Source organism: Zingiber officinale, chromosome 5A, assembly GCF_018446385.1.
Source record: "Zingiber officinale cultivar Zhangliang chromosome 5A, Zo_v1.1, whole genome shotgun sequence".
Lineage (NCBI taxonomy): Eukaryota > Viridiplantae > Streptophyta > Magnoliopsida > Zingiberales > Zingiberaceae > Zingiber > Zingiber officinale.
Window position 1 is genome coordinate 136,029,523 of NC_055994.1, and position 72,089 is coordinate 136,101,611.

Sequence of the window (72,089 nt, forward strand, 5' to 3'; positions counted from 1 at the left end):
CTTGTATTATTGGTACTGAAGTAGACGTGTCCTCTCTCATTTCTTCTAGAACAATTTTACTTTTGGGCTTGTGGTCCATTATATAGTCTTCTTCTAAAAACTGGGCATTGGTGCTAACAATGGCCTTCTGGTCTTTAGGACTATAAAATAAACCACCTTTCGTTTCTCTAGGATAACCCACAAACACGCGAACTTCTGTACGATATTCTACTTATCAGCATCTGCTTTCATCACATATGATGGACTACCCCAAATCCGAATATGTCTTAGACTAGGCTTTCGCCCATTCCAAAATTCTGTGGGAGTAGAAGGTACTGATTTAGAAGGTACTAAGTTCAGAATGTGCGCTGCTGTTTCCAGAGCGTATCCCCAAAATGAATTTGGTAACTCTGAATAACTCATCTTCGATCTAACCATCTCCATAAGAGTCATATTCCTTCGTTCTGCCACACCATTCTGTTGGGGTGTACCAGGTGCAGATAACTGGGATTGAATCCCGGCCTCTGACAAGTAATTCCTAAACTCTCCTAAGAGGTATTCGCCACCACAATCATACCATAGTGTTTTGATACTTTTACCAAGACATTTCTCCACATCAGCCTTGTACTCTTTGAACTTATCAAAGCACTCAGACTTGCGGCGCATCAAGTAAATGTATCCGTATCTCGAATAATCGTCTATAAAAGAGACAAAGTATTCGAAACCACCTCTTACCTGGATAGACATAGGACCACACAAATCAGAATGAACCAGTTCTAACACATCTTTGACTCTATACCCCTTGACCTTAAAAGGTCTCTTGGTCATTTTACCTTCCAAGCAAGATTCACAGGTTGGAAAATTTTCCAACTCTAATGTACCCAAGAGTCCATCGGCTATAAGCCTTTGAATCCTACTTAAATATGACCAAGCCTTAGATGCCAAAGATATGTTTGGTTCATCTCCGAAGGTTCTTTTCTCTTATTAGAGTTAGAAGATGTGTTATTAATTTCCATTTGTTGCTTTATGGGAGAAATTGGATTTAATGTATATAAATTGCCAACCAATGCACCAGAACAGATAATAACTTTATTTTTCTTTATAACTACATTATTACTGAAAGAAACAGAATATCCATCCAAGTACAGTTTAGAAACTGAAATTAAATTCTTTCTAAAACTGGGTACATAAAGATAATTTCTTAAAACCAAACTCCTATTCCTATCAAAAGATAAGTAGACGTCTCCCACTGCAACATCTGCCACCTTAGTAGCATTGCCCATGTAGACGGTTATCTCTCCTTCAAATAGTCGTCGGGTTTCCTGGAACCCATGCAAAGAGTTACAGACATGATCAGTGGCTCCCGTATCTACACACCAGATGCTGGTAGATAACACCGCTAAACATGTTTCAACTACTAGAGCATGAGATATACCTTTATTGTTCTGATTCCTATGAGGACAGTCTGCCTTCTAATGTCCTGACTGCTTGCAGATGAAACACTTGCCCTTCGACTTCTTCATTCCATCTTTTTGTCCTGTACCCTGAGGTTTATTCACTTTCTTTGCTGAAAAGACCTATTTCTTCTTCTTCTTGTCTTTCGACTTAGAAGTAGAACCATTTTCAGCATAGTGAATTTGAGAACTGTGACGAAATATACCTTCTGCTGCCTGTAGTTCTGTCAGAAGTTCCGCTAATGTATACTCCCTTTTGTTCATGTTATAGTTCAGGCGGAACTGCTCAAAACTTCTGGGTAGCGTTTGGAGAATTATATCGACTTGGATTTTCCCATCGATTTCTCCTCCAAGGACTTGTATTTCATTCAGATAAGCCATCATTTTGAGGATATGATCCCTTACGGGTGTCCCCTTAGACATGGTGGCTTCCATTAACTTTCTCATTGCCTCTTGCCTAGCAGTCCGACTCTGGTGCCCAAAGAGTTCTTTGAGATTGCTCATTATATCATAAGCAGTTGGTAAATCTTGATGTTGATGTTGCAATACATTTGACATTGAGGCCAAAATGTAACACCGCGCCATCTTATCTGCTTTTACCCATTTTTTATGATACTCAATCTCCTCTAGGGTAGAGTCACCATTAGGTGTATCTGGGCATACTTCTGACAGTACAAACTTATAACTTTCAGCAGTTAAGACAATATCCAGGTTTCTTTTCCAATCTATATAGTTGGGACCAGTAAGTCTATTCTCTTTCAGAATAATGGCCAGTGGATTGAAAGTCATCCTAAGAATCACAAAAATAAATTTTGGTCAAGACTCTAAATTTAGAATAATATTGATTCCTCAAACAATACTATTTTAAATTAACCAACACCTCAAATCATCGTGAATTTTGCATGCCACGATAGTGTGGACGTATACAAAATCAAACATTTGTAAGAGGAGGTTTTACCCATTAATTTTATTCTTGTCAACCTAACTTTATAACAAATAAAATTAATAGTTCGTTTTCCTTCGGTCACACAAATAATAGCAGTGACTCCGATAGGGAGGATACTATTAGACGTGCCTAAGTGTATACCATTACTTAACACTTAGTCCATTAATAAGATTGTACCCCTTCCGATGGGGAAGATCACACGCTCTTAATTAATTTCCTATAGTCATCCAAAATGGAAGTTTGATCTAGTGATCCACAAACAAACTCATCCGATATGGAGGAAGGCACTCAGAGCCAACGCGCAAGTTTATTTGCATCACTTACAAACCAGTAATGGAGACCGTGGAATTTATTAAAATTCCTCTCCCATTTAGTTATTTAAAGTGAGGAATTTTAAACTATCCTAGCATACATCACATGCATACACACACATCACAGTAAATAAAAGTAATAAATATGGAAATTTATTTTCCAACTATTATGGCATTTTTCCATCACTGTCCTCCGTGTGCTCTAACCCTAGCTGCTGCCATTTTTAGCCACCACCATCCGGTCTAGTCATCGCATCCATCTTGCTTCTTATTCCGCTGCGCTTCTGGTGCTTCAAAAGTACCACGCCTCGCAAGTATCCGATCCGCGACAAAAATAGAATTTTACATATATTGATCCTATATTCCACGAAGGAATGTACATGTAATCTAGATCGAAAATAAAATTCTAAAAATAATACAACTCCTGTTGTATTTGATACATATAATCATGCACACAAAATAATGCCTTTGACATGTCCAAGGGTCCAATCACACACAATATCTAAATGTCATAATAGTTGGAGCCTGCAACCACAAAGTTAGCACATCCTACTATTATCCTGCCTAAATTATGTATGACATGTGCATAATTAATTTGAAAACCAAAACATACAGAGGCAAACCCTAGCTCTGATACCAATTGTTGGTTAGTCCTAGGAAGATCGTACCGGTTCCACTGTACAAATATTTTGTACAAATATCGAACCTTTCCTAAATAACCTATTGTGTTCTTTAGAAGTAAAATTAGGAATCACAAACAGAACTTAACATTATTGATTCCAAATTTAACTTATCTATTCTTAATGGTTTATACTTGGATCGCAAGCGGAACTTAACACTATTGATCCAAACTCACCTACGTTATAAATTTAATTAAATATTAATTTTCAAAATTGGCTTCCAGGACTGCATGGCGAGACACATGACCTTCTTGGGTATGGGAGCATCCACCACCGCCTAGACAAAGCCTTTTAAGGAAAGCTAATATTTAATTTCCTTATATAACTCTAGGTTTAACCAAAAAAACAATTGAATCACAAATTCGAAAAACAAAGAAAAACACAAACATGAATTACTAATTCGAAAAACTAGATCTAATGCCTCTTGTGTTTGGAATTCATACAAAGAAAAATAACTAGCATGATGCGGAAAACAATTGCTAATTATACCTTTTATTTGCAAGCTAATGACCTCGAGATCTTCTGCCGTATTCCTCGCCTCACCTTGGACGTCGTGTGGGTGATGATCCTCCAAGATGAACACCACCCAAAGCCTTCTTCTCCTTCTTCTAATTTTCGGCCACCACCACTATAAAAGAAAGGAGAGCAAAGGGAAAGGGAGAAGAGAGAGGGTCGACCACACCAAGAGAACCACCAAGCAAGAGAATAAGAGTTGTGTCTCATGAGGCCTCCTCACCCCTTCTTTTATATTACTTGTCCAAGGCAAATAAGGGAAGAATTTTTACAAGAATTAAAATCTTCCTCTTGTTTTTCCTTTTTCCTTTTTATTTTTCCTTTTCTTTCCTCTTGATTGAATCAATCACCAAATCATTAGATGATGATTTTATTATTTTTTTATTTGGCCGACCCCCTTGCTTGGGCACTAAGCAAGGGTGGTCGGCCCCCTTCAAGAGGAAGGAAATATTTTTTTTTATAAAATTTTACAAGAAGAAATCCTCTTATAAATTTTATAAGCTCTCTTTCCTAAAGTGGATGTTAAAAAGGAAAGTTTTAAAAATTAAAACAATGTTTTAAAATTTGAAACTTCTCTTAAAAAATTTCCTTTTTTAACATGAATAGAAAATTTTAATTTTTAAAACTTCTCTTCCTTTTTTCTAAAACCATGAGGATGGTTAAAAAAGGAAATTTTTTAAACTTTTAAAACTCTCTATTAAACCATGTGGCCTAATTCAAATAAGGAAAGTTTTTTTAAAAAAAAAATTAAAATATCTCTTTTAAAACTTATAGTTTTCTACAAAGAGACGATTTTAAAAAATTCAAAACACCCCTCCTATTTGAATTTATTTTGGCCGGCCCCTACTTGCTTGGTCACCAAGCAAGAGGGCCGACCCTCTTAAGAAGATGGTGGCCGACCATTGCTTGGTCACCAAGCAATGGGTCGGCCTCCTTTCTTGGACACCAAGAAGGGCTTTTAATGAGTGGTTTATAAGACACTAATAAGGCTACGACAGGGACCTAGAGGAGAAATTGGTTTTGGCCTTCCGATGAGCTTGAGTATCCCGTGTTTGCCCCGAACACACAACTCAAGTTCATCAACAATAACTCATTCCACTAGAGAGTCATTGTTGCACTACCGCACCAATGCCAAATTACATTTATGGGCTCCTTCTTATCATGAGTGTGTTAGTCTCCCTGTGTTTAAGATAACGAATGCCCACTAATTAAGTAAGTTACTGACAACTCACTTAATTAATATCTAGCTCCAAGAGTAGTACCACTCAACTTCATTGTCATGTCGGACTAAGTCCACCTGTAGGGTTAACATGACAATTCTTATGAGCTCCTCTTGGGGACATTCTCAACATAAATTACTAGGGCACAGTTTTCTTCTATAATCAACAACACACACTATAAGTAATATCATTTCCCAACTTATCAGACCTATTGATTTATCAAGCTAAATCTCATCCTTTGATAAGTTAAAGAAATAGATACTAAATATATATATGCTTGTTATTATATTAGGATTAAGAGTACACACTTCCATAATAACTAAGGTCTAGTTCTTTTATTAAGTCAATATAAAAAGAACTTACCTAAAATGGTCCTACTTAATACACTTAGAGTGTACTAGTGTAATTTATTAGTCAAGATAAACTAATACCTAATTACACTACAACTATACTAATGGTTTGTTCCTTTCTATCTTAGTTGTGAGCAACTGTTTATAATTTATAAAGAGCTGATAACATGATCTTCTGTGTATGACATCACACACCATGTTACCTACTTTATAAATTAATTGAACAACTATATTCAACAAATAAATATAGACATTTGACCAATGTGATTCTTTTATTTCAAAAATAAATGTTTACAAAAGCTAGGCTTTTAGTATACACTCTAACAAGAAGTGGGGGCTCCCGTGTCTGAATCAAGAGGATCAGACATCAGGCAGGAAGTCCTAGTTGTAGATAGGCAAGGAAGTCCTAATAGGTCAGGTGGATCGAACAGGAAGACCTGGTGGGCCAAGGATCCGACGTGGGAAGCCTTGGGTCCTTCATTTGAGGGGGGAATTGTTGGGTTGTAAGGTTGCAAATAAAGTCCCATATTGAAAATACATCATGGATTTATAAGGGAATGATATCTCTATTGATATGAGACTTTTTGAGTAGAGCCTAAAAATAAAACCATGAGGGCTTAAGCCCAAAGTGGACAATATCATGTCATTGTCGAGATATCTAAATTCCTTTTGATCCTAACAAACCCAAGTGAGGAGCCCGATCTAAACATCGGAGACTACGACCTGATTGGATCATTAGAACTCGGGGCTCTGCTCCCCTACATCCTCCCAATAAGATCTCCGCTACCTAGGACTCTGCTCCCCTACATTCTCCCGATATTATCACGGGAACCCCGGGCACTGCTCCTCTTCATCATTCCTATTAGATCTCGGCCTCTCGAGGCTTTGCTCCATTTCACCCTCCCGATCGGATCCCAGGAACTCGAGGCTCTGCTCCCCTACATCCTTCTAATCGGATCTTCGGCAGCAGGGGCTCTGCTATCCTACATCCTCCCAATCGGATCTCCGACTCATAGGGCTCTGCGCCCCCCCCCCCCCCTCAACTCCCTAGGACTCTGCTCCCCTACATTCTCCCGATATTATCACGGGAACCCCGGGCACTGCTCCTCTTCATCATTCCTATTAGATCTCGGCCTCTCGAGGCTTTGCTCCATTTCACCCTCCCGATCGGATCCCAGGAACTCGAGGCTCTGCTCCCCTACATCCTTCTAATCGGATCTTCGGCAGCAGGGGCTCTGCTATCCTACATCCTCCCAATCGGATCTCCGACTCATAGGGCTCTGCGCCCCCTCAACTCCCTACAAGATGGACAAGCATATAAGAAAACTCGTCGACTCATGATCAAATATTGGGCCTCCTTCTCTAACCCATTTTCCCACTATATGGGTCAAACCCAAAAAACCCCAATAAATCTGTCAAGTCAGGAATCGATTCCATAATTAATGTTGCGCGTAGAATTGTCAAAGGCACGTGAGACCATATCTTTGTATAAAATACAAGATACATGTTAGTACCAATTATGAGATGATTGTAAAGGACTCCTTTTGTATCATATTTCATTAATTAATAAAAGGTAAAGATGGTTATTATATTTATTTCAGTTCAATGTCGAATGAATAAATATAATAATGTCCTAGGGTAGTAGGTTCTAATATGCAACATATCAATTGGTTGAACTGATAGTGAGATATTGTAGATATGCATAGAACACTACTCTTAATTATTTCTAGTCAAGTATTAATATGCAAGGACAATATTAATGCATTGAGAATAGCATATATGTCAACGGATGACTTAATCTCACAAGTCATGGATATGAGATATCAGGTTGACACATGAGTATATATTAGAGAATATATACTGAATGACCCGTCATAAGAATGTTTCATGGATCGTTATATAAGTGTCATAAATATTCTCATGTGACTATTGGTATGAATAGTCCTTAGACTTGAAGTCACTATGGTTCCCTACATAAGACATTGTATACTTTGGTATCGACAAAATCACCTGTAATAGGGTGAATTATAAAGTCAATCACTGGGTATGCAATAACTTATGCGGAGGGAAGTGAGTGATGTAGATGAGATCTATCCCTTCCATATGACAGAAGTGATATCTATGGATCCCTTGATTAGTAGGACACAAGAATGCATGACCATGCTCAAATAAGTCAATATATAATATCGATCTTATTTATTTTAGTGTGTCTACTTAGAGATCAAGAAGCACAAAGATTGATAAGAGGATGACACGATCTATGCCTCATTAATCAATCTAGATATCAAGGATAGAAGGATCAAGTCATACAAGATAATAGCCATAGACAGGTTAGGTCGGATCTCGACTTTCTCGTCACTTGGGTAGTAATGATGCCACTTATTGCTTATGTATCTAAAAATTGATTTGGATACATTGCCAACGTTACGAGAATCTATTGGGTCACACACAAAGAACAAGTAGATTTGAAGATGGTTCATATGATGAATCATTGGATTAAGTCTAATCCAAATTAGACTTATTGAGTTAGACTCAATTGGATTGAGTCCAATTCAAACTAGACTCATGGAATCAATTCAAATTAATGAAATTGTGTTTCATTGAATTCAAAGTTGAATTCACCAAGGAAGAGGAAAGATCAATTTTGACTTGACCAAAAAGGGAAGAGGAAAGGTCAATTTTGACTTGACCAAAAGATTCTTCATGAAAGATGACTAAGAGTCAATTCATGAAGAAGATCAGGAGGTAAAAGGGAGATCAAGAGCTAAATGGACTTTTGGTATTCCATGGGAGTACAAAAGGAGGAATTTTAGCCATTGATTGGAAGGTGTTCATTGTCTTCTTCCTCTCTTCCTTTCTCTATCGAAATTACCTTGCTTGGTTGCTAGCACAACCTTAGGTAGTTTTCTTCTTTACTTCTTGAGTTCGTGAGATGAACGAGACGCTTGTTCGTGTGGATACCATAGAGGCGAGAACTTGTGATTGTACTGAGATCCAAGCTGTCTGAAGTTCGTGTGCACACATCAAAGGTATAATCCTCTCATATAAGACTTAGTATATAGTTTCCTTTCGCATGGATCTTCTGGAGGAATTAGATGTTTTCCGTTGCGCTTTCGCGTGTTTAGCGCCCTAGTTCCTTACAATACTAGTAGCGTATGGGGCAATGAGACTGCACACTACAGTAGAGATACACGGATTTGACATATCTTTGACGCTGATATGACATTTAATTAATGTGGGGATTACAAATGCATTATAAAAGGGGTTTTCCCGCGAGTACAGGTATGTCTTTTGTTTCTCAGACATCTATTACTGTCCATCTTCCATATTTTTTTTCCACCTCACTGACTTGGGCGTCAGAATGACTACACTAAGGATGGCCTTCTTGCTAATTGATTCTGTCCGGAATCTGAGTCAGACGAAAGTCGGTTAAGCTGTTGCTGGTGTTGACGGAGAGGTGACTATGACACCCTTTGTTGGTGCAGCGGAGGCAGCCAAGAGGGGGGTGAATTGCCTGCACGAATTAAAACTACCCTCCTCGAATTTTTCAACTCGACAGTGCAATAGCAATAATAATAAAATTAAAACAATAAAGCTAGAGACTCGGGAGTTAACCTGGTTACAACCAAGAAGGTTGTTAATCCAGGGCGATGAAAAGCGCGCAGTAGAAAAATCTCCTTCTCTGAAGGCGGAGAAGCCTTGTACACTCTTATAGCTCAGAACTATTGCTAGGAATTGATTACAGAGTTGATGGAATAGTTAATATCTAATTCCTAGTTCCAGAGGCCTTTATATAGCCTCTGGAAATCCTATCTCGGATGCCCGAGGTGCCTCCAATAGGGGTCCAAGGCGCCTCCATCGAGAGAGTGGATAAAACTTTATCCAAAAGCCAACGTTCACTTCTGTCAGGTCCGAGGCGCCTCCAACAGGCATTGAAGGCGCCTTCAAGCTGGGGCGCCTGTAGGATCGTTGCGGCCAGCTAGAAGGGGGGTTAGATAGCCTGCAAAAATAAGACAACCTTTTCTCGAACTCTCAATAGTACACTTGTATAAAATTAAAGCAGTAAATAAAAAGCATAAAGAAAGAGGTAGAAGGTTTTTACTTGGTTACAACCAAGGAGGTTGTTAATCCAAGGAATGTAGCACTAGTATCTCCTTCAGGAGGAGAAGCCTCTTACAACAGTGAAAGCGTAAAATAGAGAAGCTAATCTAAAACAGTAGCGTACAAGTGTTGGAAATGGAATGCATTGAGTTTATGAAAAGCTTCTGGACCAAGACTATATTTATAGCCTTGGTCGGGGCGCCTGGAAGGGGTTCCGGGCGCCCTGGGGGGATAAAACTTTATCCCCAATGTTCAGATCGCATTTGACGCGATCTGGTCAAGAAACCAGGTCCGGGCGCCCCAGGTTGCTCCGGGCGCTCCGGACTGCTTTGGGCGCCTCGGAGCCTAAAGTCAACCGATGTTGACTTTTTCATCCGGGGACCATTGCTCCGGTTTAGTTCGCCTCAATCCGGGTCTTCTACTCCGGATCTGTTCGCTTGAGTGATCTCTGCCATCCGGAAAAGGGCTCACCCGAACCCAACTTCCGGTCTTCTCGAGCGGGCTTCCCTCCGGCTTCTCGTCCCTCGGAATCACCGCGTGTTCCCTTCTAGTCTGCTGGCATACTCATCCGCAGTCTTCGTCCCTTGGATGCACCGCGTGTCTTCCTTCTCGCTAGCTGCGTCTCTTGCTCCCCGAGCAATCTTCCGCTCCGGCTTTCGTCCCTCGGAACCACTGCGCGCTTCCTTCTCGTCCGCCGGTGTACTCTTCCGCAGCGCCTCGTCCCTCGGACGCACCATGTGCCGTCCTTCTCGCTGGATGCGTCTTCCACTCAATTACCTGTGCTCCTAAGCTCCTGCACACTTAGACACTAGGTTAGAGACAAACAAGACCTAACTTAACTTGTTGATCACACTAAAATAATCTTGGGGTTCCAACAATTTCCCACTTTTTGGTGTGATCAACCCAAGTTAAGCTAGGGTTAAAATAGACATTAAATAAAATTAAGTAAATTAACTTAATTTGCACTTTAAGTGCAAAAAGATAGAAAAAAAAAATTAAATCTGTCTACCTCCCCCTAGACTTATACTTTCTCTTCTCCCCCTTTGATCACAAAAAAATGGGGTTCCAAGAAAAATAATCTAAGGGTTAAAGACTTAGAAAAAATATTTCTAAAAAAAGCTCTAAGTTTTTAAGAAATTTAGAAAATTTTTCTAAGTAATTTAAGCTGAGATTTCTAGTTTCAGAAAAAAGTTTTTAACTTTTAGGAGAAAATGATTTTTGAGAATTTTTTTAAGTACAAAAACTAAGTAACAAAATTTTAAAATTAAAAAAATTCTAACTTAAATCTTTGAGAATTTTTAAGCACATTTTAAAAAAAAAAGACTTAGGAAAATTTTTTTCTAAGTAAGTAAATTTCTAAATTGAAATAAAATATTTTGAATAACCTTTTTAGAGCACTAATTAATTCTTGTATTAATGCTTCATTAGTAAGTTAATTAAATATTTATTTCAATATTTTGTCTTCCAGGTCGTGGCGAGGCACTAGGCCTTCTTGGTTATTGGAGCAACAACCACTTCCTTGACAAAGCCTCATAAAGAAATTCTTTGTTTAATTTTCTCACATAAAGCCCTAATTTTAATTTTAAAATTAGTTTAAGCATGATTTAGGAACCCAATATAGGTTCCAACCCACTGGATTAATTTAAAAATTTAGGGACATATTTTCTTGAAATGTTCCTAATTTGTCCAGGGTGATATTTAAAGTATCAATTTAAATTATTAGATCTTCTAAAATTGGTTTTAGATGGATATGTATGGTTTTTTTAAGTTTTCTACTTGAATTTTCAAAATTTGAATTTCTAACTTCAAATTTTCATTTTCTAGTTTTGATTTGTCTAACATTTCTAACGGGCAAGATTAAGCTAATATTCCTTTTAAATTTTTAATTTCTTTTTCTAACTTGCAGCAGTCTTTAGTTAGTAATTTAATAAATTTAAAAAGTTTGTCGGGAGGAAGTGAACGTACCTAACTTACCTTGATTTCGTTGTCCGTGTCTCCCCCTGAACTGCTGCTTTCTTCCGACGAAGCTCCCCCTTCATCGATGCTTTCGATGCTCATCTCGGAGGAACTTGAATCACAATCGTCGTCTTGATGACTTGCCATCAGTGTGAGTCCGGAGAATGCTTCGACTTCTGATTCGGACGATGTATCGTCCCACGTCGATTTTAGGGCCTTGCGCTTTTGAACAGGCTTTTTACCTTTATCTTTATCCTTGTTCTTTAGCTTGGGGCAGTTGTCCTTGACGTCCCCTTCTTCGTCGCAATGGTAGTAGCGGATCGTTCTTTTCTTTCTACCCTGTGGATAGTTAGTTTTTCTAGAATTGTATAACTTCTTAAATCGTCTTACCATCATTACCATGTCCTCATCGTCGAGAGAAGATTCTGACTCAGGTTCGTCTCTCAAAGCTTTGAGGGCGACGTTATTCTTAGGCTCCTTCATTCCTGCACATCTTGACTCATGCACTTCAAATGTTGAAAATAATTCGTCTAATGAAATTTTTTATAGATCTTTCGAAATGTAAAAGGCATCTACTAGTGATGCCCATTTTGAGTTTCTAGGAAAGGAATTTAAAGCGTACCTGAGTGAATCTCGGTTACTTACCTCTTCTCCGAGATTCGAAAGTCCGGTGATGAGCTCCTGTATCCTCGAGTGTAGATGTGCAATTGTTTCACCTTCTTCAAGACGGAGGTTGGTGATATGGTTGCGAAGTAAGTCACGTCTCGCAAGCTTGGCTTCGGATGTTCTTTCATGTAGTTCAAGGAACTTCTCCCAAAGCTCCTTTGCCGAGTTGTAGGTGCCGACACGGTTGACTTCTTGTAGCGGAAGTACGCTTAGCAGATGGAATTATGCTTTCTTGTTTGCCACGTACTCGTCCTGCTCTTTCTTTGTCCATTGATTTTTCGCTTTGCCCTTGGGAGCTTCAAAACCGAGTTTCATTGTTAGTAATAAATTGAAATCGGTACCGAAAAATACCTCCATGTGTTTCTTCCAGCTTGCAAAGTCCCCCTCGAATTTTGGCGGGTGGATGTTAGATCTGGCCATCTCGTTGCTTCGTTCGGCCATTAGTCCTCCTGAAGCATCTCGGCTCTGATACCACTTGTAGGATCGTTGCGGCCGGCTAGAAGGAGGGGTTGGATAGCCTGTAAAAATAAGATAACCCTTTCTCGAACTCTCAACAGTACACTTGTATAAAATTAAAGCAGTAAATAAAAAGCAGAAAGAAAGAGGTAGAATGTTTTTACTTGGTTACAACCAAAGAGGTTGTTAATCCAAGGAATGTAGCAATAGTATCTCCTTCAGGCGGAGAAGCCTCTTATAGCAGTGAAAGCGTAAAATAGAGAAGCTAATCTAGAACAGTAGCGTACAAGTGTTGGAAATGGAATGCATTGAGTTTATGAAAAGCTTCTGGACCAAGACTATATTTATAGCCTTGGTCGGGGGGCCTGGAAGGGGTTCCGAGCGCCCTGGGGGGATAAAACTTTATCCCCAACATTCAGATCGCGTTTGACGCGATCTGGTCAACAAACCAGGTCTGGGCGCCCCGGGCTGCTCCGGGCGCCCCTGGCTGCTCCGAGCGCCCCGGAGCCTAAAGTCAACCGATGTTGACTTTTTCATCCGGGGACCACTGCTCTGGTTCAGTTCACCTTGATCCGGGTCTTCTACTCCGGATCTGTTTGCTTGGGTGATCTCTGCCATCCGGAAAAGGGCTCACCCGAACCCAACTTCCAGTCTTATGGAGCGGGCTTCCCTCCGGCTTCTCGTCCCTCAAAATCACTGCGTGTTCCCTTCTCGTCCGCCGGCGTACTCATCCGCAGTTTTCGTCCCTCGGACGCACCGCGTGCCGTCCTTCTCGCTAGCTGCGTCTCTTACTCCCCGAGCAATCTTCCGCTCCGTCTTTCGTCCCTCGAAACCACTGCGCTTCCTTCTCGCCCGCCGGTGTACTCTTCCGCAGCGCCTCGTCCCTCGGACGCACCGCGTGCCGTCCTTCTCACTGGCTGCATCTTCCGCTCGACTACCTGTGCTCCTAAGCTCCTGCACACTTAGACACTAGGTTAGAGACAAGCAGGACCTAACTTAACTTGTTGATCACACCAAAATAACCTTGGGGTTCCAACAGCACCTCCAATCTGGCTGATAACTTTTTCCAGCTTGCTTGCTTCTTTGCTTCGTCTTCCGAAGTCCCGTTCTTTTGGGTGATTCCGGCCAACCGAAATAGGGCTCACCCGAACCCAATTTTCGGCCTTCTCCTCGAGCAGCCTTCCTCCCGGCTTAACGTCCCTCGAACGTCGCGCACGTTCTTCTCGCCCACCGGTGTACTCTTCTGCAGCTCTCTCGTCCTTCGGACGCACTGAGCCTGTCGGCTCCCTTCTCGTGCCGTCCTTCTAGCTAGCTGCGTCTTCCACTCGACTTCCTGTGCTCCTAAGCTCCTGCACACTCAGACACAGGGGTCAAACACAAAGCAGGACCTAACCAACTTGGTTGATCACATCAAAACACCCGCGGGGACCAACAATCTCCCCCTTTTTGATGTACATCAATCCAAGTTCAAGTTAGGGTAAAAAATAGACACATAGTAATTTTAAAGAGAATTACTAAACTAACATTTTAAGTATAAATTTGCAATAAGTAAAATTGTAACTAAATAAAAGTTTAAGAAGAAAAAAGTTTTTTGAAAAAATTATCTCCCCCTAGACTTGTACTTGTACTAATCTCTCCCCCTTTAATCATAGCAAAATGGGGTAAGAGTTTGATATTAAAAATATTTAGTAGATTTTTAACTTAGAATAATTTTGAGTAAGATGAATTTTCCAAAATTTTCTAAACAGAATGGAATTTTTCAAAATAATTTCTAAGTCAAAATTAATTTTAAATTTTTTTTTAAGTAAACTGAATTTGTAGAATTTTTCAAAAATGTTAAAAAAAACTTTCAAAGCATTATTTAATTCTAGTTTAATGTTTTTTCAGAAAGTTAATTATGTTGGAGTGTATACTGAAAGCCTAAGCTTTGTAAACATTCATTATGAATAAAGAATCACATTTGGTTGTAGTTGTTCATTTAATTTATATTGTAGATAACATAGTATGTGATGTCACATACAGAAGATGATGTTATCAGTACCTTATAAATTATAAACAGTAGCTCACGACCAGAATGGAAAGGAACAAACCATTAGAAGGTCGTAGTGTAATTAGGTATTAGTTTATCTTGACTATATAATTACACTAGTACACTCAGAGTGTATTGAGTAGGACCATTTGAGGTCGTTCCTTTTATACTGACTTTATAAAGGAACAAAGACCTCAGTTATTATGGAAGTGTGTGCTCTTAATCCTAATATAATAACAAGCACATATGTTTGATATTTATTTCTTTAATTTATCAATGGGTGAGATTTAGTTCGATGAATCAATAAACCCGATAAGTTGGGAAATGGTATCACTTATAGTGTGTGTTGTTGATTATAGAAGAAACTGTGTCCTAGAGATACTAGGTTGATAATGTCCTCAAGAGGAGCTCATAAAGATTGTCATGTTAAACCCTGCAGGTGGACTTAGTCCGACATGGCGATAAGGTTGAGTGGTACTACTCTTGGACTTAGATATTAATTAAATGAGTTGTCAGTAACTCACTTAATTAGTGGACATTCGATATCTTAAACACAGGAGATTAACACACTCATAATAAGAAGGAGCCCAAAATGTAATTTGGGATTGGTGCGGTAGTTCAATGATAGTTCTCTAGTGGAATGAATTATCATTGATAAAATTAAGTTGTATGTTCGGGGCGAACACGGGATGCTTAATTTTATCGGGAGACCAAAACCAATTCCTCCTCTCGGTCCCTATCGTAGCCTCTTATTTATAGAGTTCTATACCCACCTATACCCACCTTCATATACATCAGCCAAGCTAGCTTGGGACCAAGCTAGGGGGCCAAGCCTTGGTTATGGGTGGCCGGCCCTAGCTTGAACCCAAGCTTAGGTGGCCGCCAAAATAAATTAAAAAGAAATTTAATTTTAAATTTTTAATATCTCTCTTGTAAAAATTTACAAAAGATTAAAGAAAGAGATTAGATCTCTTTCCTTATTTATAGATTGGAGAGATGTTTTATTTTCTCTTTAAAATTATTCACATGTTAATAAAATTAAAATTATAGATATTTCCTTTTATTAACCATGAAGAGATTTTAAAGAGAAATTTTATTTTTTAAAATTTCCGGAAACAAATTAGGAAGTTTTAATTGTTGATTAAAACTTGTCCTCTTTGTTTCAATGATGTGGCCGGCCATCTCAAGTTAATTGGGAAATTTTGTTTTATTTTTCTCAATTAATTCATGTCAAGAAAAATTAAGGAAGTTTTATTGTAATTAAATTTCCTAATTTGCCTAGGCCAAGGAATATAAAAGAAGGGGTAGGGGTGCCTTCATGAGACACAACCTCTATTGTTTTCTCTCCCTTTTTCCTTGGTGTTGTGGCCGGCCATTACCCTCTCCCTCTCTTCCTCTTGTGGTGGCCGAATACTTCATCTTTCTTGGAGTTCTTGTGGTGGCCGGATACTACTTGGAGAAGAAGAAGAAGAAGGAGAGAAAGTTAGCATCTCTTGGAGCTTGGTTAGTATTTTGATTTTCTTCTTTGGTAAAGTTCTTCCTTTGTGGCCGAACCTTGCTTGGAGGAGAAGAAGGTGGTTGGTGGTTTCTCATCTTGGAAGATCGTTGCCCACACAACGTCCGAGGTTAGAAGAGGAATACGGTAGAAGATCAAGAGGTTTTTCTACAAGGTATAACTAGTAATTTTTATTTCCGCATCATGCTAGTTATTTATGGAAATAATACCAAATACAAGAGGCTTACGTTCTAGTATTTCGAATATGTTTTTTTGAAGTTGTGTTCTTTTGTTTCTTTCTTTTCCTTGTGATTTGATTGTTCTCTTTGGTTAACCTAAAGTTATTTTAGGAAATTAAATATTAGCTTTCTATTAAAGGTTTTGTCTAGTCGGTGGTGGTTGCTCCCATATCCAAGAAGGCCATGTGCCTCGCCACGTCAGTACTGGGAACCTTTTATGGAAATTAATATTTAATGGAATTAATAACTTAAGGAGACTTGGGTCGAACGTGTTAAGTTCCGCAGGAGATCCAAGTCAAAACCTAAAAGAACAAATAGATTAAGTTTTGGATCAAACGTGTTAAGTTCCGCAGGCGATCCAAAATTTAATTTAAAAGAACACATGGTAGCTAGGACAAGGTTCAGACCTTTGTACAAAATTTTTGTACAGTGGAACCTATAGGTTTTCCGAGTAGCAACCAACAAATTAAACATTTTATTTCAATATTTCAGCTTCCAGGTCGTGGCAAGGCACTAGACCTTCTTGGTTATTGGAGCAACAACCACTTCTTTAGACAAAGCTTCATAAAGAAATTCTTTGTTTAATTTTCTCTCTTGAAAGCCTTAATTAAATAAATTAATTTAGCACAGATTTCGGAACCCAATAGAGGTTCCTTCCTATAGGATTATTCAAGAATTTAGGGGGTACATAGTTCTGGGACACTCTTTTAAATTGACCCTGATGGTTTCTAATGTACCAATTCAATTTTTCATAAATTCTAATTTTTGATTTTGGAAATTTATTTAAACATGCATTATTTTTTAATTTTCAACTTTAATTTTTAATTTTCTGATTTTAGATTATCGTACATCTCAAGTGGGCATGCTTTTGCTAATTTCATTTTCAATTCAGTATTTTCTTTTTCTAATTTAAACAAATCTTTAGAAAGAGATTTGATAAATTTAAACGACTGAGTAGGGGTTAGAGCACTTACCTTACTTACCTAACTTGGTGATACTCCCCATTCACTGTAGCTTTCCTCTTCTGATGTTCCTCCCCCTTCATCTATGCTCATTTCTGAGGTTGACTCTTCTTCCAGCTGATGGCTTGCCATTAGCGCTAATCCCGAGAATTCTTCAAGGTTTGACTCGGAGGATGACGAATCTGACCAAGTGACCTTCAGGTTCTTGTGCTTGGAGGATTTTGATTTCTTGTACTTTGTCTTTACCTTCTCTTTCTCCTTTTTCTTTAACTTTGGGCAGTCATCCTTGATGTGCCCTTCTTCGTTGCAATTATAGCAACGAACTGTCCTTGTCTTTTGATGACGTTTACTCGACTGCGATCTAAATTTGTTAGATTTGAAAAACTTATTAAAACGTCTTACCATTAATGCAGCTTCATTTTCGTCAATCGATGCATCAGAGTCAGAAGCGTTTGTTTTTTCCTTTAAGGCAATGTTCTGACTAGTCTTCTCTACTCCATTGGCTCTGCAACTCGAGATTCATGAAGTTCAAATATAGAAAATAGATTTTCTAAAGTAATTACCTTGAAGTCCTTAGAGATGTAATATGCATCTACTAAGGACGCCCATTCTGGAGTTCTGGGGAAGGCGTTGAGCGCGTACCGGATCGAGTCTCGGTTCGTTACTTCTTCTCCAAGATTGGTTAGTTGCGTGATCAGCTCTTTGATCCTTGCTTGGAGTTGCGCTACCTTCTCGCCTTGGTTCATCCTGAGGTTCGTAAGTTGAGTCCAGAGGATGTCGCGCCTTGCTAGCTTTGCTTCCGAGGTACCTTCGTGAAGCTTCAGGAATTTTTCCCAAAGATCTTTCGCGGAGTCGTAGCTTTTGATTCGACTTACCTTTTGTGGTGGCAGCACACTGAGCAGGTGAAACTCAGCCTTTCCGTTGGCGACGAAGTCGGCTTGCTCCTTCTTGCTCCACGTGTTTTCTTCTTTATCTTTTGGAACTGCATAGCCATATTTCATAATTAAGCAAATGTCAAATTCTGTCTTGAAAAATACCTCCATCCGGCGTTTCCACGTCACGAAGTCTCCGTCGAACTTCAGGGGATGAATATTCGCTCCGACCATCGTCTTGATCGTTGTGCTTTAGTCGGCGGTTAGTCCTTCTGAGGCGGTCTGGCTCTGATACCACTTGTTGGTGCAACAAAGGCCGACAAGAGGGGGTGAATTGCTTGCACGAATTAAAACTACCCTCCTCGGATTTTTCAACTCGACAGTGCAATAACAATAATAATAAAATTAAAACAATAAAGCTAGAGACTCGGGAGTTAACCTGGTTACAACCAAGAAGGTTGTTAATCCAGTGCGATAAAAAACGCGCAGTAGAAAAATCTCCTTCTCTGAAGGTGGAGAAACCTTTTACACTCTTACAGCTCAGAACTATTACTAGAAATTGATTACAGAGTTGATGGGACAGTTGATGTCTAATTCCTAGTTCCAGAGGCCTTTATATAGCCTCTGGAAATCCTATCTCGGATGTCCGAGGCACCTCCAATAGGGGTCCAAGGCGTCTCCATCGAGAGAGTGGATAAAACTTTATCCAAAAGCCAACGTTCACTTCTGCCAGATCCGAGGCGCCTCTAACAGACATTGAAGGCGCCTTCAAGCTAGAGGTGCCTCCATGCCTGATGGAGGCACCTCCAAGCTAGCTGTCAGCTTTTTCCAGCTTGCTTGCTTCTTTGCTTCGTCTTCTGAAGTCCTGTTCTTTTGGGTGATTCCGGCCAACCGAAATAGGGCTCACCCGAACCCAATTTTCGGCCTTCTCCTCGAGCAGCCTTCCTCCCGGCTTAACATCCCTCGAACGTCGCGCACGTTCTTCTCGCCCACCGGTGTACTCTTCCGCAGCTCTCTCGTCCTTCGGATGCACTGAACCCGTCGGCTCCCTTCTCGTGCCGTCCTTCTAGCTAGCTGCGTCTTCCGCTCGACTTCCTGCGCTCCTAAGCTCCTGCACACTCAGACACAGGGGTCAAACACAAAACAGGGCCTAACTAACTTGGTTGATCACATCAAAACACCCGTGGGGTCCAACACCCTTATCGTATGTTCCCCCGAAAACGGACCCCCACGTGGCGCTGACGGACAGTGGTAACTAAGCGGGCGGTACTTGAACTCTACGCGCACTCAAACAAGCATACAGAACGTTAGAGGCCAGAAATCAGGAAAAAAGTCCCCGAAGCAGGTCATCCGGCGCTTAAGTCAGGTACTTTTTCTCTAGAAGAAAAGGTGCATGAAGGAAAAAGAATAGTAGAGGACGAAAGCAGAAGTACGCGTACCTGCCCAAGGGGTCCTCCCTTTTTTTATGACTGTGCATATCTTTAGAGTCTGACCGATGTCAGAGAATGTCGGGTGTCAAACCTTGTAGGGTGATGGAAGACGCGTGACACCCTTCTATGGGACGGAAGAAGGTTTCACTCGCATATGATAGTCGACCCTTGGAATATTCCCTGACATACAGTAGTTATTCTCTGCCAGGCAGTTACAATTCCCTGACCTTGTTGTTGCCTAGTGCCTTTTGTCCAGCCGGGGTATGATTAGGGAGGGGCAACTCGGGATGATCTGTCAGGCATGACGCCTAGCTTGAGTCTTGAGGGGCAGGGAGAGCTGCGGTGAGATCGCTCAAGGGTTGACCGAGAGTTGGCCTACTGAGAGAATCAGGCCTAGATATAACCGAGTTGTGAAAACCCGACCAGTAGGAGCAGGTTAGGCATCACCCCGATTGTACATCCTGATTCAGATCTGGGATTTTGATCTGTAAGCACCCGACCGGGCATCATGCGGTTGATGACACCAGGCGGTCCTACCTCTTCTTTTCCTGACTGCTGACTGCTGACTGCTACGCCCTCCTGACTGCTGACTGTCATGTCCTCTTGACTTCTGACTGTCACATCTCCTTGACTTCTGATTGTCACGTCTCCTTAACTTCCATCGACCGAGCCCTACCATTATGCACCGTATCACTAACGCTCCTTCTTCCCCTTTCACCTTGTGATCTTACAGTTCCTTTTGCGGTCAAACTCAAGATCTCTCGTCGGTGACCCCCTTTTTTCTTCTCCTTAAGGGTGTGTTTGGTTCAAGTTATCATATATAACTTTGGTTATGTGATTATCAAGTAATCATATAACCAAGGTTATGGGGAATAAAACATAACCAAATGTTGTTTCGTTCAACCAAGGTAATGTAACAAAAGCTTGTTTGTTTGAAGATTTTAATGAATAACCTAATTTAATATTTTACTATATTATCCTTAGTTACAAAATCAACAATATATTATTATTATTATTATTTTTAAACTCTATATATTTTTTATTTTTTTATATGTTCTTTTAAAGATTTTTTTATTTTTTTACATTTTTTTATATATTTTTATATTTTATTTTTTTATGTTTTTTTTCTATTTATATATATATATTTTCACATTTTTTAATTTTTTTCTATTTTTATGCTTTTTTTATTTTTCCCATTTTTTAATTATTTTTAGATTTTTTTATGTTTTTCCTTTTTTTATTAATTTTTTTTTATGTTTTTCTTTTTTTTATTGAATTTTTTTTTATGTTTTTAATTTTATTTTTTATATTTTTATTTTTTTCTTTACCTTTCTCTTTTATATCATATTTTTCTCTTATTCGAGAATATTTTAGCTTAAAAATTTTTATTAATTTCGGAATAAAAAAAAATCTCATTGATAACCTTAGATGAATAATCAAAATTATTAAATATAATCCTCAACTAAATATATCATAAAAATTTTCTTATGATCAACTTTAAAGTTATCTCGTCAATAGTCCAACTTTCACCTGTTTTAGACCGGATGAATAGAAATATATTTTTCTTAGAAAAATAGTATTTTTAAATGAAATTTGTTTCATCTAAGAAGACCATTTTTATTCACGGTATATGGAAATCAATAAAGATAATTATTCGGGGGATTTTTTTATTTTTTATTTTTATTATTATTATTATTATTTTTTTGGAGGGGGACATGTTGAGCCTTCTTTTCGATCCAATTAGCCTGGCCCATTTCTGGTTTAATAAAAAAAATTTATGTTAATTTCTTGTTATTATTATTATTGAAATTACACGATTGACCTTGCATTTTGCGGATTTCTCTTTAAAAAGACTCACAGGAATTTTGTTAATTAGAAATTTGGTAAAATTTTAATGCAAAATTCTTCAAAGAGAAAAAATAGAAGTAAATTATTTTTTAAAATAAAAATAAAAATGTTCCAATTACTGAAATATAAAACGGACAAGTATTAGCATGATAATTCAACGCACAAATAACCGGCGTTGGATTTCTTTGACTTTTCCAACCACTCCCAGGTACAGACCCGGAGAAGCCAAGTCAAAGGCAGTTGCATGTCAACGTTGACTTAATTATACAAGTTTAGAACAGTCTGCTCGGCTCAATACTTTATTCGATCCAGCCGGATCAAATAACTCAGGGAAAAAATTAATACGAATTTTTTTTCTGAGATTGTGCATTCCATCAAAATTTAATTATTACTCTATTATAATAAATCTATCTACATGGGATAGAAAAATAATCTAGATACTCTAGAAACAGTCGTAAGATTTTGATTAAACAGTATAAATTTTAATTATCTTGACTTTTTAAATTGATGGCTGACTTAGACAAATTAAAGTCAAAGCAAACAAACGATCAGATGTTGATCCGAATAGGATTCTTCGGCATGAGGTGGATACTGTTCTAGAAAAAAAAAAGTTAGTTTTTTGAAAATTTATTTTCTTATCTGTGACTGTTAACGACTTGATCATTAATTTTTATTCGCCTAAATAATAATGACATATATTGGATGATAAAATAAAATATTAAAAAAAAAATTAAAAATATAAAAAATTAAATAAGTTTAAATTAAGAGTTTAAATTAAGCTTAAAAAACTAAATCAAACTTAGTGATATAAGATCAATTGGATCCAAAATTTCTTCTCGTGAACCCACCAAGTATTCAACACGTGGCGCTCGTACGTGTTTCGTGTCGCTGCTTTGACGGGTGATCTGAAGAGTATGAATTGAGGAATAAATGGTTACGAAAATGAAGGACGAAGGCCCCCTCTCTCTATCTCTCGCTCTCTCTCAATTTCCTCGAACACCAATCTCCATCGTCGGACTGGTTAAAGGCAAATCACAAGAGGCGGCGGCGGCGTGGAATCAACCGGTCGAGGCGTCGACGGGGCATCCGGAATCCGGGAGGCCCGTTGTTCTGTAGGTGTCGTTCCCGTGAGCAGATCGGAACCTAGGAAAGGCCCCATCTTTGCCATCCTGCATCCGCGGTCGTCGATTCGTGAGGGCTCGGGATTTCGCCGGAGAGTCTGTCTGTCTTAGAAGCGCTGGTGTAGCGTAAATGTGTGTTGTACCGTTTCCTCCGGGCCGGATCTAGCTGCTTCGAGCATGGAGGTGGACGGGGATGCTCAGAGGGTGTACCAGGTTTGGAAGGGAAGCAACGTAAGTTTTGATCTGTTTATTCCAGCTTCACCAACCCTTATGTCCAGCTAAATCAGCTGAATCTTTACACTTGCTGCCTGTGGGAAAATAGGTATTTTTTGGTGGTTTAGGAGGCTTGCAAATATGAGAGTATAGCCTTTCTCTTCTAATATTTGAACTCTTGTTAACAGGAAGCTGTTTTGATTATAGTTTGCACTCTCAAATGGTCCTTTTTTGATTGCCATGTAGAATCAAATCCAAACTAGGATGTTGGAGTACACTGTTCTCTGAATAAGTTGATTTTCAACTGGATTTCCTTTTTATTCAATCAAAATTAGATTTTTGTAGTCGTGTCTTATTTCAGTGGTCTGGTCCTTATTCTGCCTGACTAATAAAGTTAAGAGTACCAAGAAAACTATTTAAGATATTTATATTACCTTAGATATTATAGCTCTAGTGGAAAACACACTCTACCTATGGCGTATTTGTCATCTGCATACATGACTACTGTGATATTTAGAGTTTCTAGTTCATTTAACCTGCACAAGGCATCTATACTTGATATAGGTCATTAATGATTGATAGAGTGGAAATGTTGCTGTTAAGTTTATGATTGAAAATTATTACAGATTACCTTTTGTTTATGTAATATTCCACTATTCTAGATTTGTACAAGGCTATCAGACGGAAACATAATTAATTAGAAAAGTTCTTCATATGTCACATTATATGACAATTTTTGCATAGCTTGTAGCTATTGTGCTAGCTTATTTAGCTCTACTGTAGCAATCAAGGAACTAAGCAAACCCTAATATCTATTAGCTACCATTTTGCATTGACTTTATCATGTATAACCATTTTGCTCAAGTATCACTACTTTGCTATAATTTTGTTAATCCCCTATACATGTTTGCTTATCTTCTGCAGATATTTTTTCTTCAAGGGAGGTTTATATTTGGCCCTGATGTGAGATCATTGTTTCTCACCATATTCCTGATTGTTGCTCCTATTTCAATCTTCTGTGCATTTGTTGCTGAAAAACTATCGGATGATTTTTCTAATTCTCTGGGTATACCTGTAATGGTAATAGCTATTGTCTTCACTCTATATGTGAGTATTTCTTCATCCATATAGTCTAGTTGCTGTTTTTCAAAAAACATGTATCTAACGTTCCTGCTTTAATGAGATATTAAAAAAATTGTCTGCTATAAAGATGTTGCTCTACTCTTTTATATAGTATCTTGGGCAAAATAGGTGGTTGATCATTGTTCTATAAGCCACTAGACACTGGTTTTATCCTTGTCTTGAAGTCCTTATCTGAGATATAAGCTTAAAGGTTTCTATTGTTCAACGTACTGGGAAAATAACTACAATAGATAAAGAACTTAGCAAGAAGCTTCTGGTTTAGTTTCCTTCTTCTAGGTGCTTTCTGAGATATAAGCTTGCAGGTTTCTTTTGTTCAAAGTTCTGGGAAAATAACTACCATAGATAAAGAATTTAGCAAGGAAGCTTCTGGTTTAGTTTCCTTCTTCTAGGTACTGCATGTAATAAGAAACAAGTAACTCTGAAATGGTTCGTCAGTGTCATACTTTTATTTATCTTTTTAGTATTAAATTTTTTACCTTAAATTTGGTTAAATGTGTTGGTCTTTAATATGCAAACGTCTATCTCATATAATCATATGTCCAATACCCTTGAAGCCTAGATATAATTATGCAATTAAGTATATTATAGCTTACAATGAACAAAAGCCATCCCTTCGTTTCATTCTTTTGAGTTAAAAATTCTATAAGTCATGGTTCAAAACAGAGGAAATTATTTATTCTTACTTTTCATGGGATGATTTTGTTGGTGCAGTGGGGCCGGTAAGAGGGCACAGCGTCTATTAAAAAATAAAACAAACCAACACCTTTCTCTGTTTTTCCAACTAAGATTAGTAATACTATCACAATAATTATAAACTTAAATGAACAACTAATACAATTAAAAGAGGCTAACATGTTTAACTTGATTACAACCTAGGTGGTTGTTAATCCAAGGCGGTTGCAAAGCTCCACTAGAAATATCTCTTTCGTGTAGGCAGAGAAGCCTTTTACAATCTATGAAAAGCTCAGAAAAGACTAGGAAATTGATTACAACAGTTATTGTATTATTTCCTAGCTCCAGGGGCCTTTTTATAGCTCTTGTAAATCCTATCCGTAGCTTAGGGACGCCTCCCAAGGACTTGGAGGGCGCCTCCAGCGAGGCGTCAAAGGATAAAACTTTATCCTTTGGCAACGGCTAGAAATTTGGTCGAGGGTGCCTCCCATAAGCATGGAGGGAGCCTTCCATGCTTATGGAGGGCGCCTTCCGCTTGAAGGTGGCGGAGGCGCTAGCGCACCTCGGAGGCACCTTCAACCCTTGATGAGGGCGCCTCCAGCAGTCTTTACAGCCTCTCTCTGCGCCGCTGCTGCTCCGATCACCTGGGTGATTGCGGCCAACCTGTCACGCCCCGGAGGAGTCCCTGTCCGAAGAAATTTCGGCAGCATCTCCCCTGTACGGCGGACAATCTGAAACTTTCTACCATCACCATATACCTCAGCCACATGCGGCTGGAATAATAACAATAATAAAACAATCACCACGCAGTTAATATCAATTTCAGCCTCTGGTTGACACAACCACGCAGTTTAATAGTAAACAAATAGAACAGTAATACGATGACTCGAAAACAACCCTACTCAACTACACTCGTAAAGCTCAAATCCGTCGAACTCACCTCTTCTACCGTCCATGAAATATCGGAATCTTGAAGACGAAGACGCGAAGTGAAGAAGAAGGCGACGCCGATCGACCTCAACTGTCCGATCCAAAGTTATAGAAACCTAGAAGTAGATCCAACTGTTGAATTTGAAAAGGCGCACGTCGTGTCGCGAGCGGATATCCGCCTGTCACATCAAGCGTGTGACAGCAGTATGGGACATGTGTCCTATGGTCACCGAATAGCATTTAATGAACTTAATTAAAAATGTATGGTTGCATTCCCAACCATGATTCTCAGGGATTTGCACTGTCTTCAAAAAATTTAGCTGACGTCAGGGTACTCGATCAGGAAGCACTAGGAGCGAGTAGGATAAGAATTGTCAAGTATAATCACATGTCGTATCGATCATGCATGTATAAGTGGTATCACACGCAAACATGAGCAATAAATGCATCGTGCGTATGATGTCGATGGCATGGTGCCAGTCGGTCACCTCACGTATGATGGTGAGTCCAGGTGGGTAGGGTTGTGACAACCGTGCGCCGACATCACGCACGATGGTGGCCAAGGTGGACGGGATCTTTGTCGAGATACTGCGTACTCTACCGAAATAATAAATGGGGGCCTTGATGCTCTCGTCTCCGATGCGATGGCGGGGAGGAATCTCTGCCGGCTACCCTGAGTCGCACTACCGTGGCGGACCAGCGGGCTAAGCAAAGTCAGTGTCTGCGGCTGGCGTTGCTACACTAAACCAGCGGGCAAGCAGGCGGGCATGCCCTTTGCGCGGCCTGAGTCACGGACCAGCGGGCAGGCGAGCGCCACGCACTGTTTGATATACGCTAACCCGTGGTGGTGGTGTATGCGAATCGTATGGCGGCGATGTGCTCGACAATAATGGGCGAACAATCGCACGGCATGCGTCGTGCAGATGATGCGTGACAAAGCTGTTGGATCGAGAGCGCTGGGGGGTGAATAGCGCTCGTGGCATTTTATGCGATTATCGGAAGCGTAAAATTATCGGAGTAATTAGCGGAATAAAACAAAAACAAACACGCGAGCGGAGGATTTTTGCCGTTCGGGCCTTGATCGACTCTGATTGAAGGCCGCGATCCTTGATACGCTTCGGTGAGCAACAATTATAAGCGATAAAATGATTACAAGATGAAGTACAAATGGCGGAAAAACTAGTTATCTGAAGCGACAGCGGTAGAATTTTGAAGCTTGGTCATCGGAGACTTGTGGCGGCACTTAAGGCGTCTTTCGGGCGCGTTGAAGAAGACTTGGAATTCGTTGGTTTGAAGTGCTGGTGAAACCCCTTATAAAGGGGCGCCTTGAAGGCTGTTGCGCCTCCATCTTACTGGTCTTCGCGTGGATCAAAGCCGGACTGGTGAATTTCATCCATTAGGCGCCTTATATCCTCTCGGCGCCTTCAGCATATGCCTTCTCAGGCGCCTCGATGGTGCCATGACCGGCTCGCCTTTGCACAGGCGCCTCGAGCTCCGTGGGCGCCTCGGACCTTCGTCAGGGCTTTAGGTTGCTCCTTTGCTCTGCGAGACACGTTAGTCCCAACACTATCCTGCAACCAAAGTTAGCATAATAAACATTATTGAAGAAGTATAGATAGTTCGGATGTCAAGTCGACTTGGTTCAATGGAAACCCTAGGTGGGCAAGCCTCTTGTTCCCTCTTGAGAGCAGCGTCCTCCTACTCACTCGGAGATTTACATTGCGGTCGATCCTCAGTTATTTGGACTTTTCTCGACACTCGATGCTTTCGGACTTTCTGCTGGACGTCCGCTTCCACGGCTAGTCCAGTCTTTCACTTCGCGACACGGGACTTTTCACCTAGGGTTACCACCCCTAGGACTTTTACTGAAGCCGTGACACTGAGACTTTCGCGTAAGGTTACCACCCCATGACCTAGGGTTACCACCCCTAGGGGTTTTCCTTTGCCTAACCGCAGCTAGGACTTTCTGAAATCCTCAGTAGACTTGTTAGACTGAAACATCTTAACTTTGAATTCTTTGCCATTATCAAAACACGAGTTCGATCGTCGGATGCTTCCTTCAACAATCTCCCCCTTTTGATTATGGCAACTTAAATCAAAGTTAAGTAAATAACGAATAGATAGACATTTTATACAGGCAAATCTGCTAATTACAAAGTTTGCTAAAACTATATGCTCCCCATAACTTTTGCTCCCCTTAACTTTTGCCTCCCTAATTTTTTAATTTTAACTTGAATTTTATGTTTACATTTTTACTTTTGCTACTCTCCCCCTTTGCCATAACTCAAAAATGGGCAATTATAGATATTTGATTGAGTTGTACACAATTAAGGTTAACAGGTTAGCTATGTTCAATAGGGTTTGAAAGTTAAGGTCAATTGGAACTTAGTTTAAGTTTTAGGACAAGGTTATTTATTTATTTAAGTTTAGTTGATCCTTAGGTCCAAGCATAAGTCATGTTCACTAGATTGATTTACTAGGTATCAGAGCCATAAAGAGCAAAACATGCTTAACAAAAAAATGAGTATTCTCTACCAACTGTCTAACCTTTAGTTACTTGCTGATTGTCTACAGGACAGTAGCTTTCACTAGGTTAGTCAAGTTAAATTATTTTGGTCCAGATAGACTTGACTAGAGCTGGAGAATTTAACTTGATTAATGTTTATTGCATATTTAACGCCCAAACTCATATTGATGCACAGATATAAGCATTCTTGAGTCCAGGCTATACCCTATACATCTCACGCCGTTCTATGTTTGTCAATCACAATCAAGGTAAACCTAGGTGCTTGTGAGATGCTCTGGCTTAATTCTAGGGGAACATGATATCTAGGGGGAAATCCTAGGTTAATTCCAGAATTTTAAAATCTAAGAAAAATTGGAGTTTTGAAAACTGTTTTTCCTAGAATTTGAAAAACAATAATGGTAAGATATCTACTCTACCCAACACATTCATATTTGCCTTCTAAGTCCACTGAACTCAAGTTCAGGTAAGGGTTTTGTGAAAATGTCAGCTAGGTTTGATTTGGACTCAACATGGTTGAGTGCAATTTCACCTTTAGCTACATGATCCCTTACAAAGTGGTGTTTTACTTCTATGTGTTTGGTCCTAGAATGGTGAATAGGGTTTTTGGTCAGATTAATTGAGCTGATATTATCAATAAAGATTTTAATATTTTTATAGTCTAGTTGATAGTCTTTTAGCGTATGCATCATCCATAACAATTGAGATGCACATTCTCCTAAAGCTATGTATTCAGCTTCGTAGTGGATGAAGCGACACGATGTTGCTTTCTACTTGACCGACTTACTAGGTGACCTAGAATTTGGCTACCACTTGTGCTTTTCTTATCTAACTTGCACGGTATAGTCGCAGATCGAATAGCCGTAAAGATCGAATGTCGAGTTCTTGGATACCGAAGTCCTACATTTAGAGTTCCTTTAATATACCTAAGTATTCTTTTAACATATGTTAGGTGTGACTCTTTTGCACAGGATTGGTATCTAGCACACATACCTACTGCAAACAGTATGTCAGGTCGACTTGTAGTTAGATAAAGTAAACTACCTATGGCACTCCTATAGTATTTTGGGTCTACAGGTTTTCCTTCAGGGTTAGAGTCAATGTTTATGTTGGTTGCCATTGGAGCGTTTATAATTTTTGAATTTTCCATGTTGAATTTTTTAACTAATTCTTTAGCATATTTAGTTTGATAAATGTAGATTCCATCTTTGGTTTGTTTTATTTGTAAGCCTAAGAAAAAGTTGAGTTCTCCAACCATGCTCATTTCAAATTCACTTTCCATTAATTTAATAAATTCTTTCAAAAATTTTGAATTAGTTGAGCCAAAGATTATGTCGTCAACATAAATTTGGGCTATAAAGATTTCTTTTTCTATAGTTTTTACGAACAAGGTCGGATCGATTTGACCTTGATTAAAGTCTTTCGATATTAAGTAATTAGATAATCTTTATACCATGCTCTAGGGGCTTGCTTTAGTCTATATAATGCCTTTTTTAATTTAAATACATGGTTAGGATAGTCTATGTCTTCAAACCCTGGAGGTTGACTTACGTAGACTTTTTCCTTGATAAAACCATTTAAGAAGGCTGACTTAACGTCCATTTGGTACAATTTGAACCCTTTATTTGCTGCATAGGCTAATAACATTCTAATGGACTCGAGTCTAGCTACCGGAGCATAGGTTTCATCATAGTCTAAGCCTTCGACTTGACTAAACCCTTTGGCTACTAGCCTAGCTTTGTTTCTTATTATTTCACCGTGATCATCCAACTTGTTCCTAAAAACCCATTTGGTGTCTATTATTGATTTATTGATGGGTTTAGGTACAAGATCCAGAACAGTTTTTCATTGTCTTAATTCTTCTTGCATTCTGATGATCGATCTGAGTCGGGAAGAGCTTCATCTATTGTTTTGGGTTCGATTTTTGAAATGAGGCAATCGACTAAGGTTTCATGGGATGATCTAGTTCGACTCGAGGTTTGGGTCACCGAGAATTTGGTCGGTGGGTGAGTACTTACTCTAGTTGGTCTTGGTTGTGGTTAGTCTTGGTTCTTTTGTCTCATTAGGATTAAGTTGGATTTATCGTCTTACATAGCTCTTGGATGGATGTCGACATTATCGGTTATATTAGGTAAATTGTTTTCTTCGTGAATATTACATTAGTTGTTTCTTGACTTTGAGGTGTTTTGATTATATACTCTAAAGGCTCTACTGGTTGAGGAGTATCCTAAAAATATTCCTTGGTTAGATTTGGGTGTAAATTTTCCTAAGTAATCTTTAGTATTTAAAATGTGAACTTTACAACCAAATACTTTTAAATAGTTTAGGTTAGGAGTTTTATGATAGTAGAGTTCATACGGTGTTTTATTTTTACGTTCTACTAGTCCATTTTGTTGGGGTGTTCTAGGACATGAAAATTCATGTTGGTATCCATTTATTTTACAAAATTGCGTGAACCAATGATTTTCAAATTCTCCCCCGTGATCACTTCTTATTCTTTTAATTTTAGTATCTTTTTCATTTTCCGTTAATTTGCAAAAGTTACTAAATATTTCATAGGTTTCATCTTTTGTTTTTAGGAATTTTACCCATGTGTACCTAGAGTAGTCATCAATTATTACTAAGCAATATTGATTCTTGTTTAGTGATTTGGCTCCATGTGAGTCAAATAGGTCAATATGAAGGAGCTCGAGTATGGTGTTGGTTCTGTCTAGATTGGTTGATTTATGGGTTGACTTGGTTTGTTTTCCTTTTTGACATGCATCACATATTGAATTTTCAATGAACTTTAATTTGGGCAAACCTCTAACTAGACCATTGTGACTCATTTTTGAAATGAGTCTAGTATGAGTGTGACCTAGCCTTCTGTGTCACAGTTGGGTTTCCTCTTGTTGTGTCAAGAGACACTTTATTGAGGACATTGATAAGTCAATCGTGTAGATGTTATTCTTCCTAAGTCCCTTAAGTCTAATTTCAGGGTTTTCTATGTTTTTGACTAAACATCCCGATCTGTCAAAATTGACTAGATATCCACTGTCATATAATTGACTTATACTTAGTAAATTAAAGTTAAAATTTTCAACCAATAAGACATTTCGAATAATGAAATCGGAACTAAGTTCAATATTACCTTTTCCGATTACTTTAAGTTTACCGTCGTTGCCGAATGCAACCGATCCTAACTTTTTGTACTTCAGTTTAGTAAACTTCAACTTATCTCCAGTCATATGTCTAGAGCATCCGCTATCCAACATCCATTGATCTAACTCCTACACATGAAGGAGTTTGAGTTGGATTTAAAGATGGCTTATTTGAAGTAGACTCTTTAGATTTCTATTTTACTTAATTATATTTGAAGTAATTCAGCAAATACTTAAACCTATTTTGAACTTTTGAGTTGATATAATTAAATTTTGACAAGAATAATAAGGTTAGTTACCTTTGGAATAATATTAAAGATAGTTTTAAAATAGTTTTGAAATTCGAGTTTTTAAAATAATTTTGAAATTTAAGTTTTTAAAATAGTTTTGAAATAATTTTGAAATTTAAGTTTTTAAAATAGTTTTGAAATTCGAGTTTTTAAAATAATTTTGAAATTTAAGTTTTTAAAATAGTTTTGAAATTTAAGTTTTTGAAATAGTTTTGAAATTCGAGTTTTAAAATAATTTTGACATTTAAGTTTTTAAAATAGTTTTGAAATTCCAGTTTTTTAAAATAATTTTGAAATTTAAGTTTTTAAAATAGTTTTGAAATAATTTTGAAATTTAAGTTTTTAAAATAGTTTTGAAATTCGAGTTTTTTTTAAAATAATTTTGAAATTTAAGTTTTTAAAATAGTTTTGAAATTCGAGTTTTTAAAATAATTTTGAAATTTAAGTTTTTAAAATAGTTTTGAAATAATTTTGAAATTTAAGTTTTTAAAATAATTTTGAAATTCAAGTTTTTTAAAATAATTTTGAAATTCGAGTTTTTTAAAATAATTTTGAAATTTAAGTTTTTAAAATAGTTTTGAAATAATTTTGAAATTTATGTTTTTAAAATAGTTTTGAAATTCAAGTTTTAAAATAGTTTTGAAATTCGAGTTAATTATCAATTTGATTTTAATTACTTAGTCATCTCACCCGATCTAAATTTTCAATCAGGGAATCCTATAATTTTTGTGAGATGAAATATGGTTGAATTTTTAGGGTAAGGTTTAACTTTGTGTTAGATTCAGGTTTAGCTTTGGGTTCAACAGGTAGGCATTCTTTGGATAAACTTCTGGGCTATGGTGTGTCACAAGGAGCTCATTAAAGTAACCATGCCTTCGAGGTCTTCCAAATAGTCCTACCCATTGAACTTAATACTAATCCTTGGTCTAACTAGTTAGGATCCATTTAAGGGTAGCTTCGGTCAGTTCCACTTGGCCAAATGCACCAGATATCTTCCTAGACATGCGATGCCCAAGCTTCCCTAACGTACTATCATCCAAAAACTTCACCAGTACTGAGGTTTAAGTTAAACTTATCCCGTTTTAATCTGACCTTAATTACCCTGCCGGGTAATCTATTCTTGTTTTACCCATTCCGGGTAAATTAGGTTCAGTTATCCTGTCGGGTAGTTCAGTTGGAGGTGCCAGCTAGTTTGGATCCTCCATCTATTTTTCAATTTAATTTTGAATTTTTAATTTCGAATTTTGAATTTAGATTTTGTAATTTGAATTTTGGATTTTTAATTTAATTTTGAATTTAGAATTCTGTAATTTGAATTTTGAATTTTAAATTTTGAATTTAGAATCTGTAATTTAATTTTTAATTTAATTTTAAATTTTGAATTTAGATTCTGTAATTTGAATTTTTAATTTAATTTTGAATTTTGAATTTAGATTCTGTAATTTGAATTTTGAATTTAGATTTTTAAGATCGTTTTCATATTAGTTTTCCCTAGATCACGACCTCGATACGGTCTGTCGAGGTAGTATATTTGATCCTTCGGAACCCAGTATTGGTCAAGTCCAACTTGATTGATCAATTTGGACTTGGGGACCCATGCTTGGACTGATTTACTACTTTGTTTGTTTATTAGGGATAAATAAGATTTATATTTCTTTTTACTTTTATATCCTAGCCCAGTTCTATTGTAGACGGCTCTTTGTGTCCCAAGAATTAGGTCCAGATTCTTGGATCCTAGAGAGAATTTTTCTAAAATAATTTTTAAATCTTTTAACTGATTCTTCAGATTTGAATTTTCTTTCTCAAGTTGTTGTACTTGAGTTGAATCTTCAGTTTGTACTTGATCAGGTAAAGATTTTGAGTTAGTTACTCCTTTAAGAATGGTTACTTCTTTTAGAAGTGACTTAATTTTCAAATTTGACATGGCTAATTTGCGAAGTAATTAATTGACTAAATTATTAAGCCTAGGAATACTTACAGCGGAGTCTGGCCCTTCGGAAACGGATGCGGATCCGTGGCTTTGCTCGGAGTCGGCTTCTGACTCGCTCTCGGATTCGATGATCTAGTCCCGGGCCATCAATGCGAGTAAACTTGTTTGGTCGAGTTCGTCGTCTTCGTCCTCCAAAGAAGCCAAGTTGCCTTTAGGGTCTTCTTCCTTCTTTGCTTTTGGCCTCTTTTGGTTGGGACAGTTGGCCTTGATATGACCCTACGGTTGCAAAACATGTGACTTGAATTTTACCTTTGAGTTCGATTGGGCCTCCTTAGATTGAGCTTTCTTGAGATCTTTCTTGTTGAAGCCCTTCTTCTTCTTGTAGAGTTTCTTTACAAGATTCCAGTCATGAGCTTAAACTTCTTGAATCTTGACTTGAGTTTGTCTTGATTACGATTCAACTTTTAGTCGTCCTCTTGATTCCGTGTTCGACTCGTTCCTGTGATCAAAGCAATACCTATCTCGGATGGCTGTGCATTAGTTTGTTCATGGGTTGAATTCACTAAATAACTCGTCTAATTTTAAGGACGACAAATCCTTAGAGACTTTGTAGGCATCCACCATTGATGCCCACAATGTACTCCTAGGAAATGAGTTAAGAGCATACCTTATTATATCTCTGTTTTCTACCTTTTGCCTGATTCCATAAAGGGAATTCAGAATATCTTGAATTCGAGCATGTAAAGAACTTGCCGTCTCTCCTTCCTGCATTTTCAAATTGTATAGTTTATTAAGTAACAAATCACGCTTACTTTCCTTGGTTTCCGAGGTGCCCTCGTGAAGTTCGATCAGTTTCTCCCATAGTTCCTTTGCGGAGGAGAATGGACCGACTCTGTTGAGCTCTTCTTTGGTCAGACCGCACTGGATGGTGCAGGTGACTTTGGCGTCGGCTTCCACCTTTTTGATAAATGCGGGCTCCCAGTTCTCACAGGATGTAGGCTTACCGTCTGTACCAGTTGGTAGTTGCAGTCCTGTTTTGACGATCATCCAGGTGTCGAATTGGATTTTTAGATATATCTCCATTCGCCCCTTCCAATATCCGAAGTCTTCTCCGGAAAATAGTGGAGGACGAACGGTGCTATATCCTTCTTGTTGGGCCATTTAGATCTACGAAAACAGAAACAACAAGATCTATTCCAAGACTAAGTCTTGGATTAGTAGTGCGGGAAGAAAAAAATAACAGGCTCAAGTGGTATTGACCAACTTTGAGCAGAAAATCGATTCGTGAAAAGAAATTAGAATATAGCTATGAGGCTAAATTCTAATCGACTTCGAACAAAAAAACCACGAAAAAATTTGTCTCGAATAGTGGTTGCATTGATTCAAACTGCCGATTATTGTTGGATCGAGAAGCTAGGGAGGGTGAATAGCGCTCGTGGCTATTTTATGCGATTATCGGAAGCGTAAAATTATCGGATAATTAAGCAGCGGAATAAAACAAAAACAAACAGAGAGAGGAGGATTTTACTCCGTTCGGAGCCTTGATCGACTCCTACTCGAAGGCCGCGATCCTTGATCGCTTCCGGTGAGCAACAACTATAAACTCGATAAAATGATTACAAGATGAAATACAATTAAAAACTAGTTATACCAAAAATAGAATTTTGAAGCTTGGTCGTCGGAGACTTGTGGCAACACTTCCGGGCGTCTTTCGGAGCGTTGAAGAAGACTTGGAATTCGTTGGTTTGAAGTGCTGGTGAAACCCCTTATAAAGGGTGTTCAAAGGCTGTTCAAGGCGCCTCCATCTTCCTGGTCTTCGCGTGGATCAAAGCGGCCTGGTGAATTTCATCCATTCAGCGCCTTATATCCTCTCGGCGCCTTCAGCATACGCCTTCTCAGGCGCCTCGATGGTGCTTCCGGCATTCGACCTTTGCACCGAGGCGCCTCGAGCTCCGTGGGCGCCTCGGACCTCATCGTCAGGGCTTTAGGTTGCTCCTTTGCTCCTGCAGACACGTTAGTCCCCAACACTATCCTGCAACCTGAAGTTAGCATAATAAACATTATTGAAGAAGTATAGGCGGTTCCGGATGTAAAGTCGACGGTTTCCAATAGGAAACCCTAGGTGGGCAAGCGCTCTTGTTCCCTCTTGAGGCAGCGTCCTCACCTACTCCACTCGGAGACATACTTGCGGTCATCCAGATTGCTGGACTTTTTCTCGACACTCGATGCTTAGGACTTTCTGTTGGACATCCTTGCTAGTCCGGTCTTTCACCTGGTTCGCGACACCGGGACTTTTCACCTAGGGTTACCACCCCTAGGACTTTTACTGAAGCCATGACGCCAAGACTTTCGCGTAAGGTTACCAGCATACATGACCTAGGGTTACTGGTCCCTAGGGTTTTCCCTTTGCCTAACAGCAGCTAGGACTTTCACGAAATCCTCAAGTAGACTTGTTAGACTGAAACATCTCGACTTTGAATTCTTTGCCATTATCGAAACACGAGTTCGATCGTGGATGCTTCCCGCGAACATGGCAATATCACGAATAGCATAGCATATCCATACGTAAATATAAAATGTGTACCAGAGGATAATGAATCAAATCACACAAACAGATAGGGTATCAAATAAACCCTAGGTCCCGAACATAATGTATCATATGGTTGGGTCACTACTTAAAGCATGTATGATCAGGTAAATAATAACATGCAATGCATAATAAGTAAACAAGCAAACATGTAACATATAATGTAGTGACCAACCGAAACAAATGGATAACACAATCATTGCTATATGTTAAACACATTATTATGCATATCAAAAGACATAAGTCAAAGTACCCGCCTCCAATAAGAAAGGATCGTATCCGGTCCAATTCCGACGTCGAGATACTCGTCTCGCGTCACAACCCTGAGTCACATATAAATAAATATATTTCATTTAGCTACAATTTACATAAATAGCTAAACAAAATTCTTAAAACTATTTAGGGCAAAACCCTAAACCAACCTCCTCGACCTGCCTAAATTAAATCCAAATTATACCTAATTCAATTCATACCTCTGATCAAGCTATACATGACTGTCTAACTACAAAACATATCAGGTCTCTACCCCCTTACCTCGGTTCGCAGCCGTGCTTTGCACCGGAAATCCAAAGTTTACTGTTAGAATATTTCACAGCAAAGCCTTCCTCTTCCTCACAACCCCTGAATGTTGATGCACGGCACACAACAACCTGCTGTAAATCCTTCCCTACGATTTAGTTTCAAGATGAAGTCACGATAGAGATTACAAATATATCAACAATAACCCAATCTTACCTCAACAGGAACCTAAGACACAGAGGAAGGGCTCGACCGAACCTAAACTAAGGCACGACACAGTAAGGGGAGAAGTGGTGCTTTGCCGGGATGCTCTGCCGTGGGGAGGAAGTCGAAGCAGAAAGGGTGTCGCGGCTAGCCGGGTCTAAGGCTCAGCGTTGACGGTGATCGGAGGTCGGCGCGGCAGAAAAGGGGTCGAGGCAGGCAGCAGCGCAAGAGGACACAGCGGTGAACACAAGCTAAGGCACAGGGGAGGTGTGGCTGGCGATCGGCGCCGTCGCTCGGCGAGGAGGCAGAATCGGGTGGGCGGCTCGGCCGGCGCTAGGGCTCGGATGGCGGCGTCGGGGATGGCTAGGGCACAGACCGGCTCGGCAGAGAAGGAGAGAAAGGGGTGTGCGGCGGTGGAGAAGCTAGGGCAGAGAACTTTTGTCGGCTGCCGATGCTCGGAAGAGGAGAAGAAGAAATAGGAGAGGGAAACCGCCTCAGCGGTTAGGGCACAATCGCGAGTGAGGCTCGGGCGCGCAAGAGCTTCGGCAGGGGAAGAGGGAAACAGCGACAAAGAGAAACCGGTGGAAAAGAAAAACAAATAAAGAAAAGAAATAAAAGAAAAAGCAAACTTTTCCTTGCTTAAATGGGTAGCCTAAACAGGCTTTTCCGGGCCCCGTTTTTATCCCCGTCAACTCGTCCGTATGAGCTCCGAAAAGTTCCCAAAAATTTCGGAAAATTCCCTTATTAATATTCGCCTATTTCCGGTATTTTACATTCTCCCCCACCAATAAAAATTTGGCCCCCAAATTTCGTTATCTACCATTAGCAAGCACTAACAACAGATATAAAGTATAAATGCTGAACGGTAAATTAAATCACATACCTCAAGTGAAAAGATGGGGATAACGAGCTCGGATCGTATCCTCGAGCTCCCAAGTAGCCTCCTCGTCTGAATGATGCTGCCATCCGACTTTAACCAGTCGGATAGTCTTGTTCCGCAACTGGAACCTCCTCGTATGTAATGTTAGGCTGAATGGGAACGGATATATCTGACAGAATATGTGCGCGGTCGGGTACATATCTCCTCAGCATAGACACATGGAATACATCATGAACGCTTGCCAGAGACGGTGGTAGCGCCAGACGGTAAGCTACCGCTCCAATCCTCTCCAAGATCTGGAAGGGCCCAATGTATCGTAGAGCTAGTTTACCTCAGAGACCAAATCTCTTCACCCCTTTCGTGGGTGAGACCCTCAAAAATACATGGTCTCCAGTAGAGAACTCCAAGGGTCTGCGTCTTCGATCAGCATAACTCTTCTGGCGGTCCTGCGCCTCAGGCAATCTCCGTCTGATAGTGCGGACCGACTCTGCGACTGTGAGCTCTATTAGGTCCCAGCGGGCCTCTCGGCCTCGTCGGAGGGCGGGTGTCGCAAGGGTCTACCATCTGGCCTTGAGCGGTGCCGTCGGATGGCGAATGAAAATTGTTGTTATGTGAAACTCTACCGGCGGATGGTCCTCCAGTGCCTCCGAAATCCGTAACACGTGACCTCGTGGGTCCTCTAAAGTCCAGATAATGGTCCGCTCATTGTCCATACATGCATGGATGGAAAGTTGTATTGAAGCAGGCTGTGTGCCCGAACTGCTGCGGACTACTGCGAGCGTGGCGTAACCGTGGATCTCTCCAGAAATGATACTCAGCGGAACACCGTATAATCTAATGATCTCTCGCGATACGGATCGCGATCGGTCGGGGAATCGATCTTAGGATGCATTGAAGTCTGTGGTTGGTTGTCGATCGGCGATTACCCAATCGCGTCGTGACTCGTCGTGTCTAAGCGAACCACCACATGAAGTCCGTGGTAATGTAATCCCACTTCCACTCGGGAATAGGAATCCGTGAAGTAACGGCGGTCTACGATGCTCGGCCTTCACTGGCGATAGACAAGACATCAGCTCAAAATCGCGATGTCTTTCTTATACCGTTCCACTGATAGGAACACCTCGAGTCTCGATACATCTGGGTCCCTTTGGATGGATCTCTGAGGCTTGAGCCTAGTGAAGCTCATGAACCGGATGAGGTTCGCATAATCTGCCTCGGAGTATATAATACCCTCCTCGTCTTGTGTAAACTCGTTCTGCTGCCGGAAGCTGTCGACTACTAATGACTGCAAATGATCACCGACTGTGCCTCTCGGATCCTCGTCACGATCGGCGGTGAGCAACCGTGGTAACAAGAATACCTGCTGTGGGTCCACTCTCTCGAGATCTAACTCAGTGAGCTACAGATCAGTCGGTGGTGAAGTCCGTGTGAGCGAAGTCGCTCTGGACTTCTGTTGAGTCGTCGGCGCACGTTAGCTTTCCCGTGTGGTAGCTAATGGTACAATCGTAATCCTTCGGGAACTCCATCCGTCTCCTCTGTCGGAGATTAAGCTCCTTCGAGTAAAATGTATTTGAGACTCTTATGATCGGTGAGAATCTCGAATGTAATGCGTATAAATGATCAGTCAAGCTTGAGGCGAAGATGATGGCTAACTCGAGATCGTGAGCGGGTAGTTCTTCTCATGCTCCTTGATGTCGAGGCGTAGGAGACTACTGGCGTCTTCGTCGAGCAGTCGAGCCACGAAGAGGCAGCGTCGGTGTAAATCTGAACCCATCCTCTCCGGAAGGTAAAACCAAGCGGGCCGACACTAATCTCGCTTGGCTCACGAAAGCTAGTCTCGCGATCCTCGAACCACGTGAACTTCAGCCGGGTAAGGCGTGTCGGTGGCGTAGCAATCTGTGAGAAACCCTCGACAAAGCGTCGGTAATATCCGGTCGATCGAGCTGCGGATCTCTGGCGACTTTGCTCCCAGTGGTGGCAGTCTTGATCTTCGGTCTCTGAAATACCTCTGCTGAGATCACGTGCCCCGAAAACCGTGAGGATAGCGGAATGCACTTGCTGAACTTGGCGTATAGGTGATGTCGTAAGAATCTCGAGACTATCGAAGATCTTGTCGTGCTCCTCCTCGGAATCTGAGTAGACCATATATGTCATGAAAGCGATAACAAAGCGATCGGATACTCCGAAATATGCGGTTCGTGAGTCCGTAAAACCCATTTGGGCGTTGGTAAGTCGAATGCCGTTACGAAATTCGTAATGGTATCGATGCGAGGCATCTTCGAATATACGAGTCTCGACTCTCGGTGATGATCAGGATCGCGGATCGATCTTAGAATACTGCGATGTACCTACGGTGATCGAACAAATCCTCGATCCGTGGTAAAGGATATTTATTTACGGCGGTCGCTGCGTTCAGTTGTCTGTAGTCAATCGTAACCTCGTGGTGCCGTCTTTTTTCTTGACGAATAATCTGGTGAACCCCGTGGAGAAACACTAGGGCGAATAGATCACAATCTAAAAGCTCACGGGTTGAACCTTGACTCGTTCAACTCTTTTGGTGCCATCTGATATAGAGCTTTCGATGTCGTAGCGGTTCCGGAATCATTTCGATAGCGAACTCCAGCCTACGGGAAGCCGGGCGGTAGCTCCTGCGGAAATACATCGGATACTCTCGGACTACGAGGGCGTGGGAGGCTACGAACTCTTGCTTTTTCTCGGTCTAATCGAATATTGACCACGACAACCGTGTATGCGACACGAGCACAGATCGCGAAATGATCGATATCGTCTCACGATGCGGTGAAATCCACGAGGTTGGTTGGGCGGGAAGGTGACCACCCTCGTCAGCGATCAGCGGTAGCATGATATCTTGACGATCCGTGCCGAGAATGATGTCGAACTCGGCATTCTCGATACTAGAAGATCTGCAAGTATAATGTTGCTCTTGCAGACTCGACCTCTGGGTGTCTAACCGGACGGTAGAGAACATCTCTTCCCTGAAAGGAAGGGAATCTACATCTCGCGTAAATGTAGGGATATAAAGAATCACAATGATTCAGATATAATCAATTATGTAGAAAATCCAATAAAGCATAAGTGGATAAGCGGCTATAAATCTTGCTGCGTCTCCCTGGTAATCGCATGAACACGTCCAGTCTCGGGCGGAGGAGGAGGTGGTAACGCTGCCAGCGGCTGCTGTGGCTGGGCAGAAGCCTGCCATTGAGGCGCTGCTGGATAATGTGCCAGAGAAGACTGAGAGGACGGTGACTGATATTGTGTAGCTGGCGGAGACTGAGTCTGGTATTGGCCTAAAGGCTGAGGCTGCATCTGATATTGCCCCTGCGTCGGATAATAAAGTTCCGGAACAGAACTCTGAGGGGCTATGGAAGCACTGGAGCACTCCTGTCTAAGCATGCCAAATGTCGCTGCTGCAGGTGAAGCACTCCGCTGCTGGCCATGCGAAGGATGGGCTCTTCGCCCTCCTCGATAAGTTCCGGACTGACCGGTCTGTACTCCGTGATCAGACCCTCCGGAAGTCGTATGCTGAGTCTTCTACGGACGATCTCGGCTCTGGTGCCCAGGCGGTTTGCAATGAAAGCAAGCTGTTGTCTGAGCGGTGAGGTGATATGATCTCTGGACCCACATGCGAAGCGGTAATTTGGCGGGTTGATCCGGTTCTGCTGGGAGGCCGGAAACATCTGAAGAAGACTACCACGATTTACGAGGCTTCGTGATACGGATGCCACGATCGTGGACCTACGCTTTGCTGCGGTGGTATAGCTGAGGTCTGGATCTACCGGATGTCGACACGTTGTTTCCTTTTGTTTGAAGCGCTCTGCTGTTGACTCGATCGATAGGGCTCGTCTAAAGTCTCCAGGATAGGAGTGGTGCCGTGAGTCTTGCTTGCGAATGTCCATCAGCCCACAGATGAGCGTGCGTCTGAGCTGTCCCAGTGACAAGCTACGGACAAAATCGGCGATCTGTCGAACTACTGCATTATACTCGATCCTGTCAGGTTGTTGCATCATGGGACTCGGAAATCCTTTGAGCCATCGATAAGCTCGTGGAAAAGCGACTCTCAAAGCCTCTACGATTTGGCCCAGTGATGTTACGCTCACGATGATGGAGCAGTAATCCACAAGTGTCGGCGGCGTCCGTAAATGAAAGCCTGCTTTCTCCCATTGGCGAAGCCGTATAGAAGGTCCTCCGTAGTCTCGATCGAGGCGGGGCCGCTCGGATCGCGGTCTCCTCGGAAGAGTGTAAATCGACTATTCATCGACTCTGCCCTCGGAATCCTGGCTCGTGCGCAGCAAGTCGGTGAGTGTGTCGGGCAATTTGTCGGGCCGCGGAACCCTGGGTGATCTTATAGATGGTACCATTGAATAAAGCGGAGTAGGAGCTCCGGTCTTCTTTGTATAAAGCTGGGCGTAAGTAAAATCGGTGAAATTAGGGTGAGCGTATGTGGCCGTTTTGGATGTCTGGTAAGCGATAGTGCTGGGATGTGGGCGGTAGGTATCCTAATCACGGTGTTCTTTGGGTACAGTATGTCTTGGGGCGTAGGTGCTTGGTGTGGGTCTGTTGTAGGCCGGTGGCGGTGGTCTAAGTCGCCGTAGGCTGGTGGGCCGGTGTCGGGTATGCGATGGTACCTGGTGTCTGGGAATCTGATGGGAGTGGATCTTGTCGGTGCGGTGAGGTAGGTACCTCAAGGGAGCCGTCGAGTGCGAGAGCCCGACTCGCCCGACGTCTTGAGTCATCACTGGTGACGGGCTCGTGACGAGCGTCTGGCGTATCCGAGATCCGGATCCTCGTGCGTGGTGGTCCGGCACCGCGTCTCGTGCTGATACGTAGATCGCCTCGTATCATTAAATTATATTACGGATATTACTACGATATAACCGATTATCCGCGATAACATCGTACCTAATTTTTGTCTAGAGATGTTCAGTCATTGTCCGGTCCCAATTGACCTCGAATTCCGTGCAGAAAATCACGGAAATCCGTATAAATCAAGCGAAAGTCAAACATATCGTAATGGAAAATCAGTGCGACGAAATAACTACCTGGTTTGACTCCGAACTTGGGCTATGATATATCCGAATACAGCGGGTATCACACTGCTCGATGCGATAAATTGGTATCGAGATAAATCTCGAAAATCGACCGCGAAACGAACAAGTATCGCGAACTTTGGCACTCGATACCGTATAAATTGGTATCGGGTTATCCAATATGAAAACAACGATCGTAAAACTTGAGCTCGATACGATAAATTGTCACGCCCGGAGAGTCCTGTCCAGAAGAAATTTGGACGTCTCTGTCTGGCAGACGATCAAACTTTCTATAATCACCGTATACCTCGTTGCGTGTGGAATATCAATAATAAAACAATCACCACGATTAATATCGATTTCGACCTCTGGTACTCTGACCTGAGTTTAATAGTAAGCAAATAGAGCGATGTCGATGACTCGAAACAACCCTACTCGACTACACTCGTAAAGCTCGAATCCGATTTACTCACCTCACTCGTAAAACTCAAATCCGTCGAACTCACCTCTTCTGCCGTCTCGATCATATCGCATATCGAATCAATCCATCATCAAAATCCATCTGAAGATCCGTAAAAAATTTGAAGAAGGCATAGTCGATAGAAAACTAAAATAACAACTCGTGATCATGGAGGACTAGCACTTCGTCTGATGGGGACTAGCGGTGGAACTACTCGGACGACCTCGGCACGAAAATATCAGCGGAGGAGGTGTGAGTCGACACTTTCGTGTCTGGTGATATGCGTAATAAAGTAAAAAGCAGACAACAATCATGCGTCACGGTCTCACGAATACGAGAAGAATAAATCTGTTGAAATAAAAGCAGGAGAAAAGCATCTAACGGGACAGGCGTAAAGATAAGCTGGGTCGTCGGATAGGAGTGTCGTAATCACATGTCGTATCGATCAGGCATGTACAAGTGGTATCACACAGCCAAGCTGCATAGGCACCTGATGCGTTAAAGGCTCGGGCCATGCAACCCACGATGGTAAGTCAGGGTGGGTAGGGTTGTGACAATAGTGCACTCGAGCGTCGCCCACGATGGTGGCCAGGTGGGCGGGATCTTTGTCGAGATCGCACGTACTCTATCCGAAATAATAAATGGGGGCCTTGATGCTCGTCTCGTCTGCGATGGCGGGGAGGAATCTCTGGCTATTGATCGTCACTACCGTGGCGGACCAGCGGGCAACAAAGTCAATTGTCTGCCGTCTCTGGCTGCTACACTAAACCAGCGGAGCAAGCAGGCGGGCTGTCTGCCAGCTACTGCTGAGTCACCGAGACCAGCGGGCAACAATGAGCGCCACACACATCGATATATCACTAACCCGTGAGTGGTGGTGTGTGCAGATCGTATAGCTGGCGATGTGCTCAGCAATAATGGGCGACAATCGCGCGTCGATCATGCAAGATGATCGTGACACTAAACATGCGATATCACGAATAACATGGCGTACTCCATACGTAAATATAAAATGTGTATCGCGAAATGATATCGAATGGAAGGTACCAACGGATAGGGTGTCGAATAAACCCTAGGTCTTGAACATAATGTATCGTATGGTTGGGTCACTACCTAAAGCATGTATGATCGGGTAAATAATAACATGCGATGCGTAATAAGTAAACAAGCAAACATGTAACATATCATGTAGTGACCGACCAAAACAAATGGATAACATGATCATTGCTATATGTTAAACACGTTATTATGCGTATCGAAAGACATAAGTCGAAGTACGCCTCGATAAGAAAGGATCGTATCTGGTCCAATTCCGACGTCGAGATACTCGTCTCGCGTCACAACCTTGAGTCACATATAAATAAATATATTTCATTTAGCTACAATTTACATAAATAGCTAAACAAAATTCTTAAAACTATTTAGGGCAAAACCCTAAACCAACCTCCTCAACCTGCCTAAATTAAATCCAAATTATACCTCAGCGTTGACGGTGATCGGAGGTCGGCGCGGCAGAAAAGGGGTCGAGGTAGGTAGCAGCGCAAGAGGACACGGCGGTGAACACAAGCTAAGGCATAGGGGAGGTGTGGCTGGTGATCGGCGCCGTCGCTCGGCGAGGAGGCAGAATCGGGAGGGCGGCTCGGCCGGCATTAGGGCTTGGATGGCGGCGTCGGGGATGGCTAGGGCACAGACCGGCTCGGCAGAGAAGGAGAGAAAGGGGTGTGCGGCGGTGGAGAAGCTAGGGCAGAGAACTTTTGTCGGCTGCCGATGCTCAGAAGAGGAGAAGAAGAAATAGGAGAGGGAAACCGCCTCAGCGGTTAGGGCACAATCGCGAGTGAGGCTCGAGCGCGCAAGAGCTTCGGTAGGGGAAGAGGGAAACGACGACAAAGAGAAACCGGAGGAAAAGAAAAACAAATAAAGAAAAGAAATAAAAGAAAAAGCAAACTTTTCCTCGCTTAAATGGGTAGCCTAAACAGGCTTTTCCGGGCCCCGTTTTTATCCCTGTCAACTCGTCCGTACGAGCTTCGAAAAATTCCCTAAATATTTCCAAAAATTCCGGAAAATTCCCTTATTAATATTCGCCTATTTCCGGTATTTTACACAACCGAAATAGAGCTCACCTGAACCCAATTTCCGGCCTTCTCCTTGAGCAGGCTTTCGCTCCGGCTTCTCGTCCCTCGAACGTCGCATACGTTTTTCTCATCCACTAGTGCACTCTTCCGCAGCACTTCGTCCCTTGAATGCACCAAGCTCGTCGGCTCCCTTCCCGTGCTATCCTTCTCGCTAGCTGCGTCTTCCGCTCAACTTCCTGTGCTCCTAAACTCCTGCACACTTAGACACAGGATCAAAACAAAACAGGACCTAACTTTAACTTAGTTGATCACACCAAAACAACCACGGGATCCAACAATCTCCCCCTTTTTGATGTGCATTAACCCAAGTTCAAGTTAAGGCAAAACAAACAGAAAAAATAAATTTGCAAAACTTTTTAAGTTTGCAAAACATTTTAAATATTAAGTTGCAATATAAGAAATTGAAAATTTGAGTATAATTTGTAAGCAAAATCAAACATAATTGATAAAAAAAAATGTAACTTCCCCTAAACTTGTATCTATTCCTCCCCTTTAATCCCATCAAAAACTAGGGTAAAACAATAATTTTAAAAATTTTGAGATTAAAAATTTCTTAAGTAATGAAATTTTCAAATAATTGACAAATATTAAAAGCATTATTTATCTAATTTCACAAGCTTATCAGTTTGTTAATTAAATATTCAATTCAGTAATTGATTTCTAGGCTGTGGCGAGGCACTAGGACTTTTTGGTTATTGGATCATCAACCACTTCTAGACAACGCCTTTTAAAGAATTTAAACATTTAATTTTTCTGAAAGCCTTAAATAAAAAAAAATGTTTAATCTAAATAAGATTTTGGAACCAATATAGGTTCCTTCCTACTGGGTTAATTAAGAATTTGGGAGGTATATATCGTCTGGGAATTCTTCTAAGTTGTCCTTGGTGATGTCTAATATACCAATTTAATCTACTATACTTTTCATACTTTGGTTTTTGACAACTGTTCAATTTCAAGCATGCATGGTCATTCAAGCTTTTGATTTGAATTTTTAAATTATCATTTTGTAATTTTAAATTATCTAACTATCTTTTTTAAATCAATGTTCTCTTTTTCCAATTTTACTAAATCTTTCGAAAGTGTTTTAATGAACTGAAAAGAATGCTCGGGTGAAAGAGCACGCACCTCACTTACCTTGAGTTCTGATGCTCCCCCTTCATCGCTACTTTCTTCCGATGATCCTCCCCCTTCATCAATGCTCATTGTTGAACTGGTTTCGTCTTCCTCTTGATGGGTTGCCATTAGAGCTAGTCCGGCGTGGGCTTCGATTTTGGATTCGGAGGACAACGACTCATCCCACGTAGCTTTGAGATTATGTTTGGGCCGAGCTGACTTCTTATTCTTTTCCTTGTCTTTGTTCTTCAATTTTGGACCGTCATCCTTGATGTGTCCTTCGTTGTAATTGTAGCATCGGACCACCCTTTTGTGCCGTAAGTGCTTTCTCGTATGCGATTTAAATTTATTAAATCTAATAAATTTATTGATTTTTTTTACCATTAGGGTTGCTTCGGCTTCATCGATGGATGCTTCGGAGTCTGGATCTTCTATTCTTGCCTTTAGGGCAATATTGAGATTTGTCTTTTCTATTTCATTAGGATTTGCAATTCGAGTTTCATGAAGTTCAAATGTGGAAAACAAACTCTCTAGCGTACTTACCTCAAAATCCTTAGAGATGTAGTATGCATCAACTAAGGATGATCATTATGAAGTCCTCGGGAAGACATTGAGCGCATATCGGATTGAGTCTCGATTTGTTTCTGATTCTTTGAGATTGCTTAGCCGAGTGATGAGCTCTTTGATTCATGCTTGGAGTTGCGCTACCTTTTCTCCATTGTTCATCTACAGATTCAACTAGGTTCGGAGGATGTCTCGCCTTGCTAACTTCACTTCCGAAGTGCCTTCATGGAGTTCTAGGAACTTCTCCCAGAGCTCTTTAGCGGAGTTGTACCTGCCGATACGATTGACTTCCTGGGGCGGAAGAACGTTGAGCAGATGGAATTCTACTTTACCGTTCGCCACGAAGTCGGCTTGTTCCTTCTTCGTCCACTAATATTCTTCTTTGTCTTTTGGAACTATAAAACCATATTTCATTATTAATAGAATTTCGAAATCTGTTTTGAAGAATACCTCCATCCGGCGTTTCCATTGTACGAAGTCTCCCTCGAATTTTGGTGGGTGAATGCTTGCACCGACCATCGTCTTGATCTTGATGCTTCAGTCGACGGTTAGTCCTTCTGAGGCGGTTGGGCTCTAATACCACTTGTTGGCGCAGCGGGGCCGGTAAGAGGGCCCAGCGTCTGTTAAAAAATAAAACAAACCAAAACCTTTCTCTGTTTTTTCAACTAAGATTAGTAGCACTATCACAATAATTATAAACTCAAATGAACAACTAATACAATCGAAAGAGGCTAACAGGTTTAACTTGGTTACAACTAAGGTGGTTGTTAATCCAAGGCGGTTGCAAAGCTCCATTAGAAATATCTCCTTCGTGTAGGCGGAGAAGCCTCTTACAATCTATGAAAAGCTCAGAAAAGACTAGGAAATTGATTACAGCAGATGTTGTATTATTTCCTAACTCCAGGGGCCTTTTTATAGCTCCTGGAAATCTTATTTGTAGCTTGAGGGCGCATCCCAAGGACTTGGAGGGCGCCTTCAGCGAAGCACCAAAAGATAAAACTTTATCCTTTGGCAATGGCTAGAAATATGGTCGAGGGTGCTTCCCATAAGCATGGAGGGTGTCTTCCATGCTTATGGAGGGTGCCTTCCGCCTGAAGGTGGCGGAGACGTGGGCGCGCCTCGGAGGCGCCTTCAACCCTTGTTGAGGGCGCCTCCAGTAGTCTTTACAGCCTCTTTCTGCTTCGCTGCTACTTCGATCGCCTGGGTGATTGCGACCAATCGAAATAGGGCTCACCTGAACCCAATTTCCGGCCTTCTCCTCGAGCAGGCTTCCGCTCCGGCTTCTCGTCTCTTGAACGTCGTGTACGTTCTTCTCGTCCACCGGTGTACTCTTCCGCAGCACTTCGTCCCTTGGATGCACCGAGCCCGTCGGCTCCCTTCCCGTGCCATCCTTCTCGTTAGCTGCGTCTTCCGCTCGACTTCCTGTGCTCTTAAGCTCCTGCACACTTAGACACAAGGATCGAAACAAAACAGGACCTAACTTTAACTTAGTTGATCACACCAAAATAACCACGGGGTCCAACAGATTTTGGATGATGACAAGGATTTCATGGAAGGATTGCAATTTTAAACTAAGGAAGGATTCTCATGCAATTAGGCCTTAAGCATGAGATGGTTTTGCAATTAGTCCTATTTTTTTTGTTTGCATGGTCTAACTTGTGATTTTGGTGTTTTTATCTTGTCAAGTCAAAGCCATTGAAGGGAGCCTTGGCGCAACACGGTAAAATTGCTACCGTGTGATACCATGTGACCTAAAGGTCACGAGTTTGACTATTTGAAACAACCTCTTGCAAAGAGAATAAGGTTGTGTACTATAGACCTTTCCCTGGGGCCCATGGGACCCCGCATTGGCAGGAGCTTCGTGCATCAGACTGTCTTTTGTTTTTCAAGTTAAGTCCGTTGATTATATCCATCGTGATTTTATTGTCTATTGATGATCCCGATACCAACAGCAATCTTGCAAACTATTCTGTTGATTAATTTTCTTTTGTTTTTTCATTTTAAAATATTCTTGTTCTATGTCCGCAATTTTGTTATAGCTGACTAGGTATCCCCATGTCCTACTTGAAGGGTTATAACTGATTTTTTTTTAAAGATATAATATGGTTGTAAGAACCTTTTTATTAATCCAACCATTTAATAGTAACAAAAAAGACAGGTATATTGTCAATCTCATCCTTGAACAATTAAGTGGAGCTTTAAAACATGATAAAATGATAAATATATATATATATATATATATATATATATATATATATGCTAAGATGATGAACATGTTGGGAAACAATGTTTAATTCTATGGTTAGACAATTCGAAGTTGGAAAAGATGCAAAGGGTTCAGATGATAGAAAAATTATCTTAATATAACTAAAAGATAGTTATAACTAGTGTATCCTCATGCCGTGATTTATTTATTTTTATTTTTATATCTAAAAGATATTTAAATGACCTTGGTGTTATCAATTAAAGGAAACATAAATAACTAGGGTATCCTGATGCCGTGATTTAAATTGACATGGAGGGAGAATATATATGGAAGAGAAAGATGTGCATGAAGATTCTTAATTTTGAGACAGAAATAAAGAGCATAGTATCAGTATGATTTTAAATTTTGCTACAGCTTATGGTTTTTTTATTCATTATTTAAAAAGGCAAGCTTTTAATTAGCTTGTAGGAGTGGTATAGATTTATGCAGATTTTTATTACGGGAAAGGTTAGTAAAGTCATGTGCAAAAATGTAAGCACGGGTTTGAAACAAAGAGATTGATAATATTGTTGTTACATCAGTTTTGTTTTTTGTCTTATGTTTGACTATTATCTTGACAACCATATAGCACTTTTAAATGATATTGTCATCCTGAAAACTTAAAGAAATGCCTATTGGATTTTTTTTGAGGTTAATTGTATGACAGGGGCTTCACATTTCAGGATTTAACTATTTTACTTCTTGCCTCCGGTAGAGATCCTGGAATAGTACCTCGTAGTGCACATCCTCCAGAGCCTGAAATCGTTGAGGGTGGTGGTGAAGTTGGAGGTGTTCAAACTCCACAATTACGATTATCGAGAATGAAGGATGAAATTGTAAACGGTATAACTGTAAAGGTGAAATACTGTGATACTTGCATGCTCTATCGACCCCTGCGCTGTTCTCACTGCTCAATATGTAACAATTGTGTGGAACGCTTTGATCATCATTGCCCATGGGTTGGACAATGCATTGGACTGGTGAGTTCCAAAATCTCAAATATTTGATTGGAATTTAACTTGTGTCAACCAATTCAATTCAATTTGCAAAAGTTGCCTAACTACTAGTAAGTGTTTGTAGTAGATGCACTAAGTTTGCTGGCTAGAACAGTAGTAATTGAATATTGTTTGTGGACATTGCTGATATCTATTCTTCGTGCAGAGGAACTATAGGTTCTTCTATATGTTCGTCTTCTCATCGACTTTGTTGTGCCTTTATGTGTTTGGATTTTCCTGGGTCTGCATAATAAAAATCAGAAATTCTGAAAACACAACTATTTGGAGAGCAATGATCAAGACTCCTGCTTCCATTGTCCTCATAATTTATACTTTTATATCAGTTTGGTTTGTTGGAGGCCTCTCTGTCTTTCATTTGTATCTAATGAGCACCAATCAGGTAATGTTTATAGTGATCTTTAATTAAAAATTGTTAATCATCTTTCCATATTACTCAATTTTCTGTTTTCTGTTTCTTTTTAGACAACTTATGAGAACTTCAGATACCGTTATGATCGGAGAGCTAACCCATATAACAGAGGAATTGTGGAAAATTTTAAGGAGATATTTTGTACGAGCATACCTCCATCAAAGAACAATTTCGGTGCAAGAGTATCGCAAGAACAAGGACTTCAACCACGCTCCTCTGGTGGAGGTTTCATGAGCCCAAACATGGGAAAAGCTATCGGTGACATTGAGATGGGCCGGAAGCCAGTGACCTGGGATGAACTAAGGGCCGTCACACAAGTTGGTGAGCACGAAGATGGTCTAAGCAACAGAAACGTGATGGAAGACAAAGATGGCGAGCTCACTGAAGCTTCTCCAAATTTAAGCAGGGAAGCTTTTGAGACAGACACGGAAGTGCAACCTACGCTGCACCATAGGCGATCAAGTTGGGGAAGAGGTGGAAGCTGGGAGACAGCATCCGACATTCAAGCTGTAGCATCAGTTGCAGGGCAAACAAGTAGGACAGGTAGCGGTAGCAGCAGTACAGGTGCAGGAAATTTGTAAGTTTGTGCGGATGCTGACACACTGCAAACTCGAAAGACAGGGCAATCGAAAGAGGTATCGTGACTCAGGCATCCTTTTCATCCGTGCTCCATTTGATTTTCCCTATCCTGTACTAAACTTTTGTCGCAACATCATTATTATCGTATCGTAACTCAAATAGTTTCGGAACATTAACTGAAAACTACACGTTTGCTTGGCGCATGTATATAATTGTGTTTGTGATTCCAGAAGTTTGTGTTTACCTGGATCTATCTCTGGAGTTGTACTGCACAGTGAAGTGAACTTTCCCTAATTATTCAATTATTAGTTTATTTAGGCCATTGATGATAACAATCTTCGATGTTTTTGTTTGATATCTGATTAGAATTTGTGGTGAGTGAATTATGACACGCTTACTTATGTGGATACTCTTTCAATATGGATGTTCTTAGATTTGGTGCACCTGAATTTGTTAGCTATCTTAAATGAAGTACACTGATGTGGTGATAAAGGGTGCTCACTAAGTGTGGGTCAAAAGATGGAGATAGCAGTCAATGTATAGATCAAAGTCAAGGAGGTCAACGCTAGCGAACTAACGGGTTCACCGAAGGTGGGTCGAGCGGAGGTCGACTACACTGGTCGATCGGTGTAGGCAATGTTTGATCGGCAAGAGACTTGTCCGAGTCGACCATCCGTCTAGCTCGGAACAATAGGGTAAGATTGCTAGACGCTCGTTACGGATCGGTAAAACGCTAAGGAGATCGAAGCGCTTGTCCGAGCAGGAGGGGACAAGCTACTATACTCAATCATCAGAAGGAAGAACAGTCGATGCCTATCGAGCGGAGGAGTCCTAGCCGAGCGGCTACCCCGCTCAACCGAACAGCGGGATTATTGTCGTATCTCTCAATATCCTTATGGGAGATAGTGCCGCTGACACGAGACATGATCAATAAGTAAATCGTACGATAGAAGCTTATACTGCCTTGTCAGGGATATGTATGCTCTGTTAAAATATAGTGTCAGAGGCACTTTCCTGACAACTCCTTTCATAGGATAAATTGGAGAACGTGCTCATGCCTCGAGGAGTGCGCACATCGCCCACCAGGGCACTATATAAAGGGGAGTCCATACGCCGACGGAGGTACGCGTTATTCACTATTCACGCCTGTGTCTACTGTTACTCTATCTTTTTCCTCTTTCCGGTGACTGACTTGAGCGTCAAAGGGACAACGTCGGAGACCCTTTCCTTGGCTCAGCGCTGACATTTCTTGTGTTACAGAGCAGAGCGGAGTCTACATTCGGTCAATACAGTAGCCACATCCCCAGCTTGCCATCTCCACGATTTTCGGACAGGGTCATATTAGCACCATCTGTGGGAATATAGCCTGCATCCGAAACACGAAGATGGAGGACCCTAGACGACTCACCACGATGACGCCGACAAAGGAGGAGCTAGATATGTTGATATAAGTCCGAGCGGTAAAAATGATCAACACAAGTCCCACCCAAGCTTCTGCTTAACGGAGTAGACCCTCGATTCGAGAAGAAGAGAATCGGAACAACACCGTTCGGGAAGAGATTGCAATGACCGTTAGTGGGCCGACCGACAGTGATTCCAACTAGGAAGTCGCACGCCCGACAACTAGAAATACATGTTGCTGGATGTAGCAAGAAGAAGGTCGAGGGACTAGTGATCAACTTCAGCCTTGGAGGGAGTGGAAATCTGACACAACGACGCCTTGATCATCCGAGCGGTAAGAGCTAATTATACTATTCACTGAACCTTTGTTGATATAGGAAATTTGGTGAAAATTATATTCAAGAAGGTGTTCGACCAGCTGCAAATTGACCGAAGTGAGTTGCAGCCAATGACGACCCCACTCTATGGGTTTACAGGTAATGAAGTATTGCCGATTGGCCAGGCTCGGCTGGCCATATCGCTCGGAGAGAAGCCACTCAAGAGGACAAGGATCACAAACTTCATTGTGGTAGACGCGTTGTCCGCCTACAATGTTATATTGGGTCGACCGGCTCTTAACGAATTCCTAGCGGTGGTGTCCACCTACTAGAAATCAAGTTTTCAGTGGACAATGAGGTGGGCGAAGTTCAAGGGGATTAGCTGGCCGCTCGACGATGCTACGTCTAGATGGTCAAGTCCAAAGCAAGAGCTGCAAGGAGGATCTCGCGCATGGAGGTAAACACCATCAGGGAAGAGCCTCCAGCGCTAGTCTATGAGGAAAAGGAGGAAATCCAGATCCACCCTAGTTGGTCGAAGGCCACCACCTTCATCGTCGCGGACCTGACAACAGAGAAAAAGGCAGAGCTGGTCACCTGCCTCAAGTGAAACCACGATGTGTTTGCCTGGTCGATCCACAAGCTCCCAAGTATCTCGCCAAGTGTAGCTCAGCATGAGCTTCACGTCCGACCGGACGCTCGGACGGTGAAGCAGCAGAAGAGGGACTTCAGTGTGGAGTAGAACCAGATCATCCGAGTGGATATAGAAAAATTACTGGAAGTCGGTCACATCCGTAAGGTCCAGTTCTCAAGTTGGCTCACTAATGTCATGTTGGTCTCCAAGTCGGGTAACAAATGGTGAGTATGCATCGACTTTCATTATCTGAACAAGGCTTGCTCGAAGGACTTCCATCCCCTGCTCAGGATAGACCGGATGGTGAACTCCATGGTGGGTTGCGAGCTAATCTGCATGCTTGACGCATACCAAGGTTACCACCAAGTGCCGCTCGCCCGAGAGGATCAAGAGAAGGTTACCTTCATCATTGTTGACGGAACTTATTGCTACAATGTCATGCCGTTTAGATTGAAAAATATCGACGCCACCTACCAGATACTGATGAACAAGGTGTTCCTATGGTAGATCGGTCGCAACATGAAGGTATATGTCGATGACATATTAATAAAATCCCTCCGAGCTGTTGATCTTTGTGCATACATTGAAGAAACTTATCGAACCTTGAGGGCGTATGGAATAAAGCTAAACCCGAACAAGTGCCTGTTTAGAGCAAAAAGTGGTCGCTTCCTCAGATACATCGTCATCGAACGGGGGATTGAGGCGAATCCAAGCAAGGTGAAGGCACTACAAGACATGCCCCTGTTGGGATGTATACTAAAAGCCTAATTTTTTGTATGAACATAAAAATCACATTGGTCAAACGTCTGCATTTATATTAAATGTAGTTCTCCATTTAATTTATATTGTAGATAACATGGTGTGTGGTGCCACACAGAAGATCATGTTATCAGTTCCTTATAAATTATAAATAGTAGCTCACAACCAAGATGGATTGAGACAAACCATTGGAATGGTTGTAGTGTAATTTGGTATTAGTTTATCTTGACTATAAAGTTACACTAGTACACTATGTGTGTATTGAGCAGGACCATTTGAGGTTGTTTCTTTTTATACTGACTGCATAAAAGAATAAAACCTCTGATATTATGGATGTGCGTACTCTTAATCCTGATATAATAACAAGCACGTATACTTAGTATTTATTTCTTTGATTTATCAATGGGTGAGATTTAGTTCGATAAATCAAGAGGTCCGATAAGTTGAGAAATAATATTATTTATATGGTGTGTTGTTGATTATAGAAGGAAACTGTGTCCTAGTAATTTAGGTTGATGATGTCCCCTTGAGGAGCGCATAAGGATTATCATGTAAACCCTGTAGGTGGACTTAGTCCGGCATGATAATGAAGTTGAGTGGTACTACTCTTGGAGCTATATATTAATTATGTGAGTTGTCAGTAACTCATTTAATTAGTGGACATTCGATATCTTAAACACAGGGAGAGTAACACACTCATGATAAGAAGGAGCTCATAATGTAATTTGGGATTGGTGCGGTAGTCCAATAATAACTCTTTAGTGGTATGAGTTATTATTGATGAACTTGAGTTGGGTGTTCGGGGCGAACACAGGAAACTCAAGCTCATCGGGAGACCAAAACTAATTTCTCCTCTCGGTCCTTGTTGTAGCCTCTATAAAGCCTTGTATCTAGCCTAACCCCATCTTCTAGTCCATGTTGTGGCCAGCCAAGCACATCTTGGTGTCCAAGATGTGGCTGGCCAAGTCCTTCATGGAGCCTAAGTAAGGGTCAGCCAAGCCATGCTTGGTGACCAAGCATGGGGTCGGCCAAAGTAAAAGGAAAAGGAAGTTTTTTATTAAAAACAAAATTTTATTAAAATCTTTCCTGATTTGTAGTTATCTATAATGGTTAAAATAGAGATTTTATTTTTGTTAAAATCTTTCCTTTTTGTAGTTATCTACAATGGTTAAAAGAAAGATTTTAATTTTATTTAAAACTTTTTCTTTTATAGCCATCTACTAAGGGAATTTAAAAGAGAGATTTTAATCTTTCCTTTTATAGCCATCCACATGGTTTTAAAAGAGAGTTTTAAATTTTAAAATCTTTCCTTAAAAGAGAGATTTTAATTTTTGATAAAACTTTCCTTTTTGGTAACCATGATTTAAAAGAGAAGTTTTAATTTTAATCTTTCCTTTTTTTGTAGATGTCTACATGATATAAAAGAAAGAGATTAATTTTAAAATTTTCCTTTATTGCCATGTACAATAGGAAATTTAGAAAAAAGATATTTTAATTATTATTAAAATTTCCTTTTTTAAATGGAGACCACAAATAAGGAAGTTTTAATTATGTTTAAAACTTTCCTTTTTTGCCATGAGCAAGGATTATAAAAGAAGAGGAGGCGATGCCTTATGGTGTAACACATATTATTATTCTTCTCTTCTCCTTGCTTGTGGCCAGCCCTCTCCTTCTCTCTTCCCTTAAGGTCGGCGGCATCTATATTCCCTTCTTCCTCCTTTTCTTCCTTCTAAGGTCGGAGCTTGAAGAAGAAGGAGAAGACAAGAAGTACCTAGGTGGCCGGTTGCTTGGAGGGGAAGAATAAGAGAAGGAGTTTCCTATTTTGGCATCCCTTGATGGCTCGAGAGTCTTGGAGGAGAAGAAGTGGTTCGGGTGGATTCCATCTTGGTAGATCGTTGCTCACACAACGTCCAAGAGGAGGAGAGGAATACAACATAAGATCAAGAGGTCTTTAGCTATAAAGAAAGGTATAACTAATTAATGGTTTCCGCTTCGAATTAATTAGTTAGTTTTCTTTGTATGGATTATGAAATACCAACACAAGAGGCTAGCGATTTTATGTTTTGATTTCGTGCTATCGATTTTGTATTTCGATTTTATGTTTCGATCTTGTGTTTCTATTGTGGTCTCTATAGTTAAATCTAGGGTTACTGTAAGAAGTTAAATATCCAATTTCTTTGAAAGACTTTGTCTAGGAAGTGGTGGATGGTCCCATAACCAAGAAGGCCTAGTGCCTCGCATGTTTAACCTGGAAGCCAATTTTTGAAATAAATATTTAATCAACTTCTGTAATATGGTTTAACTTAGGAAAATCACATCGGTTAAACTTGGAGTAAAAATGTTAAGTATCGTTTCCCATCCAAGTTTAACTTCTGAAGAGCAACTTGGATTAATAATGTTAAGTATCGTTTGCAATCCAAGTTTAAATTCAGTAGAGCACATGGGTTGCTAGGTTAAGTTCTGTGCTTGTACAAATTTTTGTACAGGAGAAACAGAACGATGTTCCGAGTAGCAACCAACAACCCCTGCCCTGCAACTTGAAGGAGGTCCAACGGCTGACCGGACGGATTACTGCACTATCAAGATTTATCTCCAAATAGTCCGCCTGGATTCATTCGTTCTTCAAGATACTGCACCGAGAGACTAAGTTCCAGTGACACGCGGAATGCGATAAGGTGCTGGAGGAGCTAAAGAAGTACCTTACCTCGTTGCCTGTATTAGCGAAGCCCATAACTGGCGAGCCGCTATGAATTTACTTGTCATTCATCGAGTATGCGGTTGGCTCAGTGTTGGTGCACCAGAATGGCTCTGAGCAACAACCTGTATATTTTCTGAATCATATATTAAAAGATGCAGAATCCCACTACACTAATCTTGAAAAATTGGCATACGCACTAGTACTCGCCGCTCGGAGGTTCCGTCCATACTTCCTATCACATCTGATCATCGTGATGACCAACAATGTCTTGGGAAGAGTCCTCCTTAACATAGAGACATCTGGACGGTTGATCAAATGGACAACTGAGCTGAGTGAGTTCGACATATAATATTAGCCCCGGACGGCGATCAAGGCTCAGGCCTTAGCTGATTTTGTCATGGAGGTCCAGAACACTGAGCAAGATGTGACTTGAAAAATATATGTAGACGTATCGTCCACTCGGTAAGGTAGTGGGATTGGCATTCTCTTGATTTCACCACGCGAGGATAAGATACAATTGTCTGTGCGGCTAGATTATCGGGCTACAAATAATGAAGCCGAGTACGATACCCTGATAGTCGGCTTACAGGTGACTCGACAGGTCGGAGCTGCAAATGTCCTCATCCACTTGGATTCTCAATTGACTACTTAGCAGCTATTGGGGGCGTTCGAAATAAGCAACTCCTAACTCAAGCTATATGCAGAAGCTTTCTAGAAGTTGAAGGCAAACTTCTAAGAAGTTGTTATACAGAAGATCCCTCGATCAGATAACCAAGTCACGGGTGAGCTGGCTAAGTTAGCCAGTTCATGATCGTCGGTCGTGATAAGCCAGCCTATCGAGCTGGTCTCACTGATGGCACACATCGATAGGATGGACAGAATAACCTTTCCGAGCGACTGGAGAACCCCATTGATAGAGTTTCTCTGATCGGGTAGCACTTCGATCGATCAGGAAGAAGCTTGACCATTAAAAAAGAGGGTCGGGTGGTTCACTCTGATCGGAGACTAGCTGTATAAAAGAGTTTTCTCAAGACCGCTTCTCAAGTGTGTGGGACCAAAGGATGTGGAATACATCTTTCAAGAAGTGCATTGGGGCTCCTGCAGAAGTCATTCGGGCGGCATATTGCTGGCCCGAAAGATCTTGTTGGCAGGATATTTTTGGTCCACACTGCAAGATGATGCGTCTCGGACAATGGCCACCTACCTGTCATGTCAAAAATATCACAACATCCCTCACCAACCCACCGAAGAGATGAAAAAATCCACGATGTTATGTCCATTTGACTAGTGGGGCATGGACATTATTGGAATGTTTCCCATGACGACCGGGCAACGAAGATTTCTACTCATCGCAGTAGATTATTTCTCAAAGTGGGTGGAGGCCGAGTTGCTAGCTAAAATAATTGAGCATGTGGTCATCAAATTCATATGGCAAAACATTTTATGTCGGTTCAGTATCCCTCGTCGGCTTATCTCGGACAACGGAAGGTAGTTCGTCGGACGGAGGCTCAAGGAGTGGTATGAAGGTTATGGCATCGAGCAGGCTTTTACCTCAGTGGCTTATCTCCAGAGCAATGGACAGGCGGAAGTCACCAACAAGGAAATTCTCCGTGGGTTACGAGCTCGGCTCGACCACATTAGAGGTAGTTGTGTTAATGAACTCCCTAGCGTATCATGGGCCCATCTCACCACACCAAAAGAGGTGATCGGCGTCACCCCATTTCATCTTATGTACGAGGGTGAAGTGGTGGTTCTAGTCAAAGTCAGAGTAGAATCCGATCGGATGCAACTCTACGAAGAGGGGAACGTCGAACGGAGACTCATGGAGCTTGACTTGATAGATGAAGCCCGGGATAAGACCGCCATCCGACTCATGGTTTACAGGTAGTAAATGAAGCAAAACTATAATCAGAGTGTGATTCTAAGGTCATTCCAGGTCGGTGACATGGTATAGAAAAGAGTAAAATCTGCCGCTGACGTCACTAAGTTGGAGACTCTATCGGGAGGACCTTTTAAAATCATTCAGAAGCTCCGCTCGGAGCCTACTACCTACAGGACGAGGATGGGAGAAGGCTCGAGCGACCCTGGAGCACGAACCATCTCTAACCCTATAAGGCGGGGGTGAGAGTGTTAGAGTGTATACTAAAAGCCTAGCTTTTTGTAAACATTTATTTTGAAATAAAGAATCACATTGGTCAAATGTCTACATTTATATGCTAAGTGTAGTTGTTCAATTAATTTATATTGTAGATAACATGGTGTGTGGTGTCACACACAGAAGATCATATTATCAGTTCCTTATAAGTTATAAAAAGTAGCTCACGACTAAGATGGAAAAGAACAGACCATTGGAATAGTCGTAGTGTAATTTGGTATTAGTTTATCTTGACTATAAAATTACACTAGTACACTCTGAGTGTATTGAGCAGGACCATTTGAGGTAGTTTCTTTTTATACTGACTATATAAAAGAACAATACCTTTGTTATTATGAAAGTGTGTACTCTTAATCATGATATAATAACAAACACATATACTTAATACTTATTTCTTTAATTTATCAAAGGGTGTGATTTAGGTCGTTAAATCAATAGGCCCGATAAGTTGGGAAATAGTATTTTTTTTATGGTGTGTTGTGATTATAGAATAAAACTGTGTCCTAGTAATCTAGGTTGATGATGTCCCCTTGAGGAGCTCATAAGAATTGTCATGTAAACCCTGCAGGTGGACTTAGTCTGACATGACGATAAGGTTGAGTGGTACTAGTCTTGGAGCTAGATATTAATTAAGTGAGTTGTCAGTAACTCATTTAATTAGTGGACATTCAATATCTTAAACACAGGGAGATTAACACGCTCATGATAAAAAAAGATCCCATATAGTAATATGGGATTGGTGTGGTAGTGCAATAATAACTCTTTAGTGGAATGAGATATTATTGATGAACTCGAGTTGGGTGTTCGGGGCGAACACGGGAAGCTCAAGTTTATCGGGAGACCAAAACCAATTCCTCCTCTTGGTCCCTGTCGTAGCCTCTTATTTATAAAGTCTTATACCCCACCTAAACCCACCTTCTTACCCATCCATAGGTGGTCGGCCAAGCCAAGATTGGAGCCCAAGCAAGGGTCGGCCAAGGTAAGCCTTGGATGGATCAAGTGGTGGCCGACCCTAGCTTGGAGTCCAAGCTTAGGTGGTCGGCCATAATAAAAATAAAAAGGATTTTATTTTAAAATCTTTCCTAATGTGGAAGAAATAATTTTAAAAGAGAGTTTTAAAATTAAATTTTACCTTTTATAGTTTCTACAAAGGATTAAGAGAAAGGTTTGATATCTTTCTTTATTTATAAATTGAAAGGAAGATCTTAATTTTGGAGAAAACTTTTCTTATTGTAATCATCCACATGTTTTAATAGAGAGATTTTAATTTATAAAAGTTTTCTTTTATAACCAACCATGAAGGGAATTTTTAAAAGAGAAATTTTTATTTTAAAAATTTTCGAAAAAAAATTAGGAAGTTTTAATTTGTGTTTAAAACTTTCCATGTTTAGAGGACTTGTAGGGGCCGTCCACATTAAAGGTTTATGAGGAAATTTTAATTAAATTTTCCTTATTAGCTATTGACAAGGAAAATAAGGAAGTTTTAATTATGTTTAAAACTTTCCTTATTTGCCAAGACCAAGGAATATAAAAGAAAGGGTAGAAGTGCCTCACCTTACAACAACACATCTATTATTCCTCTCTTCTATTCCTTGGTGGTGGTCGGCCCTCATCTTCTTCCACTACTCCTTTTCTTCTTCTTTGGTGGTCGGCGGCATAAAATCTCAAGGAGATTTTGGTGGCCAGATTTAGCTTGGAGAAGAAGTAAAGAAAGGAGACTTTGTTTCTTAGCATCCCTTGGAGCTTGGTTGGTGGTCGAAGTTCTTCATCTCTAGGAGATCGTTGGTGGGCAAAACTTGCAATGAGAAGGAGGCTTGGGTGGATTCACATCTCGATAAATCGTCGCCCACACGACGTCCGAGATAAAAAGAGGAATACGATAGAAGATCGTGAGGTTTATAAGCTACAAACTAGTTGTCTTGTTCTGCATCATACTAGTTTTCTTTGTGTGGATTTTAAAATACCAAACACAAGAGGCTAACGATTCTAGGTTTCGAATTTATGATTCGATTTTGTGTTTCTTATGTTTTTCGATCTTATGATTCGATTGTTCTTAATGGTTAAACCTAGGGTTACTATAAAGAGATTAAATATTGAATTTCATTGAAAGGCTTTGTCTAGGAAGTGGTGGATGATCCCATATGTAACGACCGCCCTTCCCACTACCCTCTAAAGGTGACCGTTACATAACTACTTTAGATTCTTACTTAACTAGTACAACAAACTGTACATTAAATTTTTCCAGAAAACTTAAAAATTCGGCAGAGTATATGCAGTTCAGCAGGACTAAAATACAATACAATACTGACATGCACATATAACTCATAATAGCAGAAAACATATGAAACTATATCTCAATGCAAACATAAAAGTATCTACTTACTAAACTGAACTCATTTTCGCATGTAATCTAAAACAAGAATAATCTCAAATGACATGGAATATAAAGTACCCTCTCAAATGTTTCTTATCCACTAAAACACGAAAACTTAATAACGCCCCAAGTCTCTCCCATAGTCCTGACATCACACACATCATCGAACACCTCCTTGTCGCCTTCCTTTGCTATAACTTTTTCTTTCCTTTATCTGTAGTAAGAGGAAAATGCAACTATAAGCGGATGCTTAGTAAGCGCTATCTAACTCACAAAACTCGGATATGCATGTATTAAAAAAAAACTAGAAACTGAATGCTTTAACAGGGAAGTTGCTCATGCTCATCTAATAGAAAGGAAAATTACTCATGCTCAACTAATAGCAAGGAACTAGAAATAAGAATCAATACTGCTCATGCTCGAATCAATAGCAAATGAAAACTAAAGAAACTGCTCATGTATATCTAGTAGTAAAGAAAACTAGGAAATACTGCTCGTGCTCCCTAATAGCAAAATAAAAAATCTGGAATGCTTAACACTTGACTGTGCATGTCCAATTAACTGCACTGCTACATATTGTTGTTCATGCCTAATGCAAACACAAAGGGAAACTAGAAGCTTGAAGAGAAATCTAACTATGTGCTTGGAATAAAAGGGTAGTTCGGTTTTTGGTACAGCAGCAAAGAAAACTAACTCGAAACTGAATTTGCACTTGCTAAAACTGCAAATTGAAAGGGTTGTTCTAAACTCCATGTGAAGCTGTTCGGGCCTGCAGGAATGCAAATAACGAAAAGTTGTTCTAAGCTCTAAACAGAGTCATTCATGCTTGCAGAAATGCAAATAAACTAAGGTTTGCAGTGCTAAAAGGAACAAAAGCTCTAAACAGAGTCGTTCATGCTTGCAGAAATGCAAATAAACTAAGGTTTGCAGTGCTAAAAGGAACAAACAGTTCTAACTTGCTGAACTTGGGAATAAGAAGCTAACTTGCTGAATTAAACTTCTATGACACTTGCTTTGCTAGTTCAAATATGTATAGTTTAATACTTCAAAATAATAATAAACTTTTCTCTTGGGCTCAGACGTAGTACCAAAGCGCGCTCCCTAATAGGGACTGTGGTAGCTAGTCACCAGTCCTATGAGGGAAAAGACCTTGGTCTTACTAGGGCCAAGACCTTGGAATTGGTCACCTTGATTTGTTTAACGACAACTTTGAAAGTCGGGTACTAGCCTTTTTAAAATAAAATACTTGTTATCTTTTAATATTCTTACAATAAAATGTCTTGGCATTCCTTTGGGCACTTGGTGTGCTGCTGATCCCAATACTTAAAATTTAGGAATCCTATCAAGACCTTGGTCTTTTCTTACTTATAGCTACTCATAATCCTCAAAAAGGGTTTAATGGAACACATAAACACTCCACCAAAATTCATGGCTATTCATGCTTATTAAATGACACAGAAAATCTAGGACTTCATGCACAAAATGAGAAACTGTTCAGGTTCATGAAAGTAGCATAAATTTTGTAATTTCATGCTCTAAAATAAAACTGCTCATACTCATTAGATAGCTTGGAATTAATTAAATCTGCACGTTCATGGTAGGGTTGTTCATGCTCACTAAAGCCACAAGGAACCATAAACAGCAAATTGCGAGGCTAAACATAAGCCATTCATGCTCAATACCGTGGCAAGGTAAGAACCTAAATCTGCATGCTACTATAGGTGAAGACTATTTCATGCTCACGGCAGTAACAAGAAATCCAAAATTGTATGCTCCAAATTTAAACCAAAACTACAAGGCCAATTACAGTAACAATAAGATGCTACAACTGAGGTGCTTCAACTGAGATGTTGCAGATCTAAAACTGAGAATTCGGAATGCTGATTACATATACATATCAGTAACAATGAGATGCTACAACTAAGATGCTAAAACTAAAATCAGAAGAACGAAATCAAAGCACGCATGCTACTCTTAACCTCTAACAAATCCTAATTCTGTACACAAACACCCTTCTTTATACCCACCGATCCTAGGGTTTTCATAGAGCATCAAAATCTTCAAACATGCTACAATGGAAACAAAAGAAAGAAATCTAATCTCGGAACTACTCTTACTGCAGGTGAGTAAGCAACTTACCGAGGTGTTCTTGAACTTACAACTGAATCGGCTTCAAGGGCTTCAGAAAATATCGAAATTTCCGGCCTCTTCTTGCGCCCACAGATCCTCCTCGACGAAAGGATCGTGATGGTGGTGACAATCGCTCGAAGATCCCCCTTGGCCGGTCGCCGGAGAGAAACCTAGCCTCCGGCTTCGTTTCCGCCCGAGAGGAGCCGCCGCGGACGTGAGAGGAAGAAGGGAACAGATTTAGGTCATGGGCAAAAATAATCCCCTTCCCCTCTTAACCTATCCTTTTATAACCTAGGGTTATTTTTAGGTTCGGTTATTGCTTAAGATAATTTCACTTCCCTTCTTATCACGAAACACACGTTGGGACGCCTGGCTAGCCGAAACCACTTAAGACTTGGTTCGGGTCCGAGGTCGCGGGTTTGAACCTCGGCCGAACCTATTTATTTTTTTTTAAAACTTCTCCCTTTTGGTAAAAATACCAAACGAACTCCAAAAATTACATAAAAATACTCTAAAACTCCCTAAAAATCTCTAGAATATTTCTAAGGCATTTCATCAACTTTTTAATGAAGGTTTAGGTGACCAACTTAACTTAGGTAATTTAATTAGGTCAAATGAGCATAGAAATTTTAATTTTTATCGCAGAATTCAAACTTCAGAAGTAAAACAAACTTTAAATGAGATGCACAATGGAAAAGTCATTGGACCATATGATATTCTGATAGAGGTATGGAAGTGCTTAGGGAAACAAGGTATTGAATGACTTACAAAATTATTTAGCATGATATTGAAAACGAAAAGAATGTCTGATCAATGGAGGATAAGTACTATAGTTCCCTTATATAAGAACAAGGGAGACATACAAAATTGTGCAAACTGTAAGGGGATTAAACAAATGAGTCATACTATGAAACTTTGGGAAAAAGTAATAGAAAAAAGATTAAGGAAGGATACCACAGTGACAGAAAATCAATTTGGGTTCATGCCTGGAAGGTCGACAATAGAAGCTATACATCTCCTTAGACAATTAATTGAAAAATATCGGGAGCAAAAACAAGATCTACACATGGTATTCATTGACTTAGAAAAAACTTATGATAGAGTCTCAAGAGAAATTATATGGAGAATTTTAGAAAAGAGAGGTGTTAGCGTAACATATATTGAACTAATTAAGGATATGTATGAGGATGTAACGACCAGAGTAAAGACTTCAGGCGGAGTAACTGAAGCATTTCCAATAAAGATAGGGTTACATCAAGGATGAGCTCTAAGTCCCTATCTTTTTACACTAATTATGGACGAACTCACTGCGCACATTCAAGACATAGTACCGTGGTGCATGTTGTTTGCCGATGATATTATTTTGGTAGATGAGACATGTGAAGGAGTAAATGTTAAGCTAGAATCTTGGAGGGAAGCACTAGAAGAGAAAAGTTTTAAACTTAGTAGATTAAAGACAGAATATATGAAATTTAAATTTAACAATATTAGAAGTAATGAAACAATTGTTAGGATAGGAGAGGACGAGCTGCCCGGAACCGAGAGATTTAAATATTTAGGATCATTTTTACAAAATGATGGAGGGATTGAGAGAGACGTCTTACGTAGAATACAAGCAGGATGAGTGAAATGGAGGGGAGCGTCGGGTGTTTTATGTGACCGTAAAGTACCTCTTAAACTTAAAGGTAAGTTCTATAAAACCGCTGTTAGACCTGCTATATTATATGGAGCTGAATGTTGGGCTATGACTCGAGCACATGAGCATAAGATGAGAGTTGCAGAGATGAGGATGTTAAGGTGGATGTGTGGACATACGAAGATGGGCAAAATAAGGAATGAGAGCATTAGAGAGAAAGTCGGAGTTGCATCTATTGAGGACAAACTCCGAGCGACACGTTTAAGATGGTACGAACATGTACTTAGACGACCAATAAATGCTCCAGTTAGGCGATGTGAAACTATGATAAACATACATATCAAACGAGGAAGAGGAAGACCAAAAAAGACTTGGTTAGCAACAATAAAATAAGATAAAATTTATTTAAATATAGATGATGATATAATAGGAGATAGAGCTCAATGGCGTAAAAGGATTCATACAGCCGACCCCACCTAGTGGGAAAAGGTTTGGTTGTTGTTGTTGTTGTTGTTGTATTAGGACTCGAAATGAGGAAATTTGGGTTGTTACACCATACCCAAGAAGGTCTAGTGCCTCGCCATGTTTAACCTGGAAGCCGATATCTAAAATAAATATTTAATTAAATTTGTAACATAGGTGGATTTGGATTAATAATGTTAAGCATTGTTTGCGATCCAAGTCTAAACCTCTAAGAACAGATAAGTTGAATTTGGAATCAATAATGTTAAGTTCTGTTTGTGATTCCAAATTTAATTTCTAAAGAACACAATAAGTTGTTAGGAAAGGTTCAGGACTTGTACAAAATTTTTGTACAGGAGAATCGGTTCGATATTCCGAGTATCAACCAAAAGAGAGGTGCGTGGTTAAATCCAAATGTACTTGTACAAGTGTATATCTTGTAGATGCAGGAAGACAATGAATAAAAATCCCAAGTGTTCCAAACTCTTGCGACGTTTGGCCAAGTTAAAAGTCGAGCGGTGACTATAAACTCTAGTCTTCATCAACAGTTGAGCGGTGACTATAAACCCTAGTCTTCATCAACAGTCGAACGGTGACTATAAACCCTAGCCTTCGTCAATAGTCAAGCGACGACTATAAACCCTAGTCTTCGTAAACAGTCGAGCGACGACTATAAACCCTAGTCTTCGTTAACAGTCAAGCGATGACTATAAACCCTAGCCTTCGTCAACAATCGAGCGGCGACTATAAACCCTTGTCTACGTCAATAGTTGAGCGACGACTATAAACCCTAGTCTTCGTCAACAGTCGAGCGACGACTATAAACCCTAATCTTCGTCAACAGTCGAGCGACTGCTATAAACCCGAGCCTACGCATCAACAGTCGAGCAACGTCTATAAACTCGAGACTACCACGAATAATAGCCGAGCAACGACTTTAAAACCAAGTTGGTGATGAATAAACCCAAGCAGCTTCCAGTTAGTCGGACTTGCAGCCTCCTTTGACTAGATTTGAGGGGAAGACTTGTGATACAGTGATAAAAGGGACCCACTAAGTGTAGGTCAAAGGATGGAGATAGCAGCAGACGTGGGGGTCAAAGTCAAGGAGGTCAATGCCAGTGAACCAACGAGCTCACAGAAGGTGGGCCGAGCGGAGGTCGACTACACTGGCCAATCGGTGTGTAAGGAACTAGGGCGCTAAACACGCTTAAGCGTAGCGGAAAACTTCTAGTTCCTCCAGAAGATCCATGTGAAAGGAAAGACATGTTACAATCTATACTAAGTTTATATCATGATAGTATCCCTTTGATGTGTGCACACGAACTCCAGACAGCTTGGATCTCAGCACGATCACACGTTCGCGCCTCTATGGTATCTACATGAACAAGTGTTCGTTTGTCTCACAAACTCGCAAAGTGGAGAAGGCAACCACCTAAGGTTGTGCTAGCAACCTTGATAGGAGGTCTCAGACTATAGGAGAAGAGAAGAGGAAGGAGAATGAAGAAGTCCACTAAAATGAAAGAAAAAAATGCTCAAGTATTTTCATCCAATGAAAATACTTAATGAGCATTAATTCAATTAATGAGCATTAATGAATATTTACACTCTATTAAGGACCTCATTTGAACCTCTTCATTTTGAATTCAATTTCAAAAATTGAATGATTCATTGAATTTCGAAATTAAATAAATTAATCTCCATTAATCCTCTTAGTGAATGAATTCACTTGAGTCTAACTCAAGTTTAATCCACTTGAGTCTAACTCAAGTCCAATTCAATCGAGTCTTACTCATTTGTTCTCATACAATTTCAAATATAATGAATCACTATTTCATTAATTCGTATTGACTCCTTGAGTCTAGTTTGAATTGGACTCAATCCAATAATTAGATCCAATTGAATCTAATTCAATAAGTCCAATTCGGATTAGACTTAATCCAATGATTTATCATATGAATCCATCTCCAAATCTACTTGTTCTTTGTGTGTGACCCAATAGGTTCTCGTAACGTTGACAATGTATCCAAATCAACATTTAGATATATAAGCAATGAGTGACATCTAGCAAGGTATCATTGCTACCCAAGTGACGAGAAAGTCGAGATCCGACCTAACCTGTCCGTGACTATTATCTTATATGACTTGGTCTCTCTATCCTTGATATCTAGATTGATCAATGAGGCATAGACCGTGTCATTCTCTTATCAACCTTTTATGTTTTTTGATCTCTAAGTAGACACACTCAATCAAATAAGCTCAATATCTCATATTGCCTCATTTGCGCATGACCATGCTTTCTTGTGTCCTACTAATCAACGGGCCCACAGATATCACTTTCGTCATATGGAAGGGATAGATCTCATCTACATCACTTACATCCCTCCGCATAATTCATTGCATATCCAGTGATTGACTTTGTTGTCTATCTTGTTACAAGTGACGTTTACCGATACCAAAGTACACAACTCCTTATGTAGGAAACCATAGTGTCTTTAGGTCTAAGGACTATTCATACCAATAGTCACATGAGAATATTTATGACACTCATATAACGACCCATGAAATATTTTCATGGTGGGGCATTCAGTATATATTCTCTAATATATACTCATGTGTCAACCTGATATCTCATATCCATGACTTATGAGATCAAGTCATCTGTTGACCTACATGCTAGTCTCAACACATTAATATTGTCCTTATATATTAATTCTTGACTAGGAATAGTTAAGAGTAGTGTTACATGTATATCTACAATATCTCACTATCAATTCAACCAATTGATATGTTGTAGATAAGAATCTACTATCCAAGGACATTATTATACTTATTCAATCGACACTGAATTGAAATAAATATAATAACCAACTTTACCTTTTATTAATAATGAAATATGATACAAACTGAACCATTTATAATCATCTCATAATTGGTACTAGGGCTAATACTAACACGGTGTAGGCAATGTCCGATCGACAAGAGACTTATCTGAGCCGGCCACCCGTCTAGCTCGGAACAATAGGGTAAGATCGTCAGACGCTTAGTACGGATCGACAAAACGCTAAGGAGATTGAAGCACTTGTCCGAGCTGGAGGGGACAAACTACTATACTCAATCATCAGAAGGAAGAACGGTCGATGCCTACCGAGCGGAGGAGTCCTAGCTGAGCGGCTACCCCGCTCGGTCGAACAGCGGGATCATTGTCGTATCTCTCAATATCCTTGTGGGAGATAGTGTCGCTGACACGAGACATGGTCAATATGCAAATTGTATGACGGAAGCTTCTACTGTCTTGTTAGGGATATGCATACCTTATTAAGGTATAATGTCAGAGGCACTTTTCTGACAATTCCTTTCATAGGACAAACAAGAGAATATGCCCACGCCTCGAGGAGTGTGCACGTCACCCACCATGACACTATATAAAGAGGGGTTCATACACCGGTGGAGGTACGCATTATTCACTATTCACGCTTGTATCTATTGTTGCTCCGTCTTTTTTCTTTTTTCGGTGATTGACTTGAGCATCGGAGGGCCCACACCGGGACCCCTTCCCTGGCTCGAGCGGAGCGGAGTCTACATTCGATCAACGTAGCAACCACATCTCCAACTTATCATGTTCATGATTTTCAGACAGATCATACACCAAATACATGAATAAATAAAAACAACATTTTCAAAATAAGCATAAAATTAATCAAGCATAGGCTCTAATCTATCATAAAAATTATTTATTACTTAAACAAAATAACAAAATAGGTTCTTTCAGAAAGAGCAACGGCCTATAATATAGGTTGGTCTCAATTATCAAATACAATTCGGTCGCTAAATTTATTGACTTAATTAGTAATCAAAATTTATTATTTGATCTTTAAATTAGGTACGGCTTTTGATACAGCAATCTCTTATTAAATTAATGATGGATTTTTATTATTCCATCTTTATATCGGAGATGTCCACTTTTATTACATCATCTCTAAATTAATAATGAAAATTTATTATTCAGTCTCTAAATTAGAAACTATTTTTTTTCCATTCGTCTCCAATTTATAACTATTTCAAAAAATCGATTTCTATTTTTTTTTTTTTTTTTACAATCAATCCTGGCTATCCATTCACTTTCTAAATTCACGCTCAACTTCTTGTTTTCCAACTGCCATATCTACATTTCTAACAAATAAGATTCCAAAAGATACATACATACTATTCCATCAATAAAATCAATCCTTTGAGACTGATAATCTATTGTAATTAATTAATAATCTAATAAGTTAATATATCAAACCGAACGCATCCTAATTAAATCACTCTTTTAGTTTAGTTTGTTAAAGAGTTAATAACAAAATTCTTAAATTTAGCAAATAACTCGTAACAAATACCTCTATATATGCTCAATAGAAATGACCGTCACATGCAAAAGGAAACACAAATTCACAAGTTTTTCTTTCCCTCTTTCCTCTTCCTCTTCCTCTTCCTCTTTAATTCATAGCTCTCAAGCATCAAGATGGACCCTGCAGTGGGACGTATTTTACTCATTGTGTTTGGAATACTAGGTAATTAATTAAATGCTAATCATTCACTTAATCTAGTTGGTTTTCAATCTTTTCTTCTTTTTTTTTCTTTTATCATGTATGAATTTCTTTTTAATGCTCCCTATTACAGGCAACATCATCTCTTTCTTAGTTTATCTTTCCCCAATGTGAGTACACACAATTTTCTCCAATAAACAGTTCCATTAATTAATTAATTATGATAATTATCTGTCTTAATCACTAATTAATTATGGCAGACCTACTTTTATCAAAATCTACCGCAACAAATCGGCACGAGGATTCCAGTCGTTGCCTTATAATTTATCACTATTCAGTTGCATAATTTGGACTTATTATGCGTACAACAAACCATCCAGATCAATGCTCCTAATTATGATTAATTTCGTCGGGTGCTTCATCGAGTCCGCATACATCATCATCTATGTCATCTACGCCCCAAAGAAAGATAGGGTAATTTGTTCTCTCAATACAAATTATTATTATTATTACTATATTCTTTGTGTTAACAAATTATGATCACTAATTTGATTATCGCCGAGGCAGATGAGGACGATCCAAATGTTCGTGGGCTTGAATTTGGTACTCTTCGCCTTGATCGTCGCGGTGACTCAATTCATATTCGACGGCTCGAACCGTGCCACAATTCTCGGTTGGATCTGCGTCGCCTTCTCGATCAGCGTCTATGCGGCCCCATTGAGCATCATCGTAAGAAGTCATTCTGTCTAGTTCGCTTGTGAATTAGGCTATGAAGTACCTAATTGTTAGTGTGTTTTTCAGAGGGTTGTGGTGCGCACTCGAAGTGTTGAGTTCATGCCCATCGGCATGTCATTCTGCTTGACCTTGAGTGCCGCGATATGGCTAGGATACGGAGTCTTCAGCCATGACATTTTTGTTACGGTAAATAAACTAAACAAAATGCATATAAAATTAGGATAGTTTGGTACACGAAATTCTCATTTCTATTAATATAGGTTGATTGTAGGCAGTGTTATTTTAGTCATTTAAAAAATCAATTTCAATTTTCTGTTTTTTTTTTAAAAAAAAATTGACTGACGCGTTGAGCCTGTGCATAGATACCGACCGTGATAGGGTTCTTCTTCGGAGTGGCACAGATGGTGATCTACGTGATTTACAAGAGGATGGGCTGCGGGCCGAGAGAGGCGGCGGCCGCGGCAGCTGAAGACGGAAGCGGAGAGACCTCCGCAGCTCGAGACTCAGAATTTGCAGACGCAGTGGAAGAGGACGATGCTGCCAGCGAGAGCAGCAGCTTCATCGTGCCGGTGGCGTCGATCCCCATCTTGACTTCGGAGGTACGGCTACACCAGGAACGCATGCACCGATGGCGATCGATCGATCTTCTCGATCGGTTTCTGACGCGGCTTGAGTTGATTCCCGCAGGTGCTCATCTTCATCAAGAAGAAGGACCGGCGCGCGAGGCAGGGAAGGAGTTCGAGGTCCGCCACGCATGTGGCCGAGGGATCGGAACCGCCCCGCGCCTCGAGCCTGGACCTGGAGATGCCGCAGAAGCTGGAGGAGGAGAAGGATCAGCGCGGCAAGCGAGTGGTCGAGGTGGAGGTGGGCGAGAGCAGCAACACCAAGGAGCCGACGGTGACAGAGCACATCAGCAAAATCGCAGAGCACATCGCGGTGATCTCCGGGCACATCGTCAAGCTCGCAGAGATGAATCCCACCCCGAACCCCGACGCGCCACTGGATTCCTCCGCCGCCGCCGCCGCAGAGGAGAAGG

General features: G+C 40.4%; 2 protein-coding genes across 2 annotated transcripts in view; both read left to right on the forward strand.

Annotated features, from left to right (window-relative positions):
* Nucleotides 1-22,449: 22,449 nt before the first annotated feature.
* On the forward strand, nucleotides 22,450-51,548 carry LOC121981986 (probable protein S-acyltransferase 7). Its single transcript, XM_042534817.1, has 5 exons — nucleotides 22,450-22,859; nucleotides 23,766-23,948; nucleotides 49,906-50,202; nucleotides 50,384-50,617; nucleotides 50,701-51,548. Exons 1-5 carry the CDS (start codon nucleotides 22,806-22,808, stop codon nucleotides 51,226-51,228), a joined length of 1,296 nt encoding a protein of 431 aa, XP_042390751.1. The 5' UTR covers nucleotides 22,450-22,805; the 3' UTR covers nucleotides 51,229-51,548.
* Nucleotides 51,549-71,118: 19,570 nt separating this feature from the next.
* The window catches only part of LOC121983287, a 1,405-nt gene continuing 434 nt past the window's right edge, over nucleotides 71,119-72,089 (forward strand). Inside the window, exons 1-3 of the mRNA XM_042536228.1 lie at nucleotides 71,119-71,239; nucleotides 71,416-71,652; nucleotides 71,741-72,089. The exon at nucleotides 71,741-72,089 is cut by the window's right edge and continues 434 nt beyond it. Of these exons, the coding sequence (XP_042392162.1) occupies nucleotides 71,153-71,239; nucleotides 71,416-71,652; nucleotides 71,741-72,089 (673 nt within the window). The 5' untranslated portion in view covers nucleotides 71,119-71,152. The remainder of the gene's footprint in view (nucleotides 71,240-71,415; nucleotides 71,653-71,740) is intronic.

Bases quoted from the DNA above. Each gene is read 5' to 3' on its own strand.
- LOC121981986 (XM_042534817.1), top strand. From the start codon at position 22,806: ATGGAGGTGGACGGGGATGCTCAGAGGGTGTACCAGGTTTGGAAGGGA. The intron at 23,949-49,905 runs GTGAGTATTTCT...TTCACATTTCAG, and splicing joins CTATTGTCTTCACTCTATAT to GATTTAACTATTTTACTTCT. The intron at 50,618-50,700 runs GTAATGTTTATA...GTTTCTTTTTAG, and splicing joins ATCTAATGAGCACCAATCAG to ACAACTTATGAGAACTTCAG.